The 72,089-nt window shown below is 39.4% G+C and overlaps 1 protein-coding gene, 1 non-coding gene and 1 pseudogene across 5 annotated transcripts; 1 reads left to right on the forward strand and 2 right to left on the reverse strand.

The window, feature by feature from the left end:
* Positions 1 to 286: 286 nt before the first annotated feature.
* Positions 287 to 433, forward strand: LOC132481064 (U1 spliceosomal RNA; annotated as a pseudogene).
* Positions 434 to 814: 381 nt separating this feature from the next.
* On the reverse strand, positions 815 to 56,352 carry LSM14A (LSM14A mRNA processing body assembly factor). 4 transcript variants are annotated; one of them, XM_060085168.1, is made up of 12 exons: positions 56,025 to 56,352; positions 39,390 to 39,553; positions 36,583 to 36,712; positions 26,136 to 26,258; positions 19,980 to 20,159; positions 19,637 to 19,702; positions 15,583 to 15,765; positions 15,306 to 15,477; positions 13,991 to 14,222; positions 11,849 to 11,925; positions 10,572 to 10,608; positions 815 to 8,684 (listed from the first exon to the last, which is right to left on the reverse strand). In XM_060085168.1, the coding sequence occupies exons 1-12, from the start codon at positions 56,143 to 56,145 to the stop codon at positions 8,661 to 8,663; spliced, it is 1,509 nt and encodes a 502-aa protein (XP_059941151.1). In that variant the 5' UTR covers positions 56,146 to 56,352; the 3' UTR covers positions 815 to 8,660. The 4 variants fall into 4 exon arrangements, with proteins under 4 accessions (XP_059941151.1, XP_059941152.1, XP_059941153.1 ...); XM_060085169.1 differs by lacking the exon at positions 10,572 to 10,608; XM_060085170.1 differs by lacking the exon at positions 11,849 to 11,925 and having other exon boundaries at positions 56,025 to 56,351.
* On the reverse strand, positions 17,386 to 17,492 carry LOC132481043 (U6 spliceosomal RNA). The gene has a single exon (XR_009530750.1). It is a non-coding gene; the product is annotated as a U6 spliceosomal RNA (small nuclear RNA).
* Positions 56,353 to 72,089: the final 15,737 nt, after the last annotated feature.

Consider the following 72,089-nt stretch of genomic DNA (forward strand, 5'->3'; position numbering starts at 1 on the left):
ACATTTGAGAGGCTACTGTAAGACCTCCAAGCACAGGTATCAAGAAATCAGATCCAGGGACCTCCCTGGCGGTCCAATGGTTAGGACTCAGCGCTTTCACTGCTGTGGTCCCAGGTTCAATCCCTGGTCGGGGAACTAAGATTCCGCAAGCCTTGCGGCTCGGCCAAAGGAAAAGTCAGATCCAGACTCAGAAAAGATCTGTGCTAGATGAGTGAATGTGAGAATAACTCCATGTAGTTAAGGCTAGAGAGAGTACGCAGCTTAAAAAGAGGGGGGGAAAAAAAGCAAACTTATCTGGCAGGAGAGATAACAAGATCACGAAGTTGGTTTTCCCAGGGTGAAGCTTTTCCAGATGTGCTGACCCCTGTGATTTCCCCAAATGTGGGAAACTCCACTGCATAATTTGTGGTAGTGTTGTGTGTGGGGAGCAGCGGGGAGAAGGAAAAAAAGCTCAGGTTGAACCCTGAGGAACATTATTATTTCAAAATGGGGTGACTGAAGAATTAGAGTTAGGCAGACCGAGGATCGGGCAGCCAGGAAGACAAGAGTATTTTCAGAAGGGAGAGGCAGACTGTATGGAATGCTTCTGTAAAACAAGCAAGAGAGGAAAACTTTGAAAGGCTCACAGGAGATCATTAGTGACCTTACCAAGAACTGTTTTAGCGGTGTATGAAGTAGAACAAGTGGGTTAAGAAGTGAAAGGGGGATCAGGCATCTAGATAGTTCAAGAGCTAAGGAGGAACTAGTAGGATGTAGGATTCAAGGATAATTTTCTTTAAAAAGAAGTCTAATAATAAATGCTACATAGTTACAATTATAGGCATACTTCGTTTTATTGTGCTTTGCAGATATTGCATTTTTTACAAATGGGAAGTTCTGTGGCAACCCTGCATCAAGCAAGTCTATCGGCACCATTTTCCCAACAGCATTATTTTAAAATAAAGGTACATACATTGTTTTTTAGGCATAATGCTATTATTGCACATTTAATAGACAAAAGTACAGTGTAAATCTAACTTTATATATACTAGGAAAGAAAAAAATTCATGTGACTCACTTTATTGTGATATTTGCTTTACTGGGGTCTGGATCTAAACCCACAATATCTCCAAGTTACACCTGTATATATAAATATATGAATACTAACACATTAATATGCTATATAATATGCTAGCATTATAATTAAATGCGAATGGAAAGGATCCTTTATCAAGGAAGAAGTTGAAGACACAGAGAAAGAGGTAATTCAGTAACGGGAATGGTGGGAGTTAGGGAGCCAGAGCACAAGCAGTTTTTTGCTACGTGATCTTTTCTGTTTTTAAAGGACAGCCAGGAAAAGGCTGGATGCATATGTTAGAGTGTGGTGAGTACCTGAGGCAGTTTCCATCCACTGTCTTCTAGTTCTCTTTGAAATGGATAGCAGGGCCATTTGCTGACTACAGAGAGGTGATTACAGAAAAGTACTAAGTTTTGCTGGCAATGCTGAGGGCCAGGAGAGAGCAGTAATCAGATCTACAGTGGTACTAATGTATTCAATTGTGATTCTCTTCCGCAGGACACAACCCCTCTGAGTGAATACTGAACATGTGGGTGGTTGGATGCTTTCAGGGTTGAAGTTTCTCTAGGCAAGAGCACAAAAAGCTCAAAAGAGGTGCAAGGGAGTTTAAGGTTATTTGTAAGATAATGATAGTTCAAGGAGTCTAGGCTGGTTGGAGATGGTGGTAGGGAAAGTAGAAGAAAGATGGAAGCTAATGAATCCAAAGTAGAAAGATTCCTGACCTGGAGGTCTGCACCAAGCTAAACGCAGTTACTGAGCAAAGGAGTGGTTAGGTCACTCTATGTGTGTATGTACTTATTATTTCTTGAGCAAGCCAGTTGGAAGATCAAAGCGTAGGGTGTCTAAATCCATGATTCAGAGATGATGCAGTTGAGGTTGACAGACAAGGTCCAGGTGTGTCTACAGGTTTGGGTGGGAGGAGGTGAGAAGAAAAGGTCACAGGGAAAGGAACAGGGGCCAGGGTGTAGGATGGGTCCAGGAAAGTTAACACAGCAGGCCTGACTCCTATCCTTTAAAAAGACTGCTAAGAAGTTTGGCCCTTGGCTGACATCTGAAAACTAGGGTTTGAGGAGGGTTTCCATCATTCCCAAAACTGATAAGGGTGGCTCACTGCGCCTAAACTGCACAGTCAATGATGTGTATTTGTGCTTTACTTCTGGGAGTCTGGGATTTTAGTATGTGCCACGCAGAAGATGCCTAAATAACCAGACCCCGATCAAAACCCTGGGCCCTCAGTTGCTGATGAGCTTGTTGTCCTGGGAGACAACATTCCACATATGTTGGAACAATTCTTTGCTGGGGGAATGAAGTACATACTCTGTGACACCACTTTCAAAGTCCCCTCTGAAAGTCTGAGCCTGGTTTGCTCTAGATTTCGCCCACACACCCTTTCCTTTGCTCAATTTTGCGTTGCATCTTTTTGCTGTAAGAATCATCGCCATGAGTATGATTATCTTGGGGACTCCCAACACAGATGGGTAAGCCACACAGATGAAGTCATATGGAAGGATGGAGGTATAGAGGAAGAGAAAGGCAGGAATAATTTTTTTAAGATGGGAGTAATCAGGTAACCAGGAGAGTGAGAGGATCACATAAGCCTGAATGGAGTAAGTAGGGGTTTTACCAGAAAGGCAGGGACCAAGGACACCAAGTCTACCTCCTGAACATAGTTTGTAGGGCAAGAAATACTCCAGTGCTGCCACTGGGAAGGGTGGTAGGTGGAGCAGCGTCCTTAGGGAAAAGGCTAGGCCCACAGAGGAGGATTAACCCTGCATCTGCTCTAACATACACACCTATGTCTACATCTATAGCACATCATGGTTTGCTAGTATTTTTTTCTTAGTTACAAATTCCTTGCAGTAGCACACTAGTGTGGAGCAGCACCATAGCTGGGCACTACTATCTTTCACAATATTCAAAGTCCTTAAGAGGTATAAGTCAGTGTTCCTCTTACCCACTCTAACTTCAGCTTCTCTTGTGGAGGAAAAAACTGTGCCAGCATTATTTTAACAGCCAAAAGCTAGAAATGATGCAAATGCGGTATCAACAGCAGAATGGATAAATCATGGTCTGTTAACACAATGGAATACCATACTGCAACAAAAACGAACGGTCCACAGCCAAATGCAACAATATGGATGAATCTCACAAACACAATGTTGAGCAAAGAAGCTAAGTACAAAAGCATATATGCTGTGTAATTCCATTCATGTAAAGAACAAACGCAAGCAAAAGCAATCTAAGCTGTTAGAAGTCAGGATAGTGCTTACCCTTGAGGGGGTGGGGTCTACTGGAAGGGAGTTTTAAGGGGGCTTCTGGGTACTGTTTACATAGGTAATCATGATATGTGTGCTTTTGTGTGTGCATAATCATACTTTAAAACAAAACAGTGCTACTCAATACACAAAGTGAAAAAAGCAAGTTTTACAACAGTACGTACACTATGAATCGATTTTTGCTGAAAAGCACATGCCTGTACAGAACAACGCCAGGTTGAATATATAGCCAAATGGTGTTACCAATGGTTAGCCCTGAATGGTGGGATGGTAGATTTTCTTTCCTCTTTTATTTATCTATTTAAAAAAAACCATCTTCCATCCTGCCCATATCCTTTTTACAGTGTATTACTTCTACAAAAATGAAACTATACCTCACTCCTCTGTAAACTGAAATCTGCAAAGCTCCAAAACCCATTCTGGGACAAAAGAAATGCTGTTAAACACTGGGGAATGGAGTAAGGGATAACTGTCACCCAACTAACCCAGTAAAAGAAATTTACAAAACAATTTCAGCACAAGCAAAATCCTGAACTGCAATGTTGGGATTTGCATTCTCATCAACAATCCTGTGTGAGGCCAGCACCCAAGGATTATAAAGATTAAGTGAGTACCAGGATAACAGAAGCACACTCCAGACATCTAGTAAACATGTTCCTGTTCTCTGTACTGGGATGACTGTAAACCGTTCACTGGAATTCATTACAATCTTGCCTTGGCCCAGGCTTCTCACACTTCCTCAAACTGGCATTCTTGGCTCTCTGCTCTTCCACTCCCAGGCTGCTCTTCAAGTTTATAGAGGCAAAGGCAAGACTTTCTGGGCCACGAGCTCCTTGCTGGCCGCTCTCAGTTGTTTCTCTGCACCTAAACTATGAGTCACTCTATGAAAGCCTTATTATTAAACTGAAATATGCTTTGGCCTCACAGAGCTGCTTTGTTTTTTTATAAACCACAATACAGACACCAGTGCATTTTAAAGCATTTCCCTAAAAATCAACATTCATTATGAACTAGAATCAGATTCAGGTTGATTTTGATATGTTTATGAGCTAAACGTGAAAACATTTTTATCAGTCAGCCAAGTCTGTTGAAATACGAACAGAACTGGAATTTAAAGAACACCCATGTAACGGGCACAGCTTGGCACCATCACTGAGAACAGAAACCACATTTGATTCATAGTCTCATCATGTGCTCTTGGAGCCAGATTTCAAACTGTCTCAAAAACCACAAGCTCGCTTTTACTAACCCTGGCTTTGAAAAACAGGATAAAAACTTCTGCGTCACTCCTCCTCAGGAGGTTGGTTTGACCCCCACAACAGCAGGGCCTGGGACCTGCATCTTTAGCTTCCCAGTGTACACACTAGCTGACTGACTGGCTGCTGCTGGCCTCCAAGTCTCTGCTGCTCAAAGCGACACTCTCCCTTACTTCCCTCACCTGACTAGCTCCTATGCCAAGAAGTTGTCTCAGTGTCTCTATACTGGGAGAAGCTAAGGCAGCCTGCTCTGAGCAAATCCCCATTAAGCACACCCAGATTCAGAGATTAATGGTGCTACTTTACTTCCTTAAGTTTGATTCCAATTGTACTCATACTTGTCATCTTTTAAAATCACAGTCAAAGTAGGTAAACTAAGCAAAGTGGTTGACATCTGAGCTCCTCTAAGAGCTCACTCACCTTCATTACTTTATTCTGTGACACTCTCCCCACTGTCACTACTTAAACCAGCTTATAGTCTCTGAACTAATAGGGCAGGGGCATCCTGTAACAATGAATCCAGACACGATTAGATGTGAGCTATTACCACAGGGCTGGGCAGAAAGAGCAGCTTTTCTTTTAGACTGACAACCTATGGAGACAGGGACAAAAACTATGTAAAATTGAGACACAGAAACACCACACATTCATTTCCTATATGCTAGGAACAGAGCCTCGGTACTCAAAGCAGCCAAACCCTAGAGGAAACAAGTCGCAATTTTCCTGTTTCCCCTTAGATTCTATCCTGCAGAAATGCACCCCTGTTCCATTTAGTTCTTTCCCACTCTTCATGCTGGAGTCACAACTTAGATATACTGAATTTGGAAGGACAGAGAAATGGTAAAATAGTTCAACATGGAAACATCACCAGGGCCCTTACAAGGAGGGGGGCTAGATTAGATGAGTCAGCTGTGATGTTTTAAAATTGGCTTTCTAAACCTGGCTGATCAGAACTACCTGTGGGACTTAGGCAGAGTCCCAGGTTTCACTGCAGAACTTCAGAATCGGACTCCAAGTGTGGGGCATGGGAATTTGTACTTTAAAAAATGCTCCTCAGGTGCTTCTGGTATGAGATTTATGAACTACTGACAGAGAACAGGATGAAATGGTAATTCCTATGTGATAATGAGTTTCCAAAATGTTGACAGTACTCCTGCAAGTAAGGTCCTTTTCCTTTTATGTACCATGTAAAGATTCTTTAGTAAAGTTTTTATTAAAAATTTTTGGGGAAAAATTAATTCCCCACTCATTGTCTTTCCACGTAGAGGGACTTTAGTCAGTATTTCTCAAAGTGGAAGGGTCACTGCTGCACTTTGGGCTGGATAATCAATTATGGCACTGTCTAGCATAGCACAGAACATTTACCATCCTGGCCCTTACTCTTAAATGCCAGTGGTGGTCCCTGAGTCATTGTGATAACCAAAACACCTGCTTTCTCATTCCTAAATGCTCCCTGGATGTCAGTTCACCCCTGATTAAGATCCATTGAGCTGAATTAACATGCCTGACCACTCTCCCTACCCCTCACATTAAGTCGTGCTTCTGGAAAGAGAAATGGTCTATCCAAAGACAAGTTTCAGTGGAATCAGCCCTTCCCTTTTTTGCCTTTTGCATCTGCTTGCCCACAGAGGGTGCATTCTAGCCTAAGGTTTCCAGCTTGGCCTGTGCCTGGATGGCTTAGTCTCCTCATGTCATGGATTGTAACTCAGGAGCTGTCTGTACTCTAGGAGGGGGAGAAAGGGCTTCCAGCTTTAAACACAACACTGTATAAATCCTAGGAAAAGAGAAATTAATTTAGCTATTTTAGGGACTATAAACATGACCATAATTCCATTCTTACATGTTAAAGATGCCCTTCACTATACTTCTTTCTACTGTAAGAAAATATTAGTGTTTAAAGAGAAAGAACTTTGACGAACATTTTTTATTGAACAGTTTTATTCTGTCTTAGAATAAAAACCCTTTTAATATTGTAAGGTGCACTGCAGGTATGTCATGCTGCCGGTTATTACTGGGGTACCAAATGCCCTAGTCAATGACGCAGAGGGCTTGGAAAATGCATGAATTCATATTTTCAGAGCGTGTAGAATTGGTATTTACAGTTTTCTTTCTTTTTTTTTTTTTTCAAATCAGCCCAGGACATCTCTAATAGTCTACACAGGTATTGCCATAGCACTTGCTTTGATGCTCAGAATGCCTCAGAAATGTGTTCAATGCCATGATTTATGGGTCCTCCAAAAGATTTTGTTGTTAACATGCAAGCAAACAGTATTAAACAATATTATCTAAACTATGGCTACCAAGTACTGGACCTTAATAATGAAACCAAATTACAAAACATTTTCTTGTAGAGCTACACAAAAGATATAAAATTAAAATGAAAAATATCAACCACCTTTATATACTCCAATTCTCCTACAGTGCAATTTTCCATATCTTTATCACTACTGAATATTTTAAGGAGAAAGTTAACAAAAATCAAAATAGATAAAAATATTTAATCTTTGGATCTCTTTATTCCACTGCCTTCATAAAAACACAAAGTGGCCAGATTTCTTTTTCCACTATAGCTTAAAACATCAAAAAGATTTACTAATAATTTTAGCAATGAACTCTATACTGAGTCATTTGTGGGTCACAGGCCTAAGGACCAGTGTTATGATATTTTATAGGTTGCCAAAATAATTTCTAACACTCTGAATCCTCTTGAAATATAATGGAAAGAGTCAAGGTATCACAACAAAATTCCAGGAATATCAGGAAGAACAGGTTAATTGACACCTAGTTTTTTCTTTCTTTTTTTTTTTTCCTGCGGTACCAGGGCCTCTCACTGTTGTGGCCTCTCCCATTGCGGAGCACAGGCTCCGGATGCGCAGGCTCAGCGGCCATGGCTCACGGGCCCAGCTGCTCCGCGGCATGTGGGATCTTCCTGGACCGGGGCACGAACCCATGTCCCCTGCATTGGCAGGTGGACTCTCAACCACTGCGCCACCAGGGAAGCCCTGACACCTAGTTTTATTGTCTTAAAAAAGGGGGGGGGGTTATTTATTTGAAAATCATCTAAGTACATTCTTATCTATGATTATTTACATTTGTATGCTGAAAATATTTATTTGTGGATAAGTCCTGTGATATGCCATTTACTACAAAATAAAGTTCTTACAATGAACATAAGTAATTTACCCTTTTTAGATAATGAAAGAATGTATCAAAATCTTCATTTACGTTCCAAGCATTTAAAAAAAAAATCAAAATCAACAATCTTAAGCCTGAAAAGCTATGAAAAAAAGACCCACCCATACCTCTGCTCCTCAGCACATCAACTTCTGCAAGGACACAGTATGTTTGCTGACTTTAAAATGTTTATTCTTTAAAAAATTAGTTGCTTTTTATACAGCTATACAAAGTTCTTAATGTTTCTTTGGCAATGGAATATAATGGAATTTTACAACTATATAAAAAAGTTACCTTTGCCTAAGAAACAGTATTTACTGTGTGTACATAGTTGACTGACAAAATTCTCTACCATCCAGCACCCTAATTAATTGACGAAATAAGCTACCTCAGAAGGGTTATTACAGGATTTCCAAAAAAAAGAAAGAAAGAAAGAAAGAAAGAAAAAGAAAGATACAGATACACAGAAACATAGACACACAGACCCTTCCTTCTGTGGCTCAAAACAGTATCACAGTCCTATCTGCAGGCAACTCACAATAATTGCCAAATACAATTTAGTGATAAGAAAAATCCTTTCAGTGATGAAAAAATACTTATAAGTTCCACTGGAGTACTGCTTTAGTTTAACTATACATAAGAAATTACTTAACCTTCTGCTATTCCAAATATATTTAATGCTCATTTATTAAGATGAGCCTTCCCTCCCACCCCCAAAATTAACTGTATTGTATCTTTGAAATTAAGCAGAAAAACAAACAAACAAACAAACAAAAACCCAGTGCTGGTGACAAATATACAGCAAATTCACTTTTTCATTCTTCTCAAAGACTGAAACCAATTCTCAGGACCACGAAGAGCTAAAAATCCATCTATTTTCAAAGACTTGTTTGCAGACTATGCAGCAACTTTGTTGTCTTTCTAAAAAGGAAAAAAAAAATTAGCTCATGTTTCAAACTATTGGGGTTTATTAATAAGTATTTCTTTTTAATTTGCTTTATTTTAAGTATATTTTTCATAACCTTTAAATATATCCTCCTCTTACTTTCATGTATAAATTCGTTTCACGGATTTCCAGGAAACACTTTTTATAACTTACACACCCAGCAGTAGCTCGTTATTTGTTAACTGTATTTTCCAGTTAGTAGAGGTTAAAGCAGTGGTGCTGTGGGCTTGTCCTAGCAAGAAGGCCCCCTGCTAAGATGTAGGCACACCCTACTACCTTTGGTGCTGTCCTAATAATTAAAAAAAAAGATTAAGCCTTCATCATAGTAGTCAAACTCATCAAATACAACTGACAACATTTTTTGGAAGAAGATAAATAAAATTCCTGAGTCTTTGATATCTTTACTAAGCAATAAAATATCCAGGTGGTAAAATATTTGGAAATTCATTTTAAAAGGACAACTTTTAAATCTGAAATAAGTTCTGAAAATCAGAGCGCTGCCTGGGAAATGTTTTTAAAAGCAACCAGGGAGAAAGCAATAAAAATCTTAAGGAGCCTCTAGCTTTCCAGTGAGATTAATCCTAAACCAAATGCCTGTACACAGAGCCAAGGGCTTCTCTTTTCCTCAGGACTAGTTGCTACCAACTAGCTGCTACTAGTTGCTACCTGATTTTTACTGCTGATTCTCACCCTGACTGTTAGAAATACACACTGCCTATGTTAAAAACTTAATTTTATCTGCGTATACACCACCAAACCATTTGTACAATGTTATTAAATTCGAATACAAATGGCATGGTGTAAGTTGATAAAGAAAGAAATAAGCTGAAGATGATCCTGATGTCTGTCCCCCACCAATGCCAACCTTCACATGCCCTGTTTTTTTTTTTTTTTTACCTTTCAGAAAGCTGTATGATCAATCCAGACCTTTTAGGGTTCAAAAGCTGTGATTTTCTGAAAGGTAAAAAAAGAAAGCGAGAAAGAAAGGGAAAGAGGGAGGGAAAAGGGAGAAGGAGACAGAGAAGAGCAGGAAGGCAAAGAGAAAATAAAAGGGGAAAGGGAGAGAGACAGTACCATGCTGAGTCATTTCAGATACCTTGTTGTCTCTGGACCCTCTCTGAAGAAACACAGACTCAAATGAAAGGCAACCTGTCTCACCCACCATGGCGGCTTAACCTCCTTAGCAGCAGCGTATAAAATAGGAGTGGTCCACTCTCTTATTATCCCCAGCCTGATCTCCTAGCCCCCAAAAAAGAAAGAAAAGAAGCACCATAGGACCAAACTCACAAGCTTATGTTTCTAACATTATCCTTAAGGAAAACTCAGAAGCCAAAGAGTAAATTTTGGCTAAGCTTATACCTAGATCAAGAGAGTTAACTCCTCTGGGTCCTTGGTTTCCTAACTACCTACTGGAGTAGGGTGGGAGAGAAGTTCTAGTTTGACTGATATTTCTAAGGAGTTCTAAAAAAATATATGATCCTATCTTTACCCATGTTTTCATTAAACAACCAGATCTGCTTATAATGTTCATGTCAGTGGAGCATAAAGAACAAAGCTAACCCATTACATGAAGGCTGCTGCAAATGCCACTGCACTTCATCTCTAAGTATTAGATGCTTCAGAAACAAGTATAATCTTAGAAGGTAAATTTCCTTTATGTAATAGTGGTCAATCACTACTTCCACCTTTAAAGGTGCCAGATGCTACGATTTAGAAGGAACAGCCTGCTGAGAAGGTCCGGGATCTAGTGGCAGACAGAAGGATCATTCAACTTTGGAACGGACAATCATTGGCTAGCCACACTGATGGACCTTCAGCCTCACTGAAGTAACTTATTCCTAATCAACATGCTAAGTACTTACTTCAAGCCCACTATGGCTCCATGCTGAGATAGGTGTTCTGGTGGAAAGAAAAGTAAAATACATATTCACTAATGCCAAGAGGCTCCCATCTAGTTGGCGATGCAGAACAAAACAAAACACAAGAAACAGGGAATATAAGTATATGTAAAATGTGTGGTGATGAAAGCAGATACCACAGGAGGTCAGAAAAGGAAGAAATCAGTGGAGGAAGGAAGAGAAGTTTCTAAGGATAGAGCAAACCTTAGGCAAGATTGAAAGGAAGCCCCTGTTTTTCAGCTGTGTCTGTCTTCCCACTGGACCATAAACATCAAGAAGGCTGGGACTGCATGTGTTTTGTTACCACCAATGTCCAGCATAGAGCTTGGCATATATGAAGAATTCAATATATTTGGTCAATGGATGAAGTCAGAGTTGGTATCAAGCAGTGTGTATAAGAGATGACTATGAGTCAACTGCTTGAATCAGACAGGTTAAAGGGTAATAATAAATGGGGCTGGATATATCCAGTGGGACCCTTACAGAGTAAAACGAGCAGGCAGTGCAATGTCACATTAGAACCTTCTAGCCATCAGCCTGAGGTCTAGTGAATCTGTCACTCCTTGAAACACCCAAGCAGAGGTTGAACTATCTGTCAGGGATACATTAGTGTGGATAAAGACTCATGCAGACAACCTCTACAATGCATTCTAATTCTACAATATATATGATAGGAGTTTTAACTAAAGGCTCAAAATGGCTGAACAGTGAGACACGGCCTCAAAACAAAGGTTTGCATTAATAAGTGCATATTCTATGCACACAGTGGTTACTCAAAGGTTTACTGATGACTGCTCAGATAAAGGGAATTAATGGTCCAGTCTTACACAACATGACAGCTAATTTTTTCAAATATATGAAAAATCATCATGAAGAAGAGTATATATTCTGTGTATAGACAAGGGTAGAGTTAAACTAATAAGTTTAGAAGACAGAGGGAAAAAGATTTTGTTCAAATTATGTGTGTCTGTGAAATCCTAATAATTAGAGCACCCTTGGGGTGGGATGGATGCTCTTAGATGCCCTCATAAAGGATACCAACAGAAGAGGTTTTTCGTTTGGCCAGGAGGTCACAGCTCTCAGATGCTTTCCAACTCTGAGACTTTAATGGTGTCTAAAAGGTGTATCTGAAAAAAAACTGTGCAAAACTGAGGGCCAGAAAGGTTTAACAACTCAACTGAGGTAACACTAGCAAAAATTACTAAACTTCTCATCAGGATCAAGGTCTAATTTAAACGTACTTTTTCTCAAACCAAGCTGACTCAATGTGGTCTTCAACAGGAGTTGCCATAGGTTCTTCAACAGGTAGCTGATATGCCTGAAGTGAGGTAAAGAGAAACTGAAGGTCTAAAGACCAATCAGTGAGTTATTATGGTAATTGGCAGAAACGCCTCAAAGGAATGAACGTGGTGATGTGGAAATGGCCCATGATCATGGATATCTCCACAGCCTGGGAGACAAAAAGAATACCAAACTGAGATGATGGGAAAGTGAGAAGATGATGAGGACATTCTGAGGAAGGTTAAGTTTAAGTTGATCACAGGACACAATGCAAGTAAATATAGAAAAATGTAAGTGAAAGCATACAAGGTCCAAGTCGAAAAACTGATTAGAAGCTATGAATAGACAAGCTCAGAAAGGGGAGGGGGAAATTGCTGCAGGAGAGGCGAGAGGGAAAGCTCAAGCCTATGCTAGAGTGCAAACATGAACACAATGGAGCAAACTGAACATTGCAGGCAGAAGGAATGGGTAAAAAGGTCGTGAGATAGGAATAAGCTTGGCACTAAACAACAGCAAGAAGACCCACATATCTGTAGCAGAATGAATGAAGAAAAGGGCAGTCCCACTGGCAACAAGATCTAGAGCAAGTACTAGACCTCTCATCTGGAGAAACAGGCAGATCCTGAAGCACCTTATAGGCTGTGTTGAGGAACATACGTTATTTTTATAAAGAGAAAAATATCAAAAGTGTTAAAAAACCAAAAAGCAGGAAGAAAGACTCCAAGTTGGGCGGGCAGTTATCAGTGTCAAATATTGCAGAGTAGTTAAGGGCAAATATTTGTGAAAAGGCTACTGAATTCTGTAAGCAAAGGTCACTGGCAACCTCAAGAGGAGTAACAGTGGCAAGGAAGAGGACTTCTGTAGTTCCTAAGACACAGTCCCCTAGCTGGAATGGCCATTTTGCAAGTTAAAAGTGCTGAAGCTACATCAGGCTGCATCTACCATGGCTGGATATCCTGAGCTAACGACTTGAGGCTAATTTTCAGCAGCCTTGGCTATGATGACACAATATTAAAGGCATCAAAACGAACAGAACAGACCCAAAAGCCACTAACAATGACCCTTCAAGAGGGACCTCAACAATGACCAGTTTTAAATATTGAATAATGAAATTCCTGCTAGTAGGTCTTTTTGTTTCTTTTCCTTTTCTTTCTTTTTTTTAAAATTTATTTTTGGCTGCTTTGGGTCTTTGTTGCTGTGCGCGGGCTTTCTCTAGTTGCAGCGAGCGGGGTCTACTCTTTGTTGCGGTGCACAGGCTTCTCATTGCGGTGGCTTCTCTTGCTGCAGAGCAGGGCTCTAGGGTGTGAGGGCTTCAGTAGTTGTGGCGTGCAGGCTCAGTAGTTGTGGCGCACGGGCTTAGTTGCTCCACAGCATGTGGGATCTTCCCAGACAAGGGCTCGAACCCATGTCCCCTGCGCTGGCAGGCGGATTCTTAACCACTGCGCCACCAGGGAAGTCCCGGTCTTTTTGTCTCTAGCTGCCCTATGTAATTCCTAGTAGACTTCTTTATGATGGGATTTTGATCGTTTCTTTGATTATATATCTTTCTCTCCACTATCCCTAAAATCGATGACTAGGATAGTAACACTGACTTAAAGACCCCTTTAAATATGTTCTTCCTATATTCTCTTGGTATTGAAGCATACTTTGTAATATGAAATAAAGGTGATACAATATGGCTCTTTTTTGTACCGTATAATATCTTTCAGTGATCCCCTGTGCCTCTAACAACAACAAAAATTTTTTTAAGGAAAAGAAATTAATCCTAAGTCAGTCTCTTAACAGGTTTTTGGAAGAAATTTTACCAGTCCATGAAATCTGAAACCATGGTTCTATAACAGAATGATAAAAAAAAAATCACATTTCTCTTTGCTTCCTCCAACTGAAAAGAAAATAGTTAAAAAAGAATTAGATTCATTAACCAAGAAGTTACTGCTCCTTAAAATTATATAAATATCCTAATCAGGTACATCCTCCACTGAAAAGTCAAATGGAAGTTATACAAATGCCCTAAAAATATTCACCTCTAATAGATAAAAGTTTAAAACATTTTGAATTTCATACAACTGCAAGCCAACCCCAAAGCACGTAATACTACTTACCCTATATTCGAAATCTGCAAACTCCCTGCCCCCACGACCTCCTCTGAATCCACCACGAAATCCTCGAGGAGTGGCAAAGTTACCACCTCGGCCACTACCACGTCCTCGGCCACCACGGAAGCCAAGACCTCCCCTGCCTCTGTACCCTCCACGGCCACGGTTTGGACGAAGTGGGATTCCAAATGTTTCTGCATTTAATCTTCTTTCTTCAGCCCAGGTTGGTCTCCGTTCTCTATTATGAGAACAAATAATCTTTAGTGTATCAAGTTTTAAAGAACATTTTCCAGCAAAACTATGCAGCACTGATTCCCAAATTAAGGCTAAGCAATTCCTAAGAATCAAATAAAATAAGCACCTTATCTAAGTCATCACAAGCTGTCCATGGCAATATGTTCCTATAATTCATGTGAAAATATGACTGCTATTAAGTTTCTTGCAAATGCAGTTGATAATATAAAGAAACTGACAACAGCCCCAATAAATGGGATTGGCAATTGACTCTACCCTCCAATCAGCCCTAAAGGAAGAAAGGGCAAAGCCAGGAAAGGAAATTCTGTCTCAGGATGTGAGGAGATGGAGGATAGATCCCTGAGTTTCTAGCATGCTCCTGGCCCAACCTCTGAACCTGACGCCCGAAGCGTGTGAATTGCTGCTGCTGGCCCACAGCCCAGACCATCAGAGGATTCAGAATCATCCCCATCCACGTTTAAAGTGAAGTAGAAAACTGCCACCAGGTGGCACCAAACTGCAGCCAGGAGGACAATTAGGATCAGGTAGCAGAAACCCTGGAACTCTTAGTTTGTTACGTTGGATCCTTTAATTAACCAGTTTTCTGGATCCACATTTACTGCAATATAGCAGAGTTTTACTGCATCAGCAAACTTCATCTGAACTACATTGTAGAGGGGTAAAGTAAAAGGTGTTTAGGTGTTAGATGAATGCCTCTTTTTTAATTACTAATTTTCAAATGTGAATGCATCCCCAAACAAAAGTATATGATTATTTATTTTTCTCAAAGAGTAATATCATTAAAAATTTTAGTATAAATTATTTTCTTTTAGCAAAATAAATCATTAAACAATTGTAGTCATTAGATTTTTTTTTTTGGGCCACACCATGCAGCATACGGGATCTTGGTTCCCCGACCAGGGATTGAACCCGTGGCCCCCTGCATTGGAAGTGCGGATTTTTAACCACTGGACTGCCAGGGCAGTCCCTAGATATTTTTAAGTATTCATTAAACTTTGTGAATTTATAAGAAATCATTTCACACTTCAACCTCCTAAGAGCATAAGAGCAGCTTAAAAGACTGTACCTATTATCATCACAAGAAATATTATCAAAGAAAGATTTAGTTTTGTCATAATAGCAGTTAGGTCCAAGTGGATCTTCTTCATCTGCATTTCCTTCACTGTTTTGGGTATCAACTCCTGAGTCTCCTTTATCTTCACCATTTACAGGCTTCTCCTGTTTCTCAAGTTTATCTTCTAATGAAAAACAAGCACATACCATAAAAGTCAAGACTTGTACTAAACATCCATAATTCACAAGTCAAATAAGAGTATTTTTTGAATAGAAAAATAAAAACTCACCTTTCAATTTAAGTTTATTATGAAACTCTCTGTCGATTTCCTCCTTGTTAAATTGTGCATTTGCACTTTCAAAGTCAAAGTCTTTCTCAAATTTCATTGGACCATCTCGTCGAATACCAAATCTTCCCCTGCCACCTCGATGACCCCCACGCCCTCTCCTTGGAGCTGAAGGAGCACCTGGAACTATATTAATAAAGAAAGAACAAGCTGGTTTAGAGCAGAAGCTATTATTGTGGTCTTTATGGTCAACAAGAGAAACGCTTACAAGTCTCTATACACATGACTATATTTGTATTTTTTAATATAAAAAAATGAAGTTTCACAAACATTTAATACATAATAGACTGAGAAGAGCACATATAAAATTTATAAACATGAAATTTATAAATGGCACACATGAAATTTATATCTATGGGGTTTACACTCATACATGCTACTGATACAGTATACAACCAAACAATTTGGGAGACTTCTGTACTAAATTACTTTGTTCTGCTTATATCCCTAATACCTACAAAACGTCAAATATACATTGGGTTCTCAAAATTTAGGAAGACTTTTATGGAAAGATCATAGAAATCAAGATTTATAGTGAGAAAAACAGATGAACATTTATCAGCACAAACTGAAAGATAACACAAAAGACAAGAAGTACATGGTCTCGGACTTCCCTGGTGGCGCAGTGGTTAAGAATCTGCCTGCCAATGCAGGGGACACGGGTTCTATCCCTGGTCCGGGAAGATCCCACATGCCGCGGAGAACCAAGCCTGTGAGCCACAACTACTGAGCCTGCGCTCTAGAGCCCACGAGCCACAACTACTGAGCCCGTGTGCCACAACTACTAAAGCCCGCGCGCCTAGAGCCCGTGCTCCACAACAAGAGAAGCCACCGCAATAAGAAACCCATGAACAGCAATGAAGAGCAGCCCCCGCTCACTGCAACTAGAGAAAGCCCGCGTGCAGCCATGAAGACCCAAAGCAGCCAAAAATAAATAAATAAATAAATAAATAAATTTATATATTTTTTTAAAAAAGAAAAGACGTACATGGTCTCAACCACTCCAACCACTTCCTGCTTCACCTTTACTGTCTCCCTCTAAATGGTTCCATATTTTTCAAGTCTTCCTATATCTATTTTTTCTCTACAATTTAATACAATAACAAGATTTATGAGGTATGATAAAGCAATACCAAAGTAGCATAAATTATAGTGAAAACTTGAGAACCCACATATCCAACACAAGAGGAACAGTTAAGAAGAAAAAAAATTAAAGAGAAACATGGAATAGTATTTGATGTCGGTTAACAGAAAAATATAGAGCACAAAGCACTATGAATTCAATGATTATAATTATGTGAAATGTTTAACACATACTGATAAAGATCAAAAGTGACTATAGAGTAATAGACAGGTTTGTGCTCACTGTTCACTAAAATTTGGCAAACTGTCTAAGTTTGAGAAAACAAACCACAAAAACCCACAGCAGTATATCCAGACACTTAAATCTAGACAAGCAGGATGTTTAAACATTCAACTCTACTACTGAAAATGTCTTGGCCAAAAGCCAGAAAGTACAGCACAGTATTTCTGTCTTAAATTTTGAAGGGCAGTGAGAGATATTTTTATTTATTGCTTTACATGATTTATATTTTATTTATTTTTTAAATTGAAGTATAGTTGATTTACAATGTTGTATTAGTTTCTGGTGTACAGCAAAGTGATTCAGATAGATAGACACACACGCACACATACACACACACACCACACACACCACACACACACATACATATATTCTTTTTATATTAAAATATGTAGCACTTCACGAATTTGCATGTTATCCTTGTGCAGGAGCCACGCTAACCTTCTCCGTATCGTTCCAATTTTAGTATATGTGCTGCCAAAGCGAGCACTACTTTACACAATTTTTTTTTTTTTTTTTTTTTTTTTTGCGGTACGCGGGCCTCTCACTGTTGTGGCCTCTCCCGTTGCGGAGCACAGGCTCCGGACGCGCAGGCTCAGTGGCCATGGCTCACGGGCCCAGCCGCTCCGCGGCATGTGGGATTTTCCCGGACCGGGGCACGAACCCGTGTCCCCTGCATCGGCAGGCGGACTCTCAACCACTGCGCCACCAGGGAAGCCCGTTACACAATTTTTGAATGATGGAAGCATGGCAATTATTTTATGTTGAGAAGAGAGGGGTTCTTTTTTCAAATTAAAAAAAAGTGAAACATAGCAAACCAAACCAAAATCTCTGTAATTCTATGGCACACAGCACAAATAAAAATACATATAGGGACTTCCCTGGTGGTCCAGTGGTTAAGACTTTGCCTTCCAGTGCAGGGGGTTCGGGTTCAATCCCTGGTTGGGGAGCTAAGATCCCACATGCCTCACGGCCAAAAAAACCAAGACATAAAACAGAAGCAATATTGTAACAAATTCAATAAAGACTTTAAAAAAAATGGTCCACATCAAAAAACAACAAATAAAAACATAAACATATAAAAATGTACAGAATAAAGTGTTTATACGTTTAAAATTGTATCTAGCTTTCTAAAATTAAGTGAAAGATCATCTTCCAATTATTATGTAATTAAGGAGATCACCCACTGCTTTTAATTTTTAATTTGGAAGAGTTTATAATTATAATTTATTCTCTGCTAATAAATTTAAAGATAATAAAATGGATGGATTTGGGGTAAATGTCATAGATTACAAAACAGATAAAGAAAGTATACAATCATATTAAATCAATAATAATGAAAGAAAGTTAAAGTTCTTGAATAATTACTTCAAAAAAAAAAGGAGCCCAGAGCTTAATTTTAATGAGAAAACTTCTCAATTTTTAAGGTACAGATAATTCCATTCTTTTTTAAAAATTTTATTTTATTGAAGTATAGTTGATTTACAATATTGTGTTAACTTCTGTTGTACAGCAGTGATTCAGTTATATATATTCTTTTTCATATTCTTTTCCATATGATATATTACAGGATATTGACTATAGTTCCCGATAATTCCATTCTTTTTTTTCTTTTGGCCATGCCACGCGGCTTGCAGGATTTTAGTTCCCTGATCAGGGATTGAACCCAGGCCGTGGCAGTGAAAGCACTGAGTCCTAACCATTAGGCCACCAGGGAACTCCCAATTCCATTCTTAAAAGCATAGAAAACAATTTTATAATGCTAACATGAAACTGACACAAAAACATAAAAAAATACAAAACATAGTACAAAAGAGAAAGCCATAAAACAATGTAAATATAAATATACAAGTCCTACTTGCAGATAACATTCAAGAATATATCAATAGACAACTGCCTACCATCAAGTAGGGTTTATTCTAGACACGTGATGATTAAAAAAAAAAAATCTTGGGCCTCCCTGGTGGCGCAAGTGGTTGAGAGTCCGCCTGCCGATGCAGGGGATACGGGTTCGTGCCCCGGTCTGGGAGGATCCCATATGCCGCGGAGCAGCTGGGCCCGTGAGCCATGGCCGCTGAGCCTGCGCGTCCGGAGCCTGCGCGTCCGGAGCCTGTGCTCCGCAACGGGGGAGGCCACAACAGTGAGAGGCCCGCATACCGCAAAAAAAAAAAAAAAAAAAAAAAAAAAAAAATCTTTTGAAATAATTAGGTTAAAAAAAATTGAAATAAAAGTAGAGTGGTCCTATGTGCCTATCACCCAGCTTCCCCTCCAACAGCAACATCTTGATTATCTATTATACATTATCAAAAACCGGGAAAAACCAGGACACTGGCACAATATAATTAACTATACTACAGATCTCACATTCAGATTTCAACAGTTTTGGATGTTCTCATTTTTTGGTATGTCTCTATGTACAGTTCTATGACATTTTGCTACATATACAGATCCACAGTACCCCCACCATAAGATAAAGAACTGTTCTGTTACCATAATGAAACTCCCCTGTGCTACTCCTTTATAGTCACCAACCCTTGCTATTCATTTTTTATAGTAATTATGCATCATACATTTCAAATGTTCCCTCTATTGAAAAGCATAGGATAAGGCTTTCAGATCCAAGTAACAACTTACCTATTTGTCTCTTGCTGTCATTTCTGAGTTGCTCATTTTCTGGTCTTGAAACCTTGTGTACTTCAGCTATAGAACACATAGAAAGTGACAGTTAACTTAGGACACATAGTCAAAAACTTCTGGAAAGTTAGAAATGGAAAAACAAACCCAGAACAAAACCAAAAATCTATATATCCCCACCACCATCACTACTTTGAGTCAAATTTGAAAGACTGAACATTCTATCAAGTTCAGTTTAAACTTTCTAGGATCATTTACATAGAGTAAATGTTTTTAATGAAAGTAAGTTGAATGGAAGATGTTGACCAGTCAATTAAGAAATAGTAAATAGCTAAAGTTCTACCTCGCCTGTGCTCTTGATTCTCTATTGCTTTTTGGCTGGTTGATGGTAAAGGCCTGGTTGATGATACAGGGCTCCTTCTCCCAACAGGTGCCGGAGCAGGTAAGTGGGCCGAGGCTGTCTGCACTGCTTGTTCCATGGTTGGGCTTTTTCTCAAAGGGTCTAACTGAGGGCTTGAACGACCTGAAACGTAACCAAAAGATAAGAAACTATCCCTATCCTCTGGGGGTTTCAAAATAACCTAGACCCTATAAAAAGGTCTAGAGTTTTACTTCTACCAATTCAAATCCGCAGCACAATTTGAATCCATCTACTCGTTAGACCAGAGTTTAAAACTGTTTATCTTTAGTGGGCTGGTCACTTGATCCGTAAAATAAAATAAAATAAAATAAACCCCAAAACAAACAAACAAAAAAACTCTGGTACAAAATCCCCCAGGAATATTATCAAAGATAATTTAGGCAAGTCAGATGTAGGCTTTCCCCAATAACCACAACCACCAGATTACATTGAGACTTCAGCCATTATTTCTAGAGGCTTTAACTTTTTTTAAAATTTATTTTTGGCTGTGTTGGGTCTTCCTTGCTGCGTGTGGGCTTTCTCTAGTTGCGGAGAGCGGGGGCTGCTCTTCCTTGTGATGCACGGTCTTCTCATTGCAGTGGCTTCTCTTGCTGCAGAGCACAGGCTCTAGGCGCGCAGGCTTCAGCAGTTGTGGCTCTTGGCTCTAGAGCACAGGCTCCGTAGTTGTGGCACACGGGCTTAGGTGCTCCGAGGCATGTGGGATCTTCCCAGACCAGGGACTGAACCCACGTCCCCTGCATTGGCAGGCGGATTCTTAACCACTGTGCCACCAGGAAGTCCTAACTTTTTTAGTACGTTCTGGAGATATGTCTAAAGTGATACCCTTATATCTATAAGTATTATCTGCATTAAATTTCTATTATAAAGGAAGTAAAGAACTAGAAAGTCAGGTGAAGTTCTTCGATTCCTTAGAGTCCTGGGTAATTAAACATCAATACTAAAAGGCCAGCAACAAATAAACCCTTCAGATAATTACACAGTAGCCATACTCACCCTTTGCTGTTTGAATGATCACTTGGCAAATTTTTGCTTAATATGGGTTTTGTACTTACAAATTCCATTCTTTCTTTCATGAGGTCAGAGCCTGGTCACAGTATGAACAGAAGAATGTAACACTGGGTGCTCCCATCATGCTTTTTGTCTCTAATGTTTGCCATAAATCTCTGCTCAAGATGCTCTCACATCCCATGATATTGCACCAAAATAGGTTTTGCTTTAAAAAATTGTCATTTTATGTAAAAAAAAAAAAATTCCCAAATATGCTGCAAATGTTACTACCCACCTGTGCTATCTGCACAGGCTCCAAACTGGGGAACTCGTGAGTACTGACAGCACATTGGTTGTTGTGCACCAGGTGCTTCAGGGACTGTTTATTAGTAATACTTCCCCAATATATGGTTAACTAAAGTATGCAATTACAAATGTGTGTCACCATTTCCAGCATTAATGACAAAGTTTACTCTGCCATTAATAGAAACACTGTAATATTCCCACTGATTATAATGGGAAATCATGGTGGTTTATATAAGTTTTGGTCTAAGAGAAAACATTTTGTAATCACTTATCACCTTATAAACAGATTTATTTGTCAAACAAGTGTTAAGTTTTTGGAAAAGCCTACTGTTTAGGTAATTTTATAATAGTACATTAAATGATCTTATAAACTTACAAAACTTTACTTCATTAAGGCTTTTCTTTAAGATCCTGTGACTCACAATATTACAAAACTTCAAGTGATAGGGCAATCACAATAAGTAATAACTCACTGCTGTGTATTTTTTTTTAAATATTTATTTATTTGGCTGCACTGGGTCTTAGTTACAGCATGCGGGATCTTTTAGTTGCGATATGTGGGATCTAGTTCCCTGACCAGGGATCAAACCTGGGCCCCCTGAATTGGGAGCATGGAGCCTTAGCCACACGTAAGTCCCTGTATTTTAAAAACCTTTGTAATTAAAGTCTAGTACTACATCATGATGGCAATTTTGTTATAAATAGGGAAATACAGGTGATACTGGACATATTAGGAATAAACTCAAAAGCCCTCCTCGAGTTATCTTCACATTTTTATTCTTACAGTTACAAGAAAAATCTAGGTGTTAAAATTTTATAAACTTCAAAATTTTTAGTTGGTGAAATTAAAATGCAGATTACCAGGCCTTCTCTCCCATTGTTTTATTTAAACATACCTCTTTCTTCTAATAAATATGTAATTAAATTTTTAAAAAACTTTTTTTTTTTTTTTTTTTGCAGTATGCGGGCCTCTCACTGTTGTGGCCTCCCCCGTTGCGGAGCACAGGCTCCGGACGCGCAGGCTCCGGACGCGCAGGCTCAGCGGCCATGGCTCACGGGCCCAGCCGCTCCGTGGCATATGGGATCCTCCCAGACCGGGGCACGAACCCGTATCCCCTGCATCGGCAGGCGGACTCTCAACCACTTGCGCCACCAGGGAGGCCCTTAAAAAACATTTTAATCTATTATTTTAGTCTTAAGTATGAGGGAAGGATTCTAGAGTTACTTTTCCAAGTGATCAGGCAGTTGTCTGTTCACAACATCATTTATTGGATGGGTCATTTAGTAGTCTTTCTCTACTAACTTAAAAATAATATCTTTATCATATACGAATTACTTATTTATACTTGGATCTATTTCTGACTTTTGCTCTATTCATCTCTAAACTTATTCCTGTACTGCTTTATTTTATGTATACTTTATTAAGGAGGTAAGCCCTATCTCATTACTTTTATTTTTAAAACATATCTAGGTATACTTGCATGCTTTTTTTGTGTGTGTGTGTGGTATGCGGGCCTCTCACTGTTGTGGCCTCTCCCGTTGCGGAGCACAGGCTCTGGACGCGCAGGCTCAGCGGCCATGGCTCACGGGCCCAGCCGCTCCGAGGCATGTGGGATCTTCCCGAACCGGGGCACGAACCTGTGTCCCCTGCATCGGCAGGCGGACTCTCAACCACTGCGCCACCAGGGGAGCCCTACATGCTTATTTATTTTTTGTGTGTGTGTGTGCGGTACGCGGGCCTCTCACTGTTGTGGCCTCTCCCGTTGCGGAGCACAGGCTCCGGACGCGCAGGCTCAGCGGCCACGGCTCACGGACCCAGCCGCTCCGTGGCATGTGGGATCTTCCCGGTTCGGAGCATGAACCCGTGTCCCCTGCATCGGCAGGCGGACTCTCAACCACTGCGCCACCAGGGAAGCCCTGCATGCTTGTTTATTTTGTGTGTGTGTGTGTGGTGTGTGTGTGCGGGGGGGGTACACGGGCCTCTCACTGTTGTGGCCTCTCCTGTTGCGGAGCACAGGCTCCAGACGCGCAGGCTCAGCGGCCATGGCTCACGGACCCAGCCGCTCCGCGGCATGTGGGATCTTCCCGGACCGGAGCACGAACTGGTGTCCCCTGCATCAGCAGGCGGACTCTCAACCACTGCGCCACCAGGGAAGCCCTACATGCTTATTTTTAAGATAGTCTGTGTATCTGTTTTATTAGTTTCTCTTACTATTCCATGTAGATTTATTGAAAGTACAGTAAATTTAATTATTATGAGAAATAAAGTCTTCCTAATACTAAATCTTTTTATCTAGGAATAAGATATGTTTCTTTGATTACATGTAACTTCTTTTATGTCCCTCTATTATATTTTGTATCTTTCATCATAGAGGCTAGCCATATTTCTTATTATGTATTTTATATATAATTTCTATTTCGCATCATTGCGAACATCTTCTTTTATCCCCATTAGTAATCAGTGGGTTAGGTTTTAGGACATCTATTTTTTTAAAAATTTATTTAATTTTTGGCTGCATTGGGTCTTCACTGCTGTGCACAGGCTTTCTCTAGTTGCAGTGAGCAGGGGCTACTCTTCGCTGCAGTGCACAGGCTTCTCATTGTTGTGGCTTCTCTTACTGCTGAGCACGGGCTCTAGGCACATGGGCTTCAATAGTTGTAGCATGCGGGCTCAGCAGTTGTGGCTCATGGGCTCTACAGCACAGGCTCAGTAGTTGTAGCTCATGGGCTTAGCTGCTCTGCGGCATGTGGGATCTTCCTTGACCAGGGCTCGAACCTGTTGTCCCCTGCACTGGCAGGCGGATTCTTAAACCACTGAGCCATGGGGGAAGCCCTAGGGCATCTACTGATTTTTATACTTATTCTCTACATTTTACCTCTATCTAATTTAGGTCTCATATTAGTTCTAGTTTTTCAGTGAATTCTCAATTCCAAGTAGGAAGTCAGCATTGGCAAATAATGCTATTCTAATATTCATACTTATTTCTTTTTCATGTATTCCTGACATAGCTAAAAATTCCAGAACAATGCTGAGTAGCAATGAGAAAGGGAATCCTTACTTATGATTTTAATAAGAATCCTTCTGGTGCTTCAATATTAAGGTTAATGTTGGTTATTAATTAAGATAGCTAACGTCTACTGAGCACACTCTATGTGTCAGGCATTATGTTAAGGGCACTGCATACATTAAAAAAAAATTTAGCCCTTACAATAAGTCTGTTGGCTTATCAGTAAAGTCCTGTTTTATAGTATGGAAAACTAAAGCTTAAAAAGATTAAATATCTTCTCTAAGAAGGAAATCTTTAAAAAAATTAACAAACCAATACATACACACACAAATATACACTTATGTTAACCTAGATGAAAGTCTGGATGTAAATATTTGTTATTTCTGGGTGGTGAGATTATAGGTATTTTTATTTTCGTCCTATGCTTAGTGTATTTCTTTTTTAAAAAATTTATTGAAGTATAGTTGATTTACAAAGTTATATTAATTTCTACTGTACAGCAAACTGATTCAGTTATACATATATATATACACACATATATATTATATATATATATATACATTCTTTTTCATATTCTTTTCCATTATGGTTTATCACAGGATATTGAATATAGCTTCCCGTGCTATACAGTGCACTTAGTGTATTTCTAATTTACCTACAAAAAATCTTTAGAATGTTAAAAAATTAAAAATTAAGTTTTTTTAAATCAATATGAATAAAAGTAACTACAACTATTTCAAAATATCTAAAGTGAGATACACAGGATTATGTTTAGCATTGGCTTGATTTTACCCTCAAGTGCTTTAAAAAATACTGTCCTGATCATAATAGCATCTTTCTGAAATGACTTTACATTGTTTTATTTAAAAGTAAACATCCATAGAAAGCAATGGGCCAGTTTCACCCACTTTATTTTTTTTTTATTTATTTATTTTTTTTTTTTGCTGTACGCGGGCCTCTCACTGCTGTGGCCTCTCCCGTTGCGGAGCACAGGCTCCGGACACACAGGCTCCGCGGCCATGGCTCGCGGGCCCAGCCGCTCCGCGGCATGTGGGATCTTCCGGGATCGGGGCACGAACCCGTGTCCCCTGCATCGGCAGGCGGACTCTCAACCACTGCGCCACCATGGAAGCCCTAGTTTCACCCACTTTAGCAGCAGATAAAGAATCCTGGGACCACTGAAGGTTATGAGACTGGTTGGTGGAAAAACAGAATTAAAGAAATGAAACAGGATCCTGTAAGCTTATTAAAATGCAGATCTCCAAGCTCCAGGGATTCTGATGTAGCAGTTCTCAGGATCTACATTTTTAAGAAGAATTCCAGATCAGATGATTTGATTGTGAGTGGTCCACACTGAGAGCCACTGCTCTAGATTCTATGAGGATGCTAGGAAAGATGCAACAGCATAATGAATAGTTTGTTTCCTCAGCTACTATTTCAAATTCATCAAGGATAGTTCATCCTCAGTGGTGAGTCTGAGATTGACCAGTAATATTTAAGTATTATATACAAATAATATAATTGCTTTGTTAAAAAAAAAAAAGTCAAACTTAGACAGTGTTCACCATTTCAGTTTTATGATCTAGGACTATAAAAAGTCTGAACAGTGGAAGTCATTCAATAATGTACTTATTGAACAACGATTAAAAAAATTTTTTAAAGAACTAAGTAGAAATTATACATGTGAGTTACAAGCTGCAAAAGTTCTTACATTCAGAGAAAGGCTACTATCTATAGAAATTTAGAATGGAAAATTTTGAAGGAAAAAACAGCTTACCTTGAGATAACTGTGTTTTTAGAGATCTTGTATCCTGTGTAAAGGCAGAACCAACTGCACTACTTTGGGATAGGGCACTGCTGTTTGATGCTTCTGTTCCAAAGGATGTCAAGGAGCTTCCAGCTTTAAGAAAATTTTTTTGAATGACAAAAAAATTTTTTTTAAATTTTAAACCTTTCAATTATATAAAGTAACACAGCATTTTAATGATAATTGTCCCTCCCGTAGCACCTGTGTAAATTAATAATACTGGAAATTAATGAAACTGAATCAAAAAATAATTTGAGAAATTTTTGACAATATATGAAAAGCAAGCCCATATATACTCCAGCATCTTTGGATGCAAACAATTTTTTTTTAACATATGCAATACTCTCCTGGACAGTTATACAGATGAGACAGCAAGGATGTACATCAGATAGAGAAGTAGCAGAAATGGTACATTCAACACCAACATTAAGGTTCAATTATCTTAACACCAAGTATCTGCACAAATAGCCAAATAAGCAGACAGGTCTATGAAGAGCTTTTCCAGCATTTCCAAAGCAGTGGACAATGGACTCCAGTCCATTTTAATGCCTCCCCTCAGTACAGTATTGTGGGGCTGCATTCTGCCTAAAGCAACCACAAAAAGTTCTGGTAATATGAGGAACAAAATCCCTCGAAAGGACCTTTGCTATGCTAGGTTATGTCAATCTTCTTTTCTACATTTCTTCAGAATTTATGGATCAATCACTTTCCATATGCTGTGCTCTCTTCTTAATATTTAATCTACATAGGTTTTCTCTAGCAGGAACTGTTTCAATAGCCCCTCTTCCCCCACCTCTAAATCCAATATAAAAGTGGTACTGAGAATAATCTTTTATGAAACAAAAATAATCACATCACTACAGTGCTTAGGACTCTCTGATGGCTTTCCACTGCCCTCAAGAAAAAAGTTCAAACTATTTACCTTAGTTTATAAGGTCCTCCCCCTTATCTGCCTACCTTTTTTCTCATTACTCATTTACACCTCTCTATTCCACAACAGAAGTTTAACTATCTGCTTTTAAATTACTTGAAGATTATGATCATGTTCCTCACATCTTCTAATCTCCAAGCTAAGCAACTCTAGTTCCTTCAACAATTACTCATCTTCACATGCTCTTTAAGCCTTGCCTCTTTTGACTTCTCCTAATTTAATGAATTCTAGTTGTTCATATCTCTCTTAAAACGGGGCATCAGAACTCAGCAAAGTACCTCAGACAATAAGAACGAATGGGACTCCTTTAGAGGTGTAATTCATTCAGGCTGCAGTCCCAGCCAGCTAAGGAGGGGCCTAACATAACCTCCCACAACATCCCCAGAAATGTTGAGACTACTGCTCTCAATAATTCTGTGGGATGCTGAATCTATCCCATTATCCCTAGTATTTCTGGGTAATGACCAAGACATAAACCACTCTGATGATGTGTATTCAACCTCCATCCTGCTCTGACTCAACCTCCCACTGCTTGCGCCTGCCGCCCCCCCCCCCCGCCACCCAACCCCATGAGCAAACTCTTCTATATCCTCCGTCTCTTTTCTGAGTTCCCGGTCATACTACACCCACCTCCCTCATACCATTGCTGCTATTGATTTACCTCAAATTATTTTTTATGTATAGTGTGAGACAGGGGTCATTGCTAATTTTTTCCAAATAGATATCCAGCTGCTGCAAGATCATTTGTTAAAAAGATTTCCCCTTCTATCCACAGGAAAATAAAAGTGAAATTTATAATCATCATTCACAAAACAAAACAAAACAAAAAAGATTTCCCCGTCTCCATCGAACTGCACTGGCATCTTTGTTTTAAATCAGCATTTAAGTAGGTCTATTTCTGTACTCTCTATTCTTTACCCTGGTATATTTGTGTATTCTTTTCTTTCTTTTTTTTTTTTTTTTTAGCGGTACGCGGGCCTCTCACTGTTGTGGCCTTTCCCATTGGGGAGCACAGGCTCCGGACGCGCAGGCTCAGCAGCCATGGCTCACGGGCCCAGCCGCTCCGCGGCATGTGAGATCTTCCTGGACCGGGCATGAACCCGTGTCCCCTGCATCGGCAAGCGGACTCTCAACCACTGCGCCACCAGGGGAGCCCTATTTATGTATTCTTATATCAATAATTCCCTGCTCTGAATCTTGAAATTGGGTGTATACCTCAAACTTCCTCTTTCTTCAAGAGTAGTTTGGCTATTACAGATTTTGTATTTCCATACAAATATTAGAATCAGCATGTCAATTTCTATTTTTAAAGTGTGATGGGATTTTGATCAGGATTGTGTTCAACCTGTAAACCAATTCTGGGGAAAGTGTCATCATAAAAATAATATTGAATATTCTAACCCATAAGCATGGATTAACTCTCCATTTATTTAGATCTCTAAATTCTCTCAGCAGTGTTTTGTGATTTTTATTGTAGAGCAGAGTTTTCTCAACTTCAGCACTACTGACGTGTTGGGCCAGATAATTTTTTGTTGTGAGGGATTGTCCCATGCATTGTAGGATGTTAAGTAGCATCCCTGGCCTCTACCCATTAGATGCTAGTAGTATCGCCCAGTTGTGACAAACAAAAATGTCTCCAGGCATTACCAAATGTCCCCTGAGGGAGGGGGTTAAAATGAACTCCCCTCCACTGAGAAACACATAGAGATTTTAAAATGCTATCTTTTGTTACATTCATTCCTGGGTATCTGATGTTATTGGTGCTATTGTAAGCTGTGTTGCATTTTATATTTCATTTACCAATAATTTGTTCTAGATCAGCAAACTTTATCTGTAAGTAGCCAGATGGTAAATAAAATATTCTAGGCTTTTCAGGCCATATGCTCTCTGTTATAACTATACAACTCTGCCCTTGTAGTGTAAAAGTAGCCACAGACCACATGTAAATAAATGGGTATGGCTGTATTCCAGTAAAACAGGAGGCTGGTGGGATTTGGTCCACAGGCCATAGCTTACCAAATTGTCTGTTCTGAATACAAAAATACAGTTGATTTTTGTATATTTACCATGTATTCCCTTACCATGCTAAATTCACTTAGTCATTCCAGTAGCTTGAATATTCCTTTGCATTTTCTACATACACAATCATGTCACCTTCAAATAATGACATTTTTAGTTCTGCCTTTCCAATCTCTAAATCTTTTATTTATTTTTTTCTTGCCTCACTGGACTGACTAGGACCTCTAGAACAACACTACATGAAATAAGACAATTCTTTCGCTTTATTCCTTACCTCAAGGGAAAAGCATTCATTATCCCACCATTATGTGTGTAAGCTTTTCATTTCACTGATCAGATTAGGAAATTCCCTCCTATTCCTTAGTTGTTGATAAATGGGTATTGAATTTTACCAAATGCCTGTTCTGTATCTCTTGGGATTGCAGTTTTTCTCCTTTATTCTGTTAATGTGGTAAATTACCAACGATTTTCAAATGTTAAAACATCTTTGCATTCCTGAGATGTCATTATGTAATATCCTTTTTATGAACTGCTGGCTTCCACTGCTAATACTATGTTAAGGATTTTTACATTATATGTTCAGGGAAATTAGCTGCAATTTTATTTTCTTGTATTGATTTCATTTAGATACCATTTAGGTTTTGGTATCTCAGCTTGCCTTGGTTATCTGGTTAGGAAGTGTTCTTCCTTTATTCTCTCAAAGAGTTTGTGTAAGATTGGTAAAATTATTTCTTCCCTAAATGGTAGAATTTATCAGTAAAGCAAATAGTCTAGAATTTTCTTTACAGAAGATTTTAAATTAGTTTCAACTTCTTTAACAGGGTGATACTGAGATTGTACTTCCTCCTGTGTTGGTTTAGGAAAGTTGTATTTTCAAGGAATTTGTCTATTTCATCTGAGATGTCAAATCTGTTGACATAAAGTTGTTCACAATATCTTCATACTATCCTTTTAGGATCTATAGTGATGCCTACACTTTCATTCTTTTTTTTTTTTTTTTTTTTGCAATACGCAGGCCTCTCACTGTTGTGGCCTCTCCCATTGCGGAGCACAGGCTCTGGACGCGCAGGCTCAGCGGCCATGGCTCACGGGCCCAGCCACTCTGCGGCATGTGGGATCTTCCCGGACCGGGGCACGAACCCGTGTCCCCTGCATTGGCAGGCGGACTCTCAACCACTGCGCCACCAGGGAAGCCCCTACACTTTCATTCTTGATATCAGTATTTGAGTCTTCTTTTTTTCCTTGTTTAGTCTTGCTAGGGGCTCATTAATTTTATGAAATTTTTCCAAGAACCAGCTTCTGGCTTTGATGATGTTATATATATATTTTGACTTGTTTCTATTTCCTTGATTTCTGCTTTAAATTTTTTCTTCCTTCTAGTACTTTTGGGCTAATTTTCTTTCCTTTTTTTTTTTAGCTTCTTAATAAGCTGGCAGCTTAGAGCACTGATTTTAAAATATTCTTGTTTTCGGGGCTTCCCTGGTGGTGCAGTGGTTGAGAGTCCGCCTGCCGATGCAGGGGACATGTGTTCCTGCCCCGGTCCGGGAAGATCCCACATGCTGCGGAGTGGATGGGCCCGTGAGTCATGGCCGCCGAGCCTGCGCGTCCGGAGCCTGTGCTCCGCAACGGGAGAGGCCACAACAGTGAGAGGCCCGCGTACCACAAAAAAAAAAAAAAAAAAAAAAATCTTGGTTTTCTTATATATGTATTTAAAGGTATGAAATTTCCACTAAGCAATGCTTAAGCTCCACTCACAAATTTTGACATGTTGTACTTTATGATCATTATATTTTAAAATATCTTATTTCCCCTATGATTTCTTCCTTAATTCATCAGTGATTTTTGTAAGTTTGCTCAATTTCTGTATTGAGCAAACAGAAATATACTATTTGTATATTTTTCAAGTTATCTTTATTAATTCCAAATTTAATTTCTTTGTGGTTTGAGAAGATACCACGTATGATTTCAATCCTTCTGAATTTAATGTAACTCGTTTTATGGACCAGGATTTGATCTATCCCATTGATTGATCAATATTTACTTAAAAGAATCTACATTCTGCAATCGTTGGTGTTGGTGTACTATTTTATAAAAGTTACATACACATTTAGGATTGTTACAGCTTCCTGATGTACTGTTATGAAGAATCTTTCTTTATCTTTGGCAGCACTCCTGATCTTTAAGCTGCTTTGTCTAATGTTAATTTTCCTAACAGTTTTCTTGTTATTAGTGTTTGTATGGTATGTCATGCCTTTTTCTGTTCTTTAACTTTCTGTCTTTTAATTCATCTCTTGTAAACATCACATAGCAGGGTTTTTAAAAAAAAATTCAGTTTGATGATCTCTGCTTTTTAACTGGAATGTTTAATTCCTTTATACATTACCAAAGTAGATATATATATTTATTTATTTATTTATTTAGGCTGTACCACGTGGCATGAGAGATTTTAGTTCCCTGACCAGGGATCAAACCTGTGCCCTCTGCAGTGGAGGCAGGGAGTCCTAACCAATGGACTGCCAGGGAATTGCCCCCAAGTAGATCTTTAACAATTCTTTGTCTGTCATCCTAAACGCATGAAACACGCTCCTGGTTTATGCTAACTTTATTTATTTATTTATTTATTTTTGGCTGTGTCAGGTCTCAGGTGCAACACATGGGATCTTCATTGTGGCATGTGGGATCCTCCGCTGCAGTGTAGGCTCCTTGTTGCAGCGTGTGGGCTCCAGAGCACGTGGGCTCCGTAGTTGTGGCATGTGGGCTCTCTAGCTGTGGCCCGTGTGCTCAGTAGTTGCGGTGTGCGGGCTTAGTTGTCCCGCGGCATGTGAGATCTGAGGTCCCCGACCAGGGATCGAACCCGTGTCCCCTGCATTGGAAGGCAGATTCTTAACCACTGGACAACCAGGGAAGTCCCTATGCTAACTTTAAAGTTCATAAGCATGTTAAGTATTCATTAAAGTCAGTGATTAAAAATTAATGTGTACAAAACACTAGAGACCTAAGAGAATCACTGTCCAATATGGTTCTGCTATTAAAGCAGCTAAAATGTACCCACTGGCTGAACCCATGTCCAGCCAATATGCCTCCATCTTGCCCACAAGAGTAGTATGAGACTTAGCATGTCATGGCTATTTTGATGCTTCAGTTTATTGTGAGATAATTAATTTTTCCTAATTAACGTCAGTAATGACCTAATCTTTGCACATAAAAATTATTTGTGCATCTGCTTAAAAAAAACAACAGTACTTAAATTCTATGCAGTGCATCATTCCTTTCAAAGTATGAGAGTATCTCTTTCTTCACAATCTTGCCAAAACAGAATATATTCAAACTTTTGGGTTTTTGTCAAATTGATAGTGAGAAATGGTGTCTTGGTGATGACTTAAGTTGTATATCTCTTATCATGAGCAAGATTTAAGCATCTTTCTATGTTTAAGCGCCGTTTGTATTTATTTTTTTCTGAAAAAGGCAAAGTCAGTTTCTAATCTTTACAAATTTTTCTGTTGGATTGTAGAGCTTTATTTTTAGAAGCTCTTTAGATATTCAGGATATTAACCCATCACGATATAAATTGCAAATAAGGGCTTCCCTGGTGGTGCAGTGGTTGAGAGTCCGTCTGCCGATGCAGGGGACACGGGTTCGTGCCCCGGTCCGGGAAGATCCCACATGCCGCAGAGCGGCTGGGCCCATGAGCCATGGCCGCTGAGCCTGTGCGTCCGGAGCCTGTGCTCTGCAACGGGAGAGGCCACAACAGTGAGAGGCCCGTGTACCGCAAAAATAAATAATTAAATAAATAAATAAACTGCAAATAAAACTATGAAAATTAAAATAGAAAAAATTCCCCCCAAACAGCAATAGTGTAATCTTGATTTATTTAAACTTTCTCTTTACATCAGAATACTAGGCACAGAAAATGAAAACAAGAGGCTTAAATAAAAATCTGGCTTAATTTTACCAACACAAACTATATCTAAGGTAATTCCGTTTCTAAAAAACATCTGCCACCTTAATCAATGCTACAGTTTTCCTCATCCTCGTTTAACTACTTCTAAATACCATATATAGTTCTCTAATTAGCCACTCCAAAAACTGTTCTGCTAGTATGAAAATCAAACAATCAAAAATAATCTGTCACTGCAAAAATTAAGTCTACCCACATGGAAAACACAAGCAAAACCTTCTACCTTTTTGACACCCAAAGAACACTAAACCAGCAACCCCCAATATCAAAACTAGATAAAAGCATTTATAAGGAATATGTATTTCACCACCACAAAATACTTTGATTAGAGGAGCAGGATGTGAAGAATAGCAGAAGCAGTATTTATTATGTAGATACTTTGTGCTAGACCCTGTTCAAATGCATTACACATATTAAGTTATGCAAACTTCACAGTAATGTAGAAGGTAAGTACAATAATCCAAATGTTAGCTAACTATTCAACTTAGTGAAAGGAGTCTCAAAAGGATAATATAATTTGCAATTGTCCCTTATCTGAATCCTCAGAATAGAATTCTAACAGTTATAACTAACGTAGAGTATATCTTGATTTAACATGTATAAGCAACATTGATCTTCACTTGACTAGGATTAGGAGGTACGTGGACGAAAGCTACCCTATTTCACCAATCCAACAATAAATCTGAAAGTAATTAAATATTTAAATTTTGATTAGAGATGAATGTCTGGGTTACAACCCACCCCCCAACAAAAATAAATAAATTTGAAAAATGTCAAACCTGTGTCAAAATTGAAAGAGGAGTACACTGAATATCAATATATTCCTCCATCTAGCTCACCAACTACTAACATCTTGCCACGCCTATTCCATTTCTTCATTTCTTCATGTTATGATATACACACTTCTCTTTTGCCTATATAGACTACAATCAGTTTGCCTCCTCACCCTCAAATACTTCAAAATCGTCTCCCCAAAACAGACATTCTCTCATATGGTTAACCACAATACCATTACCACATCTAAGAAAATGAACAATAACACCACCCAACATTTAGTCCTTACTCAAAGTTCCTCAGTAGTCCCTAAAACATTCTTTATTATCAACTTTTCCTAAAACTCGGGATCCAGTCACATATTATATTTCGATGCTATGTCTCTTCAGTCTTCCCAAGTCTAAAACAATCCCAGGACTTCCCTGGTGGCGCAGAGGTTAAGAATCCGCCTGCCAACACAGGGAACACGGGTTCGAGCCCTGGTCCGGGAAGATCGCACATGCCGCGGAGCAACTAAGCCCGTGCGCCACAACTACTGAGCCTGCGCTTTAGAGCCCGCTCGCCTAGAGCCCATGCTCCTCAACAAGAGAAGCTACCGCAATGAGAAGCCCACGCACCACAACGGAAGAGTAGCCCCCGCTCGCCGCAACTAAAGAAAGCCCGTGCACAGCAACAAAGACCCAACACAGCCAAAAATAAATAATAAATAAACTAATTAAAAAAAAAAAAAAAGATCGAATGCAATTAAAAAAAAAAAGTCTCGCTGCCTCTGTTCTTTACAACATTGAATCCTTTGAAGAGCCTGGCATTCTGAATATATATCTCAATTTCTTCATGATTAGAGTCTGCATTTTCAGCAAGAATACCACAGAAGTGAAGTTGTTTACCCCCCTTCCCCCGTATCATCACATCAGGAGAATTATAATCATTAATTATGGCAATGCCAAACTTGACAACTTAATTAAGATGGTGACCATTAGATCTCTCCATTATAAAGGCACATTTTCTCCCTTTGGAATTAATAAGTAAACTGTGGGATGATACTTTTAAGATCATTTAAATATCCTGTTCCAACACCATTCACCCAATGATTTTAGCATCCACTGATAATTCTTGTTAATTATTTCACTAGAGATTACAAAATGGTGATTTTCTATGTCCACCACTCTTTCTATTTATTAGCTAGTGTTATTCTAAAAGCATTGTTTCCTCTTTTTCCTCTTCTTTTTAAAAGGGGCCTAGATCCCTTTTAGCGGGGAGAGGTATTTAGAAAGCAAGAACTGGGTTTATACATGTTCTTTGCTACTGGGTATCATTGCTTCCAGGCCCTTCCTATGAGCAGAGTCAGGAAACAACCAGTTTTTAAAAAATGAGTTCACACCCATATCTCCAATTCACATTCACCACCATAGCATTCTTCTTTACCTTTCCCCATTCCATATTTATATCTCCCTTCTCCAAGGTAAGAATACCATTTCTCAACAACATCAATAGATTACTCATTTGCCCTATCCTATAATACATACAAAATAGTTTCAAAATTAACACCACCAAGGGCTTCCCTGGTGGCGCAGTGGTTGAGAGTCCGCCTGCTGATGCAGGGGACACGGGTTCGTGCCCCGGTGTGGGAGGATCCCACATGCCACGGAGCGGCTGGGCCCGTGAGCCATGGCCGCTGAGCCTGCGCGTCCGGAGCCTATGCTCCGCAACAGGAGAGGCCACAACAGTGAGAGGCCCGTGTACCGCAAAAAAAAAAAAAAAAAAAAAAATTAACACCACCAATACCACTACCAATAATAAACCCTAAGTCAAGTTTGTTTTTAATAGTTGTATTTATTCCTACAAGATATCTTACTAAGAGTGTAAAAATTTACTTGAATTCTTATTTCTGTGTGGTTATGTTACCTGATATATACTTAGTACCAGTTGTTTCTGTTTGTATTCATTCAATTTTTGGATTTACTTTTTTCCCATTGTTTTTTATTTTGTGAATAAGTAAAACATTTACATACTTGGAAAGTCACAACTATATAAAAATATTCATAGAAAGGAATTAATTTTAACAAAACCTGTTAACATACTAATGAGTTTCAAGATAAACCTGAAACTGGATTTGTGATCAGTGAAATAAACTGATAAGTGATTATTTCAATGGAATTAAAAAAGATTAAGGGCTAGAGTTTGAGATTTAAAACTCTTCTTTACTGTAGAAATTTCAGTAAAGGTGTACTTGAGAGCTAAAATGCACAACTATAAAAATAAACACAAAAAAATCTGATGTGATTATACCTAGCTTTTGTACATGATAACCTTTGTCCTCCAGTCATAACTAGGACTGTTATTAGCCTAGCCCTCCGATATTTTCTCCTTATAGTGTTATATATTGATATTGCTCCCTAATAATGGCATTATCTCTGCTTCCCTTTTTGAAAACCCACAATGTTGGAAAAAATGCTTATTTTAAATGGATGTATCTTATGTAAGTTTAAAATAACATTCAATAAAATTTGGTAATTGGATATATGTAGATTTTTTTTTAAATGTTAGCATTCTAAGAGATGGCCTTTATAGAACCACTAATCATTAAGGACATTAAAATAAAGTCTTTAAAATAATAGGCTACAAAAGGAACACCAAACAATATGTCTGAAAATTTGTGGTTTTATATATCTTTGTGGTAAAGACAGGGAAATATACAAAAAAGAAAGAAAAAAAAGGAAAAAAGCACAACATACCAACACCAACAGCCCCAAACTGCTGCCCGACTAATGAACTTGGACTGAACTGACTGTATGTTGGCATCCTGCCGAAAGGTCCATAGGAGCCCACTGACTGGAATGAAGAAGTAGATGAGCCTAGTGAAGACTGAAGAAAAGATCACGGGTTAATTTTCCAGGCTCTAAACAATATGTATATAATGGAAAGAAATTCGGATATTTACATTTTAAAGAAAACTATTAAATTACAACTACTAGACACAAAAGCAATTATAACAACTTGCAACACGCATTTAATGTTAAAACAGCTGAATAACCTGATTGCAGTATGTATATACATGTGTCAGTTGTACGCAATGTGATTTATAAATGCTTTTTTCTACAATGAACTCCTCCTCTGAGTTCAGTTTTACAACAGATTTAGGAAAGAACCAAAGAAAAGTTACCCGAATAAGTAAACTAACTTTGCTTAAAGAGAAAATATGAGAAAAATCAAATTTCATTATAGTACTAAGTTTCAGTCTGGTGGTGACATAATAAGTAAGACATCTCACTTTTGATTTTACTCTTATTTTCAATCACTTGAGGTATACTATTAAATTTATGGGAAAGAAATGCAGAAACAAACTATCCTGTACAAAACCACCTACCACTTACACTTTTAAATACAGTTATTATTACGTTAAAGAACACTTTATAAAAAGCTTCTTACTAAACCTAAAAAAAAAATAAATATATTAATATGTATATATATACATTAATTTATCTTAACATAAAATGTTTTATAAATATGAAGTGTACTAACAGCCACCAGGATACAAGTTCACTGATGGCAGAACCCTGTCTGTATGTTTGCTGCTAGTATCAGACATATGGCAGGTATTCAATAAATACTACTGAATGAATGAATCAAAAGATCAAAAGCCAAAATTTACAGTGGTTGGAAGAAGTTTTTTAAAATCATTTTGAATTGTGCTCTCTAGGTTATTGTCATTCCATAAAACTGATTGATTAAAGAAGTTGTTCTCTGCAGAGTTATCAAAAGATATGAGAGTCCGATAACATCACTCTTCGGTGTAGGCAGCTATTTCTATGAGAATGTGTCTCCTCTCCCTCCATTTAAGAAGTTCGCATTTTCTCAGGATTCTTTCAGACTTAATTCCTCAAAAGTAAGACTTATAAAGCAGGGGATAGATAAGATTAGAGAATTTCTCCAGTTTATGTTGCAAGAACCAAATTTATTATTTCCTAAAAAGCTTATCTTATATTCAGAAAAATAGTAAGTAAATGTTAAAAGGTACTTTCTCTTTTTTTCCCATTTTAATTTTATATAGCACTTAATATTTTCTTTAGAAGAGTTCATTAGGTATTTCCTTTTAATAGCTGGAAGGCACATTCTATGCAAGACAATAGATAGTTTAATAGTCAGTTTTGTGAAAACCTAAGATTTTTATCACTCACAGCATAAAAAAGAGGAAGTTAAAAAAACCCAACAAGCATATTTTACTGCAAATGACCAAAGACTTTTGACAAGAAAAAACCTTGAGAAGAAAATGGATTCAGCAGGAAAAACATATGGGGGCCACAAAGTTTTTAATCATCTATGCCAGTAACTAAAAATACTCATGTTAACCTGCCTTCCTCTGCTGCTATAGTAGAAATTCAGAGTTTCTATGTGCTTCCAATTAACATATAAACAGGTACTATAATGAACATCTTAATTCATAATTTACAATCTTTTAGACATCATGTGTTTCTGTTTTAAATAAAATACACAAATTTTATAATTCCTCGGGCTTCCCTGGTGGCACAGTGGTTAAGAATCCGCCTGCCAATGCAGGGGACATGGGTTCAATCCCTGATCTGGGAAGATCCCACATGCCACGGAGCAACTAAGCTCATGCGCCACAACTACTGAAGCCTGTGCACCTAGAGCCCGTGCTCTGCAACAAGAGAAGCCACAACGAGAAGCCCGTGCACCGCAATGAAGAGTAGCCCCCGCTCACCGCAACTAGAGAAAGCCCGTGCACAGCAACGAAGACCCAACACAGACAAAAATAAATTAAATAACTGATAAATAAATAAATTAACTGATTAAAAAAACCCTTCTCTTAATGAGGATACTTAGGATTGTCTTCTTTAATACTTTATTTGGGAACTGAACAACGTATCTGTACATGTTAAATTCCTTTTATGTTTGTGCACTGCATGTATACTATGTAACAAACATATAATATATAATGTGATTTAGCATTTTTTCCGTTAAACTTAGTCATCTTACCTAAGAGTAGCCATCACCACCCTGGTTTGTAATATGAACCACGTGTGAATAGTATAGTGGCATGGATCCTGGATTCTAGAGCCAGAATTCCTGGGTCTGTTCAAATTATGGGTCTACTTCAATTTCCTCACTTATAAAAATCAGGATTATAAAAATGAGAATAACTATAGTACCAAGCTGAGAGGGTGTTGTGAGGACTGTCCTATTATATGTGCAGTGCTTTGAATAGTGCTTCTTATAAAGTCAGATCTCAATAAATGTTAGCTATTTTAACCATTGTTGAAATCAGAAAGTATCTTATGACAAAAATTAATTCCTCAGCTATTTCTTACTCTATTTAGTCCCAACTTATTATCTAAAGAGAAAAACCTGGGTGAGAACATTATCCAGTTATTTTGGGTATCCAGATAACTAGAAAATGGTAATAAGCTATATGAACATCTATTTGAGAAAATTTAAAAAACAAAAACAATGAGAGGCAAAATCCAAGGCTAGTTATGTGCATGAAATTTACTTGAACTCCAAGACAAATTTACTATGTTACCTGAACGATAGCTGGGTCCTGAGGCAAAGAACATTGTGGTTTTGGTGGCTCACAAACAGTGAGGTCTTTAATATCACTCCCACGGAATATAATGTATTCAAAGACTTCATCTCGAGGTGGTATTGGACGATCTGTTGGTCTGTCTTCTGTACCAAAGGACCGAACTGGTGAGAAAACAGAGGATATGAGATACATGTCTACTCACTGTATTCAGGTAGTGCCTCTTACAGTGCACTGTTTCAAGTACTAAACAGCAGTTCTTAAATGCCATCCATGAGAAAGTATTCATTAATTTGTAGCTAAGTAAATTTTTTTTTCTTAAGTGGAAAACAGAGTGGGTTTTGCATAGAGCTAAATGTGTTCAATTTAAAAGACTATTGGTGGGGCTTCCCTGGTGGTGCAGTGGTTAAGAATCTGCCTGCCAATGCAGGGGACACGGGTTCAAGCCCTGGTCCGGGAAGATCCCACATGCCGCGGAGCAACTAAACCCATGTGCCACAACTACTGAGCTCTCGTGCCACAACAACTGCAGCCCGCGTGCCTAGAGCCCGTGCTCCTCAACAAGAGAATCCATTGCTATGAGAAGCCCACGCACTGCAATGAAGAGTAGCCCCCGCTCAGCACAACTAGAGAAAGCCAGCGCAGCAACAAAGATCAATGCAGCCAAAAATAAATAAATAAAAATAAAAGTTCCCTTAAAAAAAAAAAGCTACCATACAGCAAAAGAGAGAAAATGAAAAAGTATGAAAACAGAGACCATGAAGAATGATTTGCACACACTAAGAGTTTGAGAAACAGGCTCTAATGATGGAAACTGATTTGATCAGATTTAATGTTTTCAACAGACAGTTCTTGTAGCGTTATAAAGAATAAGTTAATTAGAAGAGCAATGAGAAGGGAACACATGTCTGGAAGATAACAGAACAAATGAGAGGTGGTGAAGGTTGAAACCTGGACATTGAGAGTGGAAAGAGAGAAGGCCAGACAAACACAGAAAAGGTAGAAAATTACTAGTACTATTCTGCTACAAAACATTTCAATACATGAGTTAGCTCATGTGCAACTGGTTAGTAAGGGAATTATGTCAGTACAGTCAAAAATCACATGATTTCTTCCCTAATTTTTTTAACCTGTTATTTTTATTTATTTATTGCACTTTAGGGGGCAGCAGCCAAACAAAGAAAGCCACAGAGTAAGAGTATATGATGCCTAATCACCCCAAGTTTCCTCTTGGCTCAATTTGGCTATGTAATCAGTCTTATAAGTGCTTATTGCATGGTTCTGCCTGATCCTGATGCACTCTTTCATTGTCTCCAACAGCAGATTCAACTCTTTTTTATACTTTCTTCCACCAGGCTACCTTACATTTTTTTCTTTCAAGCTGGCAGACGACTTCATTGTTAGGTATACTTCACCAGCATTTTTGTTAATACTATCATTTCCATTCATTTTCTTTTTTTCTTTTTTTTTGGCCGCGCCACTTGGCTTGCAGGATCTTAGTTCCCGGACCAGGGATTGAACCTGGGCCCCAGCAGTGAAAGCGCCAAGTCCTAACTAACCACTGGACTGCCAGGGAATTCCCTATTTTTCTTAATTGTGGTAAGAATACATAACGAGATCTACCCTCTTAATAAAATTTTAAGTGTACATCACAGTATTGTTAATTATAAGCAGAGCTCTACAACTTTACCACTTTGCTTAACTGAAACTTTATACCCATTGAACCACAGTGTATCATTTCCTCCTACCCCTAGCCCCTGGCAACCACTATCCTCCAGAATTTTTTCTTCTGTGACTTGGAAAATAAAATGAAAAAGGAAGCAGAGGGCCAGTTTGGAAATTACTGGGCAAGTGCTGGTGAAAAGGTACCTAAAGAAAGAGGTCAAAATATAAAGATTTATCAAATGTAATTTCTTACTTAGAATTCTACAACTCTGTCCACATTTTTTCAAAATAGACTGCTATATTATTTGTAACATCAAATAATATATTTGATATACAATAATATATTGTATATTAGGTAAATATACAATAACATTAAACATGCTATGTATGAGGCAGATTATAAAACTATTATTTTCAAAAGATTACAACTATCTAAAATAAAAACATATATGTGAGTGACATCATGGAAGATGGTAGAGTAGGAAGATCCAGGAATCGGTCCCTCCACCCAAACAACTATTGGGCTGGCAAACAGTCTGAATTAACCTTTTTGGAACTATGGAATCTAGTCAAATGCCTGTAGCATCCAAGGGAGCACCTAATGAAGAAAGAGGCCAGTAATCTTTGGTGAATTTTGGCATTTTGCAGAGTAGCTGGCTATTACCATTCATCATCTCCCATCTCAGTCAAGGGCAGCTATGGGGACAGTGGCCCATGTTTCTGGTGCAGCTTGCTGATGCCAGGTGGGCAACAGGGATCCTGTCCTCCAAAAAATTAGGGTTGTATGACATGATCTGCCTGAAAATTCACTGAGGGGCCAGCACAGAGGCTGGCCATTGTTTCAACCCTCAAGGGTAGGGCACAAGTGGCTTCCCTAGTAGTGCTGGTGAAGGCATTTAGAAGAGTTAGCATATCCCTTCCCCCCTCAACAACAGCAGAATGTACATTATTCTAAATTGCACATGGAACGTTTTTCAGGACAGACCAAATTTTAGGCCAAAACCAACTCTCAATAAATTGAAAAGGATCGAATTTTATGAAGTATTCTCTCTGACCACAGTGGAATGAAGCTAGAAATTAATAATAGACGGGAAACTGGAAAATTCACAAGTACGTGTAAATTAAACTGACTCTTAAAGAACCAATAAGTCAAAGAAGAAATCACTAGGGAAATTAAGAAAAATCTGAAGACAAATGAAAAAGAAAATACCACCTGCCAAAATTAGGGGATGTAGAGAATGCCATACTCAAGCAGGAAATTTATAAATGCTATACTAAAAGAATCTCAAATGATCTTTATTAAGAAACTAGAAAAAGAGCAAACGAAACCCAAATCCAGCAGAAGGAAGGAAAGAAATTATACTGGATTAGGGCTGAGCTGAACAACATAGAGAACAGAAAAACAGAATCATCAAAGCCAAAAATTGGTTCTTTGAAAAGATCAACAAAATAGACAAACCTTTAGCTAGACTAGACTGACTAAAGAAAAAGATGAGCATATGTAAATAATTAAAATCAGATGAAAACAAGGACATTACTACCAACCTTATAGAGATTAAAAGACTCAGGAGAACACTACAGACAATGTATACCAACAAAATAGATAATCTAGACAAAAAAGAAAAATTCCCAGAAACATACAAATTACCAAAACTAACTCAAGAAGAAATAGAAAATCTCAACAGATCTTTAACAGGTCCAACAAGAGACTGGACCAGTAATCAAAAACCTCCAAAGAACCAGGTCCAGTTTCACTGGTGAATTTTACTAAACATTTTAACATCAATCCTACTCAAACTCCTCCAAAAAAACAGAAGAAAAGGGAACACTTCCTAACACATTCTATGAGGCCAGCATTACCCTGATACCAAGGTCAGACAAAGATACTGTAAGAAAACTACAGACCAATATCTCTTATGAATACAGACACAAAAACCCTCAACAAAATACTGGCAGACTGAATCCAACAGTACATTAAAAGGACTATAAACCATGACCAACTGGGATTTTATTCTAAGAATGCAAGGGTGGTTTAACACACAAAAAAATTCAATGTAATATGCCACATTAATAGACCAAGGTGGGGGGAACGCCACAGGTTTACTGCAATAGATGCAGGAAAAGCAGCTGTTAAATTTAACACCCTTTCATGGTAAAGACACTTAGCAAACTAGGAAAAGAAGAAAACTTATTTTACATGCTAAAGGGCATATATGAAAAACCCACAGTTAACATCACATTCAATGGTGAAAGACAGAAAACATTCCCCTCAGAACAGAAATAAGACAAGGATGTCCACTTTCACCACTGCTATTCAACAATGTACTAGAGGGCTTCCCTGGTGGCGCAGTGGTTGAGAGTCCGCCTGCCGATGCAGGGGACACGGGTTCGTGCCCTGGTCTGGGAGGATTCCCGCACGCCACAGAGCGGCTGGGCCCGTGAGCCATGGCCGCTGAGCCTGTGCGTCCGGAGCCTGTGCTCCGCAACGGGAGAGGCCACAGCAGTGAGAGGCCCACGTACCGCAAAAAACCCCCCAAAAAACAATGTACTAGAAGTCTTAGCCAGCACAATTAGGCAAGAAAAAGGAATAAAAGGCATCCAAATAAGAATGAAGTAAAACTCTTTTTGCAGATGACACGATTCCATATATAGAAAAGTCCATAAAATCTATTTTTAAAAAAACTACTAGAGCTAATAAATGAAGTCAGCAAATTACAGGTACAACATCAGCACAAAAATCAGCCATGTTTCTACATACCAACAATGACCAATCCCAAAAGGAAACTAAGAAAACAATCCCACTTACAACAGCATCCAAAGGAATAAAATATCTAAGAATAAATTTAACCAAGGAGGTAAAAAACTTGTACGCTAACAATTACAAAATGTTGCTGAAAGAAATTGAAGACCTAAATAAACGGAAAGTCATCCCAGGTTCATGGATTGGAAGACTTAAGATGACAATGCTCCCCAAAGTGATCTACATACTCAGTGCAGTCTCTATCAAAATTACAATGGCCTTCCCCCTTCCCCCAGAAATGGAAAAGCTAACTCTCAAATTTATATGGAACTTCAAGGGAGCCTGAATAGACAAAAGAATTTTGAAAAAATTGGAGGACTCATACTTCCTGATTTCAAAACCTACTACAAAGCTATAGTAGTCAAAATAGTGTGGTACTGGCATAATGACAGACATATAGATTTATGGGATGGAATACAGAGTCCAGAAATAAACCCAAACATCTATGACCAATTAATTTTAGACAAGGGTCCAAGACTGTTCAACAGGGATAATAGAACAGTCTCTTCAAAAAATGTTCTGGGACAACTGGATAACCAAATGTGAAAGAATAAGGGTGAAATCGTACCTTACTCCATATACAAAAATTATCCCTAAGTGGGTGTGATATTGAGATATGGTAAGAAATACATATATATATATATATATGTCTTTGTCTCTAGCTCCTGGCCAGAGTGCCTAAAACTTCTCTAATTTCCTAAGAGATAAAGGTACTAAGAGCATCTTTTGTTCTAATGTTTGGTCTTTGACCCTGGTTTCTGACATAGAGCTCCTAAATCTCTTGGCATTTCCTGGGTGATATCAGAGCATCTTTTGCTCTAATGAGGAGACTCTTGGTGAACTCCTGGATAGCTTCAGGAAGGGGGCTGGACGAGCTTGAAACTTTCAGCCTCACCTCCCACCCTCTAAGGAGGGAGAGGGACTTGAGATTGAGTTAATAATTGATCACACCTATGTGATGAAGCCTCCATAAAAATCTGTAAACTATGGGGTTTGGAGAGCTCCCTGGCTGGTAAAGATGTGGAGGTGCTGGGAGAGTGATGTGCCTACAGAAGGCACGGAAGCTCGGCACTACTTCCCACATTTTGCCCTATACATCTCTTTCATCCGACTGTTCCTGAGTTGTATCCTTTTATAATAAACCAGTAATCTAACAAGTAAACTGTCTCCTGAATTCTCTGCGCTGTTCTAGCAAATGATCAAACCAAGGAACGGGTTGTGGCAACCCCCAATTTATAACCAGTTGGTTAAAAATACAGGTCACAAGCTGGGACTTGAGACTGGTGTGGGGAGTGGGTGGGAGGAAGTCTTATGGAACTGAGCCCTTAACCTGTGGTATCTGACACTAACTTCAGATAGACAGTGTCAGAATTGAGTTAAATTGCAGGACACCCAGTTGGTGTCCAAGGAGTTGGAGAATTGACTGATGTGGGAAATCCCCCCCCCACCCACAATTTGGAAGCCAGAATGGAGGAGAAACACAGAATTTTTCTTTTAGTGGGTCAATGACCTAAATATAAGAGCCAAAACTATAAAAATATTAAGAGAACATAGGAGTAATCTTTATGACCCTGAATTTGACAACGGATTCTTAGATTTGACACTAAAAGCAACAGCAACAAAAGAAAAAAAACAGATGAATTGGACTTCATAAAAATTAAACCCTTCATAAAAATTAAACCCCTTCTTAAACAGTATTAAGAATATTATTACTGAGCCTGCACGTCTGGAGCCTGTGCTCCGCAATAGGAGAGGCCGCGATAGTGAGAGGCCCGTGCACCGTGATGAGGAGTGGCCCCCACTTGCCACAACTAGAGAAAGCCCTCGCACAGAAAGGAAGAGCCAACACAGCCATAAATAAATAAATTAATTAAAAGAATATTAAAAGACAAGCTATGAAATAAGAGAAATGTTTGTAAGTCATATATAAGCATTTAATATGTAGAATATATAAAGAACTCAATAAATTGTTAAAGACAAACAATCCAATTAAAAATGAGCAAAAACTTGGAGACACTTCTCAAAAGAAGATATACAAATAACCAACAAGCTCATGAAAAGATGTTTAATATCATAAGTCATTATGGAAATGCAAATCAAAACCAACATGAAATACCACTTCACAACTACTAGGATGCCTTTAATAATAAAATCAGAAAATAACAAATATTGATGAGGATGTGGAGAAATAAAAATCCTTGCACACTGCTGGTAGAAATGTGAAATGGTGCAGCTGCTGTGGAAAATAGCTCGGTGGTTCCTCAAAAAACTAAACATATAATAACCAAATGACTCAGCAATTTCACTCATATATAAAAAACCTATGTCCACACAGAAATGAATGTTTCAAGTAGTATTATTCATAATAGTCAAAAGTTGGAAACAACCCAAATGCCCACCAACAGATGAACAGATAAATTGTTTTACACACACACACACACACACACACACACACACACACACACTATCCAGCCATAAAAAGGAACAAACTGCTGATACATGTTACAGCTAGAAAGAAGCTCCAAAGCATTATGCTAAGTGAAAGACGACAGACACAAAAGTCACCTATTATACAATCCCTTTTACATAATATACCCAGAATAGGAAAAGCCAGAGAGACAGAAAGCAGATTAGTGGTTACTGAGGAAAGGCGGGGAAATGGGGAGGGAATTACTTAATGGGTAAGGGGTATTTTCCCAAGGTGATGAAAAAGTTTTGAAATTAAGAAGTAGTGGTTACACAACACTGTGACTAAACTAAATGCCACTGAATCATACACTTTATAATGGTTAATTGTATATTATATGAATTGCACATCAATAACATACACAGGGACTTCATTGGCAGTCCAGTGGTTAAGACTCCACACTTCCACTGCAGGGGGCACAGATTCAAGCCCTGGTCTTCCTGGTACGGAAACTAAGATCCCACATGCCGGCTTCCCTGGTGGCGCAGTGGTTGAGAGTCTGCCTGCCGATGCAGGGGACACGGGTTTGTGCCCTGGTCCGGGAAGATCCCACATGCCACGGAGCGGCTGGGCCCGTAAGCCATGGCCGCTGAGCCTGCGCGTCTGAAGCCTGTGCTCTGCAACAGGAGAGGCCACAACAGTGAGAGGCCCGCGTACTGCCAAAAAAAAAAAAAAAAAAAAAAAAATCCCACATGCCACACGGTGAGACAAAACAAAAGCAACCCCCCCCACACCTCCCTACAAATATAGCTGGTAAGAGAATACACAAAGTGATAATAATAGTTGGATCAGAATGTTAAAACTAGGGGTGGTTGTCCTCTATATTCTCAACTTCATCATGTTGTTACCTTGCTTTAATAAGTATTCTAGTTTTTCTTATTCCCCAAACTAGAAAAGCCCAAATTTTAGGCCAGTGTTCAAAAGAGGGGGAAGTAGGGAAAATACTTTTTTTTTTCTGTTAGTCTTAAAAGAATATAATCAATTCCCCACTCTGGCTACAAATAGCAAAGATTTATTAATAAAAATGTATACCATGATACTCTTTTTTTAAAAAAGAGATAGGGTCAAAGTTCTGGCAAAATCATTTATCTAAAATATCTCTACCTCTAAATCAAGGCAAGCTCAAATATCACACTGTCAAACCTGGTTAACAGTATAGTAACACCCATACCCATAGTCATAGTACATGACTACAGGGAAGAGCTATAGTGACCAAATTCCCAATACAATACCTCCATTATAAAATACCAAAGCTTTCTAAGTTTAAATGATAAATATGTCCAGAGTTAAGTATGGTTATCATCCTCAAAATAACATTAATATTTTCCAAAAGCCTTAACTTTTTTTAAAAAGTCTTTACTGAATTTGTTACAATATTGCTTCTGCTTTATGTTTTGGTTTTTCAGCCCCCCAGAGGCATGTGGGATCTTAGCTCCCTGACCAGGGACTGAATCTGCACCCCCTGCAATGGAAGGCGCAGTCTTAACCACTGGACCACCAGGGAAGTGCCAAGTCTTAACTTTTGGACACAAACTAAAAATTATAAATTAGGCTCTAATACTGATTGATAAAGAAGAAAAATAAGTCTGTTGAATACTAAAATGGGAGAGCAATAAACAAAAGGTTGAATTATTCAAGAAATGTCCAAAAGTTAGTTGCAAAACTAAGGCTAAGTTCAAATGGAAATCTAGAATAACATTTACAGTGTAGTTTTTTTAAAAAATATTTTTTAATTTATTTATTTAATTTATTTATTTTTGGCTGCGTTAGGTCTTCATTGTTGCGCGCGGGCTTTCTCTAGTTGCGGTGAGCAGGGGCTACTCTTTGTTGCAGTGCACGGGCTTCTCACTGCGGTGGCTTCTCTTGTTGCAGAGCACGGGCTCTAGGCACATGGGCTTCAGTAGTTGTGGCTCACGGGCTCTAGAGCGCAGGTTCAGCAGCTGTGGCACATGGGCTTAGTTGCTCCGCGGCATGTGCGATCTCCCCACATCAGGGCTCGAACCCGTGTTCCCTGCATCGGCATGCGGATTCTTAACCACTGCGCCACCAGGGAAGCCCCATGATGTAGTCTTAAAGTTAAAACTCCTGTCAAGTATCAGTTGTAAGACCTGGTCCCAGACACTTACCCAAACTTAAGTTCCAACCAAGCTCATTATTCTCCATACACGGAGCAGGTTTTTTGTCCTCTACCAAAACAACTCCCCACATCTGACCTACCCTAAATTTCAGCTTGGATACTACTTGTATTCATCATGGTTCTCCAGGGAAACAGAACCAACAGGATGAACGTATACACACACAGACACAGAGAGATTTATTTTAAGAAATTGGGCTCATGTGAAAATCCAAAATGTGCAGAGTAGGCCAGCAGGCTGGAGACCTGGAGAAGAGTTGTGTTTGAGTCCAAAGGTGGTCTGCTGGCAGAATTCCTTCTTGCTCAGAGGAGGTCAGTCTTTGTTCTATTAGGGCCTTCACCTTGACTGGATGAGGCCCACCCATGTCCCACATCATGGAGAGTAAATATGCTTTAAAGTCCAGTAATTTAAATATTAATCTGGTTCAAAAAACACCTTCAGAAAGGTCCAGAATATCTGACCAAATATCTGGGCACTGTGGTCCAGCCAAACTGACACACTAGCCATCACACAACTCCACCAGTAATATTCCCAGATGGAAGTAACACTTTCAATTGTGCCGTATATTGCTCATCAGTCAAGTAGACTGAGAATAGGAACCAACCACTGAATTCAGCAACATGGAAGTCTTTGGTAACCTTAATGTAGACAACTCCTTCAAGAAGCTCTGGTGCAGAGGGAAGGAGGGAAATGGGGCAGTAGATTACAAAGAAGAACTGCATTAAGAGTAGTAGTGCTTTTTTGTTGTTGCTGTTTTTAAGATGGGTGAAATAACAGCGTATCTGTGAGTAGACAGGAAGGATCTGGTAGAGAAAGAAAAACTGAATACATAGGTGAGATAGAGTAGAGAACTGCTAGAGCAATGTCCTTGAATCATCAAGAAGGGATGAAATCTTGCACAAGTGGAAGGGTGGCCTTAGAGAAAACAGTTTATCTATATTGACCAGAGAAAAGGAGAGGTTTGGAGCAGATGCAGGTAACTAGGTACATGTGGGATGAGTTGATAAAAATTCTCTTCTGTTTGCTGTTCTCTTCTCAATTAAATAGGAAGCAAGGTTCACAGGCTGAAAGTGAAGATGGGGGAAGAAGTGGTGGAAGTCTGAGGAAAACAAGGAACGGAATAGTCAGGCAGAAAAATGGAACGAATGGACTATGGAAATACAGTATATATATATATGGGAAGTAGCCATGACTGCTGGGCTTAGTGAACATAAATGTACAGTGAAATTGGCCAGCATGTCTGTGTTGACACTTGTACAAGAAAGTGGGAGAGGGAAAGGGGGATTGACAGTATATGCTCTGTACTGACTGTAACAACTCCTTGTGGAATTAAAGCAGGAAGTAAAGTTATGAGGGGAGTGTGGGGCAGTGAAAGGTAGTAAGATCAACAGACTATAGACTACAATAGATCTGAATGACTGATGGAGTTGGGGTACCTAGACAAAGATGGAGACAGTGGTTGGAAATAAGACTGAGATAGCTACTCTCTCTTAAGCACCTACAATAAAAGTTAACTTTTGATATTATCTCATTTAATTCTGAGAATGACTCTGAAAGATGGGCGTTATTATTCTTATTTAAAAGATGAAGTTAAAGCTAAGGTTAAATTACTTGTCCAAGGTCAAAGAGCTACTAAGTATTCCAACTGGCCTTTTGGGTCACATTTTCTTTCAGAAATGAACACCCCAGAAAACTAGAATAAAATTCTTGTGAATAAAATATTTTACAGACTAACTCACACTTTATCCATTAAAAAAACTTACTTCAATGATATCCAGTTTTTAAAATGGCTAACTGAAGTATTACTTTAAAGCATCATAGAGAAAATAAAAGGTAAATTGTTTCTATAGAAAGCACCTTCTATCATGGAGTAATAAATTCAAGTTAAACTGTCTACAGTTACTGCTATTATTACTTTGGCACTGAGTTAAATATAAAATTCTTGCTATGTGTCATGCACAGGTAAGATCTCTTTACTCTTAATATTTCCTTCCTTCTACTATTATTTTCTTCAGGCTTTATGTTGTTTTCTTTACTTCTGATTCAGAAAGTCATTGCTTATTTTACTCCACTGGAAAATGTACAGTTAGTTTTTGGCACTTGACCCGAGACTCCCAGAATTACCAAGAATTTCTGCGGACTATGTATGCAACAACAACAAACTGTTTCCAAGGCTCCGAGTTCTGGCAACCTCACTAAATAGGGTGACCAAAAGAAACTGCAACATTAAGTTTCACTAGATCTTTGCTGTTCTAGGTAGTGATTTTGTGAATTGCTAGATTTGGATCCCCAACTCATGCGAGAATGCAAGAAATCAATAAAGCACTTCACAGGCATTTCATCCATCACACAAAACTCTCCCACTCTCTGAAGTTTATGACTATGTGGCTAGTAAACAGTCAAGAAGTAGGTAAGCTATGCCAATGGGCAAGACTTAGCAGATAAGTAAGGAAATAATCCATTACCAATTTACCCGCTTTTATATTCCTCCACCAGTCACTTGATTTTAAAAACAAATCATTTTGGGCTTCCCTGGTGGCGCAGTGGTTGAGAGTCCGCCTGCCGATGCAGGGGACACGGGTTCGTGCCCCGATCCCGGAGGATCCCACGTGCCGCGGAGCGGCTGGGCCCGCGAGCCATGGCCGCGGAGCCTGTGTGTCCGGAGCCTGTGCTCCGCGACGGGAGAGGCCACAGCAGTGAGAGGCCCGCGTACAGAAAAAGAAAAAAAAAAAAAAAAAAAAAAAAAAACACAAATCATTTTAAAAGCAGCTGGCTTATATAATCATTCTTCTTCACAAAGTCTCTTTTCCTAATTCAGTGGCAACCTGGTTTCATTTGAGGGGTATATTATCCAGGTACAGCTAACTAAATATACGTTAGATAAGAATTTCATTTAATTTTATTTAAATACTTTTAAAATTTACATATATAATGTTTATAGAAAATGTAAACTTCCTCCAACTTTGAGATTCCCATAATTAGAAACCTTCAATAACTACAAGTATCCTTTTCATTTATTCAAATACTTACCAAGGGTCTGCTATGTGCCAGGCACTGTTCCAGGTACTGAGAATAGAGCAATGAATGAGACAAAACTCTCTGCCTTCACGAAGCTTCCATTCTGTGGGAAATCTCTTGGTATCCAGGATCTAGTATGTGTCTGGGCATCATATTCACAAAGACAGGTGCAAATACAATTGGAAGTATCCCACAAACTACTGATGCATGTCATCACTTTGCAATTCCCTCAAACGTCCTGAACTGATTCTTCTCTTAAATTTTAAATGAAAACTATAATTGAGCTTGAGTCATAAGGTGAAACTCTGTCTCCCCAACAATGTCATTTAAATCATGTCATAAGATTTTTTCCTCTTATATCCCTATTCTCCAAAATTTCTTACTGTTGGGGGAGGGAACATACCTATGTATTTTAATTTTAAAGAGAGATACAATTGTGAACATGGAATTTGGAGATATCCTCAAGAGACTTCTATAAGATTAATAAACTAAAATGCTAATTAACTTCCATTTATTCATTCATTTAATAAATATTCGTTCATCCCAGGAGCTCAGACTCTACGTGGGGAGCGAAGGTGGAGACAATAAACACATGCAAATCAACAAAGATGATTATGTGTAGGTCACGATCAGTATTAGGAAGAAAAAAACGCAGAGCTGTGACAAAGACTATAAGAAACAAACTACAGCCCAGGTTATCTACTAACATACTTAAACCTACATTAAAGTCTTTCTAGGTTGCCTTTAAAACTTCCTGACATTGATTCAGAAGATTGAGTATTAAAGTTCATCAAACTTACCTCAATTTCACTTTATAGAACTAGAGCTAGTCTGTGAAATCTCTAGCAGAAAATAAAAGACATCACCCATTCAGCAGTACCTCTGGGATTGGGCTTTTGATTATATACAGTGTGACCATACAATTTATTATCCAAACTGCAATATTTTCAAGAGAGAAAAGGGATGTTTTAACCATTACGCCAGAATAACAGGCACAAACAAGGACTTTCCACGAGGGCAAACCAGGCCATATGGTCACCCTAATTACATACTACTCAAACAGAACTAGTCCAAAATTTCAGGAGTATTTTATAGTTCCAGATGGATTTAAATTGTAAGTAATATCCAAGTAAAGAATCTAAATTATAATCTGGACCACATAAGCCAAGTGATGCCCTTACTAAATTTAAAGATTTAAATACCTCACAACATATACAAAATTAATTACAGGCGTATTATAGACCTAAATGTGAAAAGGCAAAATAAAAAAGTTTTGAAAAGATAATCAAAGTAACTCCATGACTTGGGATAGGGAAAAACTCCTTAAAAAAAAAGGAAAAGAAACACTAGCCATAATGAAAAAGAGTGATAAACATGTCTACATTAAAAGAACTTCTATTCACCAAAAGAAACCATTAAATGGGAAAAGAAACTTGTAACAGATACATCCAGCAAAGGATTCATATTCTAAATACTGAACTCTAGAAAAAAACATGCAATTCAATAGGAAAATGGGCAAAAGATTTCAAAGGCACTTCATGAAAAGATGAAATCCAAATGACCAAGATGTGAAAAGGTGTTCATCTCATTAGTAATCAGGGAGATTAAAACCAGGTACAAATACATACCCACCAGATTGCATAGAACTAAAACATAAAATACCTTATACTAAATATTATTGTTGAAGGATGTGGAACAACTATAACTTTCATATACTGTACTAATAATTGAAATAAAAACTAGTAAACAACTACTTTGGAAAACTGTTTGTCATTATCTAATAAAGACACACAATCCCCATGATCCTGCAATTCAAAGTATACACCATAAAGAAAATTACGTAAACATGCATCAGTAAACTCAAACACAAATGTTCACAAAGGCATTGTTCATAATTGCCAAAAACTATAAACAATTTAAACAACTGTAGAATATGCAAAACAACTGCAGAAATAGATAAACATATAATATGCATGATGGAATACTATCTCCCAACAAAAGCCAAAATAAATATATACAAGATGATTCCATTTATATAAAGTTCAAACACGGACAAAACGCTATCATTCAGAGATGTAAACTTAAGTGATAAAACTATGAATGTCAGAATAACATTTATATCTAGGTTAAGAGGGTAGTAGTTGATGGGAAGATGGGGTGGAAGGCTTGTAGGATGTCGGCAATGCCTGTCTTACCCTGGATGGTAGTTACAAGGATCTTTGTTTAAAAATATTTCATTTTATCTACTTATCTTTTCAACATGTGTGGTTATATTTCACGATAAGAAAAAAAAAAAAAAACAGCTCCCTAGAGGGGAAAAAAAATTAACATCCTAAAAAGAATTCTAAGAATGTTAAAGAGATTAACTCACTCCATAGTTTAAAAAGAGTTAACAAGGATCTCTAAATCCAAATACACACTGTATTCTAAACATACAGTATTCTAAAATCCATGAATAAACTTTTGGCTTCAATCTGTTATACTGCCAACCTTCATCCAAATTTTGAAAAAGGTGGCATTTCAGATATCAAATTACTCAACAAGTCATGTAAATTCTAAAATTTTAAGACCAAACACCCCACTTCTAATTTTGAAATTTGAAATAAGTGCCCGGTTGTTGACTGGATAGTTATAAAGTAGTTTTAGATTAGATACTGCTAGGTAGAATAATATCAAGATTTGATAACTCCAATTTTTTGCAAACACAAATTCCCAAACCTCTGTTACACATTAAATAACTCATATTTCTTAAGAAAAAAGAATATATTATGTATGTGGGGTTAAAGATCAAAGCCATAAGTAGAGACATAAATTCAATGATTAAAAAAAATCTTTTCATTGCTGTACTTATATAACATATTTATCAAGTCATGATAAAAAGGACAAATTATGTTTTGCATATGATTTTAACTATTACAGACTAACAAAATGTTCACTGACCCTAGAAGCTGTTGAAAGGATAATTTGTAAAAATGTGGATCGTTATTAAAATACACTTTTTAGGTTCTTGCATAAAAGAGTGTACAGATTTTTTTAAAAGACTGAAATGAACACATTAGAAATCTTTACAATGTACAGATTTTTTTCTTTGTGAGGAGTGAAGGAACTGGCAAGACACCTTAAAATTCAGATTAGGTAAAACAATGCCTTTTTTAAAAGCTATTAAACCACTTTAAAGAGAAATACTGTTTTCAGCTTGTATGTGGCTCCCACCAAGAACTTTAGAGGACCTTTTTCACAATTTCACAAAGTCATAAAAATTAAAACATTATACAGCTAAATATGCACGCGGGGGGGGGGTCGGTGGGAGGGGAGAGGAAAGAAAATTAAGATAAAATAATTTAAGGCTTCCTACCCAGATATAAGATTTGTCCCAACACGAGTGCTATTAAAAAGGATGTACCAGAGAATCCAAAAAAATGTCATTAAATACTTGCGTGATACCGCGAAATGACTCTCCTGGGTCAAAGATTAATCTTTAAAAAAAAATAGATTTAGAAAATTTGTTTCCTGTCGCCGGACCTCTCTCCTTATCGTGCTATTCATTCTGTAACTCTACCATGTGCTGCGAAAATTATCAATACCTTAGTTATCTTGCTTCCCTCTCCTAAGTGTTCCAAAAACTTGTGAGGTTTCTTTTAAGATCAGGAGCTAAAGTTTATTTTCTTCCTGGTTTCCTGGCGGAGCTAAAGCCCAGACGTGTAAACGGAAACAAAACCCACAAGACTGTGGCGATGCTAAATATTTGGGGGAGAACACCTTCCTCCCCGACCCCAGAACTCTGTCCCAGGGAGCCTCCACGGGGGTCGGTCAGCGCCCACTGACCACTCAGATATGCCTTGTGAACAAGGGTCCTGGAAAAAGCTTGAACATTTCTTCCCCCCGGGCTTCCAGAAACAAGGCCGAAACGAGAGCAGCAAACATTTTAAAAGAGATGGTTGCACAACAGGTTTGGAGAAGGATTCCGTCTAACAGGTAAATACCACACAGGAGACAAGTGGGATGTGATCTGCTCCATGGTACCAATGGCATTTCGAGACCGTCTGCGTCGCAGAGGAAATCCAAAGTTTGGGCACATCACTTACAGTTCACCTGAGGGATATGCAGCGAATTGAAATTAAGAACGCGAGAAAATGGGTGCCGGAGAATCAACAAATCAGCACTTTAAGACTAGGCGGAAAAATTCTTTGAATACTCAGGCTTTGTTTGATGCTAAAACGACATAACCACCGAATTTCGGAGTTGGAAGACGCGTATCTCCTTGTTCTTCGGCCCGTTCCCGGACTTCAGGACCGCCGTGCCCGCCCCGCTCCCGGTCCTTAGTCCCCGGATTGAAGGCGCGGACCTTGGGGCAGAAGCCTGGGAGCCCGGGGAAGGCCGCGGCCGGGCCCAGCCCGCGACGCCTGAGCCCGGAGGGAGGGAAGGGGGCGGCCCCGCTCAGGAGGACGGCGGAGGGAGTAGGGAGGGAGCGAGGAGGTCGCGGGCCGAGAGCCGGGCGCAACCCCGAGCGCCCGGCCCGGCTCCACACCGAGAGGCCCACCCCGGCGTACCTTTGGCGAGAGCTACGGTAGAGTTCTCGGTGTCGATAGTGTAGAGGATGCCCTCGTAGCGGATCTCCGCCTTGGAGATAAGGCTGATCTTGCTGCCGATGTAAGGGGTGCCCCCGCTCATGGCGCCGGCGCCGCCGCCGCTCCCGGCCGCTCGCAGAGAGGCGGATCCCGCGCCGCTGTGGCCGCTCCGCACGCCCGCTTGCTCCGTAGGCGCCTACAGCAGCCGCCTCAGACCCAACATGGCGGCAGCGCCGGCTCCGCTACCCTCCCCCAGCCTCCCGCCCTCAAGCCGCGGCGCAGCGGCTGCGGCGGCGGCGGCTGCGGCGGCGGCAGCACCAGCGGCGGCGGCGCGAGGCATGCTGGGCCGGGGAGGCCGTGCTCTCGCGAGACTCGGCCGGCTGTGGGCAGCTCCGGATTTCTTGGCAGCTTCAGTAATTCTAGCTTTGCCGCTTGGTTTTGTCGGTACGGTTCCCGCGCGGCCTGAGAGGAGATTCACGGAGAGGCCAAGTTCCTCGAGACGCCAGGACACTGTGGGCTGGAGTGGCGGTGCGCGCGACCCTCTTGACCTCAGCTGCGGCCTCCGCCATTTCCAGACCCATTGTATCTTGTCCTGAGTCCGGTGTCATTGCAAAAGTGGATCCCTCTACCTGGAAAGTTTCCAACCCGCCTCCAGTCTCCTGGTGAGCCCCTTTAAGACCCAGGCACTTCGTCTTTGAGGCAGCTGCGCCCCTCATGGAACCCTCATGGCCCCATTACAGCATGTTACCCAGCGAGTCTCCCCTCTTCTCCACTTCGCTGCTCCTGGAGGTGGGATTCTGTCCAGCACTTTCAGATTGCCTTATCCAGGCTCATTGCTTTCAATGCCATTGCACACAGACCAATCCCAAGTGTTTGTCTGAAGTTTTGTTCAGTTCTGTGAACTCTGGATTCATATAAGCCATAGCCTTGTTAACTAAAAAAAAAAAAAAAAAAAAAAAAAGCATAACCTAAGGGTTGAGAATTGTGTTTAATTTCGGGATTTTGCTGAGGATTTAAGCCTGGAGATAGCCTCTGAGATAGCTCTGAGGGCCTACTGGGAAGAGGTAAGGGAGGAGCCAGGATATATAGGAGTTTTTGAGAAAACGAAAACAAAAGATCAACCCAGGTAGCCTAACATCAAAAGATTACTCTTAACTGAAGATAAACCAGGCATCTCAGGTTAATGAATTTACCACTTCTCTATGTACGGGAAGATGTAAGAGAGTGGGCTCATTGAAATCATCCTTTTGATATGCACCTTAACTATCTAGGGTTAGTAAACTGTTTTTCTCCGTCCTGAAGCTCCTCAGGGTGCACAGTTGGGGGTGGCTACTGTGACTGACGGCTTGATAGCTGTAAAATCCTTATGTTTACTTATATGGCAGGCGACGTCCACAGCCTCTTCAGCATCAGCATCTCCAGCTGAATGTCTAATCGGCAACTTTGTGTGTCCGAAGCCATAATCCCGATTTCCCCTGTAAACCCAACCTTTCCACTCAACTGTTCACGCCCACATCTGTCCTGACTGCAAAATCCTGTCCATTTCACATATAGAATATATCCTGAATCTGAGCACTTCTCACCATCTTCACCCCTACCCTACAATAAGCCACCCTTACTCTGGCCAGAATTATTGCAGTAGCCTCCTAAAAGTTCCTTCTACCTTTGCCCATGTCCCCAGTAGTTTATTCTCAACACAACAGCCAGAGGGATCTTGTTAAAAAATCTAAGTCAGATCATATCCTTCCTCTATTCAATACTCCTCTCCCCAGTGATCTCATATCACACAAAATGAAAGCCAGACTCCTTACTTTGGCCTATAAGGACGTACATGATTTAGTCCCTTGTTACCTCACTTCACCATTCTGTTCTAGCCACCCCTTTTTTACCCAGAACTTTCCCACTTTATTCAGCTCTCTACTCAAGTGTCACCTCTAGAGATGACTTTCCTTACTGTTTGGTTTAATACCATCTAGGACTTCCCTGGCGGTCCAGTGGTTAAGACTCTTCTTCCACTGCAGGGGGCACAGGTTTGATCCCTGGTTGTGGAACTAAGATCCTGCATGATCCCATATGCCACATGGTATGGCCAAAAAAAAAAAAAAAAGATAAAATAATACCACCATCATCACTTTACATACCCTTACTCTGCTTGCTTTTTCTTCATATCTCCCTCCAATATCTTTAATTATTTGTGTCTTTCTCCTTCACTAGAATGTAAACGTTTTGAGACAGGGATGTGACTTTGGTCACTGCTGTATGATCAGAACCTAGTACAGAGCCTGGAACAGGGGAGCTTTTCAGTAAATTGGATGAAGTTGGATAAAGGCAGAGCACAGGCAGGATGTCTGGTGAACTGAGTGAACGAATGGTGAGAAGTCTGGCAATAAAGAGAAGGAAGCAGGAGAGAAGACTAGAGGCTGTGTTGGGTCTGGTAGCTTCAAAGGAAGGCTATGAAATACCTGCTTCAGTACAAAGTCCCTGCCAGGGAGTTGAACTCTTATTTCTCTTCTTTCCTCCCCCTTCCAGGCCTGGAACCCAGCTTATCTTCTCATGCTTCCTGAGTGAGCTCATGCTGTTCCATATATAAGCTGATTCCCAAATGTACATCTTCATGCCAGATCTCCTGATTTCCAGGGTCGCACTAACTACATACTTACTAGATGCAGTTGCTTGGGTGTCCCTCAGGCACTTCCAATTCAACATGTTAAAAATTACCTGCATCTGCTCCCCTCCATCCCCAAAATAAACCTGCCCTTTATCCATGCTCCCTGTCCCTATCACTGGCCCCAGGACTCACTCAGGTGTCCAGTCTTGAAACCAGAGTCCTTATCTGGCTACACGCAGTCAATCACCAATCTTGGTGATTCTAGTTTATGTTTTTCAATTCATACCTTCCTGCACCCTAGGGCACCAGGAACTGTGCATAAATGCAGCTGATCAGTGTGGTAGTCCATAGTGTATTATGCATGTGAATCTCTAACTTAGGTGCTAGAAAAAGGTTGAGAAGGTGACAACTTTCACTACCATTGCTTCTGAAAACCGAAATCTCATGTTGCTCCCCTGCTTAAGACCATCAATGATTTCTGGTAGCCTACAGAAACAAACAAACAAACAAAACTACTTCTCGGGGCTTCCCTGGTGGCGCAGTGGTTGAGAGTCCGCCTGCGATGCAGGGGACACGAGTTCGTGCCCCGGTCCAGGAAGATCCCACATGCCGCGGAGCGGCTGGGCCCGTGAGCCGTGGCCGCTGAGCCTGCGCGTCCGGAGCCTGTGCTCCACAACGGGAGAGGCCACAACAGTGAGAGGCCTGCGTACCGCAAAAAAAAAAAAAAAAAAAAAAAAAACTACTTCTCCAGTGAATGTTTGCAGCAATAGAAACTCAAGAATTTCTACATTGGAGGGCTTAAGGAGAGGCAATCAAGTTGAAAGAGGAGATGAAAAGGATGGGAGGCTTGTCCAAAGCTATGTTTCTAGCTGGTACACTGTTTTTTTTTTTTTTTACATTTGTGTTTGCTTGGTGAGGCTGGGGAGTGGCTGATGGAGCATATGGGGGAAATAGACTCATGCCACTCACCGTCTTTTGGTGTGGCCACAGTTATTCATTGTAACTCCCAACATACTCTCTGCGTGCCTTAGGCTTTGGCCACACTGAATTCATTGCTTATCAGAACATATGTATCACTCTCCCACTTCTAACCATTCTTTCATCTCCTGTTTGATATGAAAGACTCTGTATTCCATCTCCTCTTGACAGGCAAGATTCAAAGTCACCCTCACAGTACAGATAAAAATTAGCTCAGAATAGATGAAAGACCTAAATGTAAGAGCTAAAATTATAAAGCTCTTAGAAGAAAACATTGGGGTAAATCTTCTTGACCTGGATTAGGCAGTAGTTTCTTGGCTATGCCACAAAAAGCTCAAACAACCAAAGAAAAAATAGTTAAATTAGATTTCATAAAAGTTAAAAACTCCTGTGCTTCAAAGGACATTATCAAGAAAGTGAAGAGACAACTCACAGAATGGGAGAGACTATTTGCAAATCATAGATCTGATAAGAGATTCAGAATATATAAAGAATATATTGATATAAAGAATTCTTACAACTAACAGAAATTAAAACATTAAATTAAAAAACACAAATTAAGTTGCCCAATTAAAAAATGTGTAAACCATAATGGAAAAGAATATAAAAAAGAGTGTATATGTATAGCTGAACCACTTTGCTGTACAGCAATTAACACTGTAAATCTGTTATACTTCAATAAAAAAATAAATTAAAAAAATGTGTGAGGGATTTGTATAGACTTTTCTCCAAAGAAGGTATACAAATGGCCAAAGAAGCACCGAAAAAGATGCTTAACATCATTAATCATTAGGGAAATGCAAATCAAAACCACAATGAGATGCCACTTCATACCTACTAGGATGGCTAGTAATGAAAAAGATGGTCAAGAACACGTGTTAGTAAGGCTGTGGAAAAATTGGAACCCTCGTACATGGCTGATGGGAATGTAAAATGTAAAATAGTGCAGGCTGTTTGGAAAATAGTTTGACAGTTCCTCAAAAAGTCAAACATAGAGTTACCATGTTACACACTGTTCCATTCCTAGGTGGTTAAGAATCTGCCTGCCAATTCAGGAGACACGGGTTCGAGCCCTGGTCTGGCAAGATACCACATGCCGCAGAGCAACTAAGCCCGTGCGCCACATCTACTAAGCCTGCACTCAAGAGCCCACGAGCCACAACTACTGAGCCCGTGCGCCGCAACTACTGAAGCCTGCATGCCTAGAGCCCATGCTCTGCAATAAGGGAAGCCTGCGCACCGCAACGAAGAGTAGCCCCTGCTCGCGCAACCAGAGAAAGCCCGCGCGCAGAAACAAAGACCCAACGCAGCCAAAATAAACAAATAAACAAATTTATTAAAAAAGAAAAAAGTCACTAAATTATACACTATAAAAAGTGTATTTTATGGTATGTGAATTGCATCACAATAAAAAATATGTCTCCTCATATTATGACTATATTACACTAAGGTTACATAGCCGAATGGACACATGCTTAAAAGAGAATAATTTTTTTATTGCAGTATAGTTGATTTACAATATTGTGTTAGTTTTAGGTGTACAGTAAATTGAATCAGTTATACATAAGAGAATATTTAAGTTAAAAAGCTAAATACAAAATTGTATGAGTATAGGGGCTTCCCTGGTGGCACAGTGGTTGAGAGTCCGCCTGCCGATGCAGGGGACGCGGGTTCGTGCCCCGGTCCGGGAAGATTCCACATGCCACGGAGCGGCTAGGCCCATGAGCCATGGCCACTGAGCCTGCACGTCCAGAGCCTGTGCTCCGCAACGGGAGAGGCCACAACAGTGAGAGGCCCACGTACCGCAAAAAAAACCCCAAAACAACAAAAAACAAAAAAACTGTATGAGTATAAAGACTTTTTTAAAGGAAAACAACAGGCAGCATATGAAAATAAAGCAGGAAAGTAGTAACTTCAAAATGCTATTGTATCAAGGTATTAGATATAAGATTTAATGTTAATTTTTTTCTGTATTAGTTAGGAGATGTGCTCTGGTTATCTATTGCTGTATAACAAACCACCCTAAAATTCAATTATTTATTTTTTATTATTATTATCTTTCTTTCTTTATTTTATTTATTTATTTTGGTTGTGCCGGGTCTTAGTTGCAGTAGGTGAGCTCCTTAGTTGTGGCTCGCCGGCTCCTTTAGTTGCAGCATGTGTGCTGCTTAGTTGTGGCATGTGAACTCTTTTTTTTTTTTTTGCGGTACGCAGGCCTCTCACTGTTGTGGCCTCTCCCGTTGCAGAGCACAGGCTCCCGACGCGCAGGCTCAGCGGCCATGACTCACGGGCCTAGCTGCTCCGCGGCATGTGGGATCTTCCCAGACCGGGGCACGAACCCGTGTCCCCTGCATTGGCAGGCAGACTCCCAACCACTGCGCCACCAGGGAAGCCCGGCATGTGAACTCTTAGTTGTGGTGTGCATGTGGGATCTAGTTCCCTGACAAGAGATCGAACCTGCGTCCCCTGCATTGGAAGGTGGACTCTCAACCACTGCGCTACCAGGGAAGTCCCTAAAGTTCAATAATTTAAAACAATTACCATTTTGTTATATTTCATAATATTTAGAGCAAGGCATGACTAAGTAATTCTACTTCATGTAGCATCATCTAGGATCATTGGGTGGCCACTTGCCTGGTCTAGCGGGTCCAAGATGGCTTCATTCACATGACTGGCAGGATGGAAGCCTGGGACTTTTATGACACTGTGAAGCCACCTTACCAGCTTGGACTGTCAACTATCTTACTTGTGTCAGTGTTTTTTATATATATATGCTGCACAGCATGCGGCATCTTAGTTCCCAGCCAGGGGTTGAACCCATGCCCCCTGCAGTGGAAGCAGAATCTTAACCACTGGACCGCCTGGGAAGTCCCATGTTAGTGTTATTTTGTCTCTCTTAACTAGCAGTCAAATACATTTCCTAAGTGATGCAAAAAGTAAGGCAAATGATTGGGTCAGTCATTTTATATACATTGGAGGAGCCACATCTTAAACAGGGTTGAGTTCTAAACTCAGCATGTGTGTCAGCTGGTTCTCCTCAGAAGTAGATTCTGAGACATAAGTGAAAGAGGTTTATTGGAGGTAATGCCTGTGAAAGATAAAAGGGAGAGGAAGCAGGATTCAGCAGGTAGAGTTTGCAGATCTGACAAAGTCTCAGGCAACCTAAAATGGGGTCCTTGAGCAAAGATTGCTCTTTAGAATAGACCCACATCAGGCAGAAACTGTCAGGCCCTAGGACCCTTGCTGTGCTCTGTCATTGGCCTGGGCTACCCAGGAAGAGCAAGGACTTGGATTGAAAGCTGTCCACTAACTTCACTCCTTGCAGTAGATTGCAAATAAAAATTAGGTAGAGTCAAGTAAAAATTAGGTAGAGTCAACAATTCCCTAAAGTCTTTTTATGTGATTACATCTCACTTTAGCAAGTGTTAGTGAATTTGATCCCTGATTTAATAAGTTTCTCTTCTATAAAAATTTACATTCATAGAATAGAGTAGAATCTTTGAGATTTTCTATTTCTTCTTATGTCGACTTCACTAAGTTTTTTTTTTAAGGAATTTGATCTGAGTTGTGAAATTGTATTGGCATAAACTTATTCATAATACCCTGTTAATTTGCATTTAACGTTTGTAGGCTCTGTAGTGATGTTTCCCCTATAATTTGAGTCTTCTTTCTTTTTTCCCTTGATCAGTCTTGCTAGGGTTTATCAGTTTTATTAATCTTTTCAAAGAACTAGATTTGGTTTTGTTAATTTTATCTATTGTTTGTTTTCCATTTCATTGACTTCTGCTGTTATCTTCACTATTTCTTCCACTTATTTTGGGTTTAATTTGCTCTTCTTTTCTCAGCTTCTTAAGGTAGAAGCTTAAATTATAATGTTAAGCTATTCTTTTTTGTATAAGCATTTAAACCTGTAAATTTCCTTCTAACGACTACTTTAGCTGCATCCCACACAATTCAATATGTATTGTTTTTATTATTATTCTGTTAGAAGCATTTTCTAATTTCCTGTTGTGACTTCTTCTTTGACCCAAAAATTATTTCCAAGTGTGTGGCATAATTTCCAGACTTTGGAGAATATTCTAGATGTCTTTTGTTAATAATTTTTCATTTATTTCCATCATGGTCAGAGATTATGCTCTGCATGCAATGCTTTTAATTTCCGGAGACTTGTTTTACAGCCCGACATCTTGATGAATGTTCCATATGCAATTGAAGAGAATATGTATTCTGCAGTTACTGGGTTTAGTATTCTATAAATGCTAAGTCAAGTTGGTTGATAGTGTTCTTCAAATATTTTGAATTTTTTGGTCTGTTTGATCCATCAGTTACTGAGAGGGGTATGTTAAAAGTCTCTATGATTATAGATTAATCTATTTTTCTTTTTATATCTATCAGTTTTTGCTTCATTTATGTTATGAAGTGCATGTAGTTTGGATTGTTACTCTCTCCTGATGAAGCAACCCTTTTATCACTATGAAATGTCTTTCTGTCAGGTGCTTTACCTGATACTAATAAAGCTATAACTGCTTTCTCATGACTAGTGTTGCTTGGCATATATTTTTAGTCCTTTTACTTTCACCTATCTGTATCCTTTTATTTATAATGTGTACTTTGTAATAGCATATAACAATGTTCTGTTTACATTCAGTTTGACAAGTCCTAACTTTTACTTGGAACATTCAGTCCATTTATAATTAATATAATTATTGATATGATTATGTTTAAGTTTACCATTTTGCTATTTGTTTTCCTTTGTTCTACTTTTTGTTTGTTTTTTCTTTTCTGCTTTCTTTTGTATTAATCAAATAATTTTTATTATTCCATTTTTTCCTCCTCTATTGGAAATTTAGTTCTACCTTTTTGCATTTATATAGTGGTTGCCCTAGAAATTGTAAAATACATCCATAACTTAGTGTAGTCTAGACTGAATTAGCTTTTTATTACATGTCTCTCATGGCCTGTTCTATTTGCTTTTTCTTTTTTTCCTCTTTGCTTCATTTTGGGTAATTTCTATTGGCCTGTTTTTTGGCTCACAGATCCTTTCTTCTGCTGGTCCCAATCAATTATTCATCCCATCCAATATTATATTTCTTCAGTTCTAGAATGTCCATTTGGATTTTCTTAAGAAAGTGTATTTTTCTGGGCTTCCCTGGTGTTGCAGTGGTTAAGAATCCACCTGCCAATGCAGGGGACACGGGTTCAAGCCCTGGTCCGGGAAGATCCCACATGCTGTGGAGCAACTAATCCCGTGCGCCACAACTACTGAGCCTGTGCTCTAGAGCCCGCGAGCCACAACTACTGAACCCCACATGCTGCAACTACTGAAGCCCACGTGCCTAGAGCCCATGCTCTGCAACAAGAAAAGCCACCGCAGTGAGAAGCCTGTGCACCACAATGAAGAGTAGCCCCTGCTTGCCACAACTAGAGAAAGCCCACATGCAATAAATGAAGAACCAATGCAGCCAAAAAAAAAAAAAAATTAAAAAAAAAGAAAGTGTATTTTTCTATTGAAAATTTGCATCTTCTTATCCACTCTGTCCAACTTATGCTCTTATTTCTTTAACATAATTGTGATAGTTATTTTAAAGTTCTTTCCTGCTTATTGCAGCATCTGGGTCATATGAGGATCTGTATGTATTGATTTTTCTTTCTCTTGACTATGGATCACATTTCTCTGCTTCTTTGCATCTCATAATTTAAAAAAAAAATTTATTCATTTTATTTATTTATTTTTGGCTGCATTGGGTCTTTGTTGCTGCATGCAGGCTTTCTCTAGTTGCAGAGAGTGGTGGCTACTCTTTACATTACACTTAGGACTCTAGGCACGGAGTCTAGGCATGCGGGCTTCAGTAGTTGTGGCATGTGGGCTCAGTAGTCGTGGCTCACGGGCTCTAGAGCACAGGCTCATTAGTTGGGGTGCACGGGTTTAGTTGCTCTGTGGCATGTGGGATCTTCCCGGACCAGAGCTTGAACCCGTGTCCCCTGCATTGGCAGGTGGATTCTTAACCACTGTACCACCAGGGAAGCCCACATCTCATAGTTTTTTATTGTATGTTTGGACATTGTATTTAAAAGAACCAGAGTGACTGGAACAAAAGGTTTTTTTCCCAGCAAGGACAAGCCTTTTCCTCTGCCAGACAACTAGGATGAAGGGCTGATCACTCAGACTCAATCAAGAGTTGAGCTGAATTTGGGCTGGATTGCAGTTTTAGTTAGTTTCAGTTCACCTGGGCTTCAAATGTCTTAAGGGCAAGATATTATCTGTGTGTATTTCAGGCCTCTCCTTCTAGTGGGACTTGGACCCAAGCGTTGGGAGTTGATGGAGATCTGTCTCTTTCAGTCCAGGCCCCCGCCGCCTGTACTGCTACACATTTAACCAAAGAGGAGGACTAGCTTTGTGTTTTAAGTCCTTATATAAATTCTCATCTGTTGCTCTAGCCCATGGAGATGTTTAATCTATCAGTGGTGCCTTCTTAGCCAAGCAGGGACCTCTGACTATGGCAGGTCCCATCATCTGCCTGCCCATGCCCAGACTTGGCCAATGCCCCCAGTAGCCACTAATCTCTTCTCATCTATGAAGTTTTGTCCCCCTTCTCTAGAATTTAGTTCCTTTAGACTAATTTGTGATATCTGTAAATATAAATATGATATTGTATTTTATCCATTTTCCCCCTATCTTTACAGTAGAAGTGGTGGTCTGTTGTGACATTTTATTAAAAATTTATTTATTTTGGCTGTACCGGGTCTTAGTTGTGGCACGCAGGATCTTTTTCTTAAGTTGCGGAGTGAGAACTCTTAGCTGTGGCATGCGGGATCTAGTTCCCCAACCAGGGGTCGAACCTGGGCCCCCTGCATTGGGAGCACAGAGTCTTACCTACTGGACCACCCCGGAAGTCCCTGTTGTGACTTTTTATAGCCTAATTGGAAGGGGAATTTGGAAGATTTGAGGGCCATATATATCCATTAGGAATATGTCCATTATACCCTCACAGCCAGTTTTTCCTCCAGAATTGGGGTGGACTGCTGGTCCTTCAGTTAAATAACATATGACATATTTGACTGGCCTTTAAGGGCTGTGTGGTTTTTTTTTGTTGTTGTTGTTATTATTTGTTTTTTTAAAAGTATGTCCCTTCAAATACCAGAGCCACTCTCAGTACAGTGAGATACTTATTCTATGAGAGATGCACTGAAACTGAGACTAATTACTGGTGCTATGGAGGATGTCTTCCATCCCATATTTGCTTTGGGTGTGTGCACATTGAGTGGAATTGTTACTGATTTCTGTCTCTCTCCCTCTTTTCAGAGCATGGTTGTTGAATTTACATAGTTAAATGCACAGAAGACATAATTTCATTGTTTTAATTTACAGTAGCCCTCTGAGTTATGTATCTTCCATGACACAAGATCGAAGAGTGGTGAAATCAGGGCCAAATCTCTTTCTATAACCATCTGCCTCTTAAGTGTATGCAGTGAGAGTACATATGGTAAAGCACTTTATACACTTAATAGCACTCTATAGTTAGTTATATATTCTTACCACTACTCAAATATTTGTCCAATGACCTTAACAACAAACAATAGAAATGGGTAAGAAGTGGGTCTGATTGGAAAGTATTATCTTTCCAAAATAACAGAAGTTAATCTATAATAAGTTTATCTGAGAGAAATCTTTCTAAAATGCAAATCTGATGATGCCAGACCTGGCCTGCAAGTCCCCGCCCCAAAACTTTCAATGGCTTCTCATTGCTCTATGCTCTATATTTTTAGAATAACCCAGCATATGTTGTTTACAAAACCCTGTATGAATTGGCTCCAGCTTAACTCTCCCATCTCACTCTCCCTCATTGTCTCCACTTCTCAGACTTTGTCCTCCATTCCAGAAGCTGTGTTAAATTTCTATCAGATTCTCTCCCTTGAGCCTTCCCACTGCAGCTCTCAGCCTAGGTACCACGTCAATCCAGAAGCTTTCTCACTGCTGTCCTGAGATAGTTGCTCCTCCTAAACCATCCTATTCAACCTGTACTAAGTCCTTTGTGCTGTCACATTGTGGTGAAATTGCCTATTTACATATGCACATTTTACCCTAGTCTGTAAGTTGTGCTGAGAGCAGGGACTATATGTGCCTTTCCACCACCGCATTCGTAGCACCAACTCAGGACCTTGCACAGAGTAGACATGCAAAACCTCTCTGTCAGATGAACTAATAGATTTTTTCTTTTTTTTTTGTATTTTGTGAATTTACAACAAAGATACAGTAGGAGGTGACTTTTTAAAAAACAGAAGCTATAGAAGGAACTACTTGTAGTTTTGAAGATTCTATTTTAATACATGAAGGCTTAAAATGAGTTGTGTAGGACATCAATTAACTGCACCTATGTTCTATGTTTGTTTGTTTGTTTTTATAAATTTATTCATTTAATTTATTTATTATTTTTGGTTGCGTTGGGTCCTTGTTGCTGCACACGGGCTTTCTCTAGTTGAGGCAAGCAGGGGCTACTCTTTGTTGTGGTGTGCAGGCTCCTCATTGCAGTGGCTTCTCTTGTTGTGGATCATGGGCTCTAGGCGCAAGGGCTTCAGTAGTTGTGGCGAGCGGGCTTCAGTAGTTGTGGCGCGCGGGCTTCAGAAGTGTGGCTCACGGGCTCTAGAGCACAGGCTCAGTAGTTGTGGCACACGGGCTTAGTTGCTCCATGACATGTGAGATCTTCCCAGACCTGGGCTCGAACCCGTGTCCCCTGCATTGGCAGGCGGATTCCTAAGCACTGAGCCACCAGGGAAGCCCCTGTTTGGTTTTTAAAATAAAATGTTTTGCCCCAAATCTAAGCATTTTTATTCATTTCTTATTGTGTACTAAGTTAACATGCAAATTTCAGTTGCCAGTTGAGTAGTTCTATATGGCAGACACCCATGGCTTTCTCATTCACCCCATCTGGGCCTCCAGTGTGGTCTAATTATCCTGAAAAGCCAAGATGTGTTAGAGCTGAGCTTGATTACTCTAATGGCACACAATGTTTTTACATATCTCCCAATTTCCTGAATAATTATCATTATCATGTATATGTGTTTAGCCAAAAGCTTAATTGGAAAATTCCAGAATGAAACAATGCTACATGAGAAAAAAACCTTCCAGTCATTTTCTTTGAAAAAAAAAACGTTTTTTAAAAATCAAATTACCACTAATACGTGCATAAGTTTAAACCATCAAATCATGCAGAAGGGCTTATGATGCATAACAATTATTCCTAGCCTACCTCTCCCCAGCCATGGACCTATGTAGGCCTCCGCTTCTAACTCTTTTTAGCTGTTTCTCCTGGTGGTTATCTTTGTCTCTAAATAATATGCTTACATCATCAATCTTGATTCATCCGTTTTAGACATTATCTATTAATTTCCAACTATGATAAATGAAGATTTATCTCACAGGGCAAGTACTTAGAGATATTTTAAAGTTCGTTTCCTGAGTTGCTTTTATTTCCTCCATGCAGGATGGAGGTCTAGCATGGGACCTCCAGGGAGGTCCCTGTTGTGACTTTTACAGGCCTACCATTGTAAGGTAGGCCTGCTATGTCCTGGTGGTCCCTATTTTGACTATGTATAGCCCCTGCTGTACTGTCAGTTCCATAGTATGAAGATGCCCCTTGCCTCTTGGCTATGATATTGTTTGCTTATCTTAGAGTGAGTCTTTCATGTTGGAGGCTTTCATCAGAGTATGGTGACCATTGGAGCATATGTAAGAACGAGATCATAAATCATCTCTGTGATGGGGCCTTTGTGTTTATAGTGGACTTGCTGCCTGAAGGACTTCCCTTATGGTGATCAGGTGGGAAGCCACTCATTTATTTATTTAAGACATTTTTATTTTTTTGTACAATTTTTAAAGCTTACTTTCCATTTACAGTTATTATAAAATATTGGCTATATTCCCCATGTGGTACAGTGTATCCTTGAGCCTACCTTACACCCAATAGTTTCTGCCTCCCATTCCCCATCCCTGTACTGCCCCTCCCCACCCGCACTGGCAACCACTAGTTTGTCCTCTATATCTGTGAGTCTGCTTGTTTTTGGTTTTATTTGCTAGTTTGTTGTATTTTTTAGAGTCCACATGTAAGTGATATCATACATTATTTGTCTCAGAAGCCACTATTTAGATGTTTAATGGGTACACATCTAAGTGACAGGTTATGGGAGTTTTGAGGCATTCAGTTCCTTTTTAGAGCACTCCTGTAGTTTTTCTGGGGGGTGCATGTCAGGCCATCACGAGGCAGCTAGGTGAGAGTGGTGGGGGAGGAGTGACATTCAGCCCCATGTCTTGCTCCTACCCTTTGCTGTACTGCGCACAACACACAAGCCACTTGGACATCTGAGGGATGATTTGCTCCCACTGGGCTGCTGTTCTCCTTCCTCCTGTCCACCACATGTGTTCAGTCCTTGGCCTCCTGTACTTGGCTTCATCAGTGACCTCTACTCTCTATTTTTGTGTATCTGTTGTGAAATATACATAAAATTTACCATTTTCACCATTTTTTCCCTTTTTTTGGTGTGTTTGCTTTTTGATTTACTTTTTTAAAAAAATTGAAGTATAATCTATACTCATGCTTCCCTTCATAATCGAGTGACTCTTTAGTCTTTCACTAAGGATTCACGTGGGGAGGGAAAAGCACGACTGTTGCTTCAGTTTTTTGAAGCCTTGTGGAAATAAAAAAAAACTGGAGTATAGTTGATTTACAGCGTTTTAGGTGTACAACAAAGTGATTCAGTTTTATATATCTATCTAGATATTGCTATCTATCTATCTACCTATCTCTATATATTTATCCTGCACTGTGCGGCATGTGGGATCTTAGTTCCCCAACCAGGGATCAAACCCATGCCCCCTGAATTGGGAGCACGGAGTCTTAACCACTGGACTGCCAGGGAAGTCCATATGTGTGTGTATATATATATATATATATATATATGCTTTTCAGGTTCTTTTCCATTATGGGTTATTACAAGGTATTGAATATAGTTCCCTGAGCTATACAGTAGGTCTTTGTTGTTTACCTATTTTATGTATAGTAGTGTGTATATGTTAATCCCAAATTCCTAATTTATTCCTCCCCCCACCCTTTCTCCTTTGGTAACCATAAGTTTGTTTTCTGTCTGTGAATCTATTTCTGTTTTGTAATAAGTTCATTTGTATCATTTTTTTTAGAGTTTACATATAAGTGATATCATATTTGTCTTTCTCTGTCTGACTTACTTCCATTTTCACCATTTTTAAGTACCATTCAGTGGCATTAACTACGCTCACATTGTTTGTAACCATCACTATTATCTACCTGCAGAACATTTTCAGTTCTTTAAACTGAAACTCTGTACCTATTAAACAATACCTTCTCATTCCCCTCTCCCCACAGCCCCTGCCAACTACCATTCTACTTTCTATCTCTATGAATTTGACTACTCTAGATATCTCACATGAGTGGAATCATACAATATCTGTTCTTCGTGTTCACCCTTTACTTTACATCCTCAATAAATCTGTTGAAATTTCTTATCTCTTGGTGGTTTCCCATCTCTTGTTGCACCTTTTACCTCCTTTACTATTATTTTAGTGGGATACTGGGAAGGCATGGAGATAAAAATGTGGGTTAAACAGCCATCTTTAACCAGTAGTTTACTCATTTTGAAAAGGGAGTGTTCTAACAAAGGGACAAATACTGTATGATTCCATTTACATGAGGTACATAGAATAGTCAAATTCATAGAGACAGAAAGTTGAATGGTGGTTACCAGGGGTGGGGGCAGGCAAGGAGTAGCGGGGAGTTTTGTTTCATGGGTATGGAATTTCAGTTTGGGATGATGAAAAAGTGCTGGAGGTGGATGATGGTGATGGTTGTACAACAATGTGAATATACTTGGGGCTTCCCTGGTGGTGCAGTTGTTAAGAATCCACCTGCCAATACAGGGGACATGAGTTCGAGCCCTGGTCTGGGAGGATCCCACATGCCACAGAGCAACTAAACCCGTGCGCCACAACTACCCAAGCCTGCACGCCTAGAGCCCGAGCTCTGCAACAAGAGAAGCCACCGCAATGAGAAGCCTGTGCACCACAACGAAGAGTAGCCCCTGCTCGCTACAACTAGAGAAAGCCTGCATACAGCAACGAAGACCCAACACAGCCAAAAATAAATAAATACCCCCCCCCAAAAAAAACCAATGTGAATATACTTAATGCCACTTAAAAATGGTGAAAATGGTACATTTCTAGTTATGTCTATTTTACAAGCAGAAAAACTAGAAAGGGTTTATCTTGACTGTATATGATTTTGCTACAATTAAGTGTCTAAGGAAAAGTAGCTCCTTTATTTATTTATTTTTAAAATCTTTATTAAAATTATAGAAGCACATAGATTTAAGAAGCAAATAATTCTATAAAGTTTCTACCAAGAATTCTACAAAACAAAAAACCTAAATGGACA

Source organism: Mesoplodon densirostris, chromosome 19, assembly GCF_025265405.1.
Source record: "Mesoplodon densirostris isolate mMesDen1 chromosome 19, mMesDen1 primary haplotype, whole genome shotgun sequence".
In the NCBI taxonomy this organism is placed as follows: domain Eukaryota; kingdom Metazoa; phylum Chordata; class Mammalia; order Artiodactyla; family Ziphiidae; genus Mesoplodon; species Mesoplodon densirostris.

Bases quoted from the DNA above. Each gene is read 5' to 3' on its own strand.
- LSM14A (XM_060085168.1), bottom strand. From the start codon at position 56,145: ATGAGCGGGGGCACCCCTTACATCGGCAGCAAGATCAGCCTTATCTCC. The intron at 19,703-19,979 runs GTAGAACTTTAG...TGTGTTCTATAG, and splicing joins GAATCAAGAGCACAGGCGAG to CTGAAGTACACAAGGTTTCA. The intron at 15,478-15,582 runs GTGAGTTTTTAT...GTTTTTCATTAG, and splicing joins TAATAAACTTAAATTGAAAG to AAGATAAACTTGAGAAACAG.